Genomic DNA, 72,089 nt, shown 5'->3' on the forward strand with positions numbered 1-72,089 from the left:
CAGAACCTTTTGCTCTGGCAGCTGCCTAGAGGAGTGAGCTTCCTTTTATGTTAGAGCGGTGCTGATGTAATCAATTCACTCCACAGGAAAACCTGGGCACTGACCGTATAAAACTGGTGAGAAGCTATGGGCCCTTACTCAGAGCAGCAGGATATAGCAGAGGAGAAGTATGGCGGAAGCCATGCTGGAAGGCCTCAGCAGGTCACAGAACCCAGCGCTGGGCCTGGGACTAAGAGGTATAGGATGCCAACCGTGGTTGGCAGCATGTTACATTTAAATTTTACTTTTTTTTTTTTTTTGTACAACCACCTCCATGGGCAGCAGGGGTGAGGGGTCGAGTATGGATTCTGTGGAGACCCCTGGATTTTTGCCAACATTTTGGGGGGGGAGGGTCTTTCTCGGGGATCATTGGCCCCTTTAAGCAATGGCCCCAGGAGCATTAGTATATGCATTAGCATCCTAATGTTGCGGGGGAAGTAAGCTACAACTATTGATTTGTAACTTACAGGTCAAATTTCATAGCTTGAGATCTTTTAAGCAAGCTGTGCTTTTTGATTTGCATTGATTAGGGTAATATGTGCAGTTGTCTGGGATGAAATAACATGAGGTATTTGAAATTCCTCATATTATCCCCTCATTAGGCCATTTACTATGCAGAAAACAGTATTTATTATAAGAGAAATGGTCTAGTATGACTTTGTGAATGAGTCCCCAAGTTTATACCTGAATGCTTCACTACAGTTTCACCACATGCTTCACTACAGTTTAAAGAACAAGAAAGAGACAAATGCTGGGATTTCAACTTTGTCTACAAAGTTGCACCTTTTTAAAAGTGAAACAAATCCACACCTACTACTGCTGATCTTTACCAATTTTCCATCTGGTTACCATGGCGAATCCCCATTGGGGAAACCTTGCAGGACTGCATGTAACAGAGGCGGTGGCAATGGCAATGGCCCACTGCTTCAAATACCTTGCCATGCCCTCTGGTGTGTGCTGAGAACTGAAAAAAAATAAATAAATAACACTGTAACAAGTTGCACATCACAAGCTTGGCTTCATTGTATCCTGCTGCCAGTCATCCCAGGATTTGCAGCTCTTTTTCTCCCTTCTTAATGGAAAGCAAAAAATACTTTTCAAAGCTCCCCAGCAGAGACTGAGAACACATTTGTTTTCAGAAGCAGAGAAGCAGAAGCAATAAACGCCAGCACAGGTTCCAGTCTCGTCCAGGCTTATGAAGCTTATTTTTGGCTGGGTTTGGAAGTTGCACGTGATACAGTATTGAGAAATGCCATGAAAACGGTAGCGCTCCTGACCTCTAACACAGATATAAAAATAAACTTTAATAAAGATTCATACTGCCAAGCCAGACAAAATTCAATCACATACCAACCTTGTGCTGAGACACTGAGCTCCATATGCCACGTTTCTTTCTTGTTTTGATTTTAATATTTCTTCTTGCTTCTCAAAAACATATAAATAAAACAAACTGTATTTGAAGGAAAGAAGATCCAATGTACCAGGGGTGGCTGACCTTTCACAGGTGGAGAGCCACAAAAACCAAAATTCACAGAGGCAGAGAGCTGCCATGCCTTTCACGGGTGGGCAAGAAATGACACTGCCACCCCACACACAAAAGGACAAATCTCTCTCACATACAGACACACAACCTCACACTCTCAGACATGAGGATATACACACACTTTCACTCTCACACTGTCTATGTTCTTATCTTTCTTTCTTTCTCAGATAAAAAGAAACACAAACACACTCTCAGATATAAAGAAACTTACACACTAACTCTGCCTCACAGATTCAAAAATACACACTCTCAGGTACAAAGACACAAACACATTCAACTCTCAGATACAAAGACACACACTCACACACTCTCTTAGATACAAAGAAACACTCATGCTCACTCTCTCAGATAAAAAAAGATAATCCCCACACTCTCTCTCAGATGCAAAGATACACGCACTCACAATTCTCTCAGATAAAAAAGACACACACTCACACTATCTCTTTGTGAGATACAAAGACACATACATACATTAGGGGTGTGCATTCGGATTGACCGCATTAGTAAAACACAACTCATATTTTTTTTTTACTTAAAAAATTGATTCGACATAAACGATCGGATTTCCCACATATCGAACATAGATATGTTCGATATGTGGGAAATCGCGATTGTTGAGCCAAAATAAAAATATAAACCCCCTCACCCTCCTTAATCCCCCCCCCCCCCCCCCCGACTTACCACAACTCCCTGGTGATGGAGCGAGGAGTGAGGACGCCATTTCTGCAATCCTTGGCGAGAAGCATGTGACGTCGGCGGCACGTCGAGTGACGCCGGCGTCACGTGATTCCCGGCTTGTTCGCGCCGGACGGCTCGTTCGGCCCAAAAAGAACTTTTGGCCACCTTGGGGGGGCCTCCTGACCCCCCCCAAGCTGGCCAAAAGTTCTTTTTGGGCCGAACGAGCCGTCCGGCGCGAACGAGCCGGGAATCACGTGACGCCGGCGTCACGTGATTCCCGGCAAGTTCGCGCCGGACGGCTCGTTCGGCCCAAAAAGAACTTTTGGCCAGCTTGGGGGGGCCTCCTGACCCCCTCAAGCTGGCCAAAAGTTCTTTTGGGCCGAACGAGCCGTCCGGCGCGAACTTGCCGGGAATCACGTGACGTCGCGTCTGAGTGACGCGGCGCCACGTGATTCCCGGCTCGTTCGCGCCGGACGGCTCGTTCGGCCCAAAAAGAACTTTTGGCCAGCTTGAGGGGGTCAGGAGGCCCCCCCAAGCTGGCCAAAAGTTCTTTTTGGGCCGAACGAGCCGTCCGGCACGAACGAGCCGGGAATCACGTGACGCCGCGTCACTCGACGTGCCACCGACGTCACATGCTTCTCGCCAAGGATTGCAGAAATGACGTCCTCACTCCTCGCTCGATCACCAGGGAGTTGTGGTAAGTCTGGGGGGGGGATTAAGGAGGGTGAGGGGGTTTAAATTTTTTTTTTGCACATATGTACATATACCCAACTCATTGGATTTTTTTTATGTCCATATTGGCCGCAAGTGGGACCCCCTTTCGGACATAAAAAATATGAACATAAAATTTTGCTCTGCACATCCCTAACATACATTCTCTCTGTCAGATACAAAGACACACACACACAAACACATTCTTTCTAACTCAGAATATGTGTGTGTGTATGTCTGTCTGTGTCAGTTATTGTGTTACTGGTCATGTGCTCACTCAGTGAGTGCCCCACCCTGCTCTAGTACTGCCACATTATGTAAAGTTCTTGCTGCCAGCCCTTAAACAGCCTGAAACAGCTCCTCCCTTTCACATTTCCACCTCTTTTTGGCACCTACACTTTCCAGGAGACTCGCTCATGCCACAGCCAGGGCATAAAATTCATGAGACGACAGTTGGCCAAACTTGTGCTAAGGAGAATACTTCATATATGCAGAGCACAGACAAATCCTCACCAAAAACAGAACAAAAAAAAAGAGACCATAAAGTAGAAATAGAAACATGCAGATAAAAACTAAACTGGAAACCGCAACAAGCCCGACTGTATTTTGTAGTGCAACAACAGAAAAAAATAATCACCTCCATTCCTTATAAAACAAACACCAAATAAATCAAGAAACATAAATAGTCTGTTTTTATGTATGTAATACTGTTATCTGCCTCAAATCTTGAAGGGCTTGGGCTATAAATAATTGTAAATAAATAAATAAATAATTGTAAAACCATACTCATAAAAAGAATAAATACTTCATAACAGCCAATGAATAGAACATCCAATAATTAAAACTCACATAAAAGGTGTAATAATTCCCTAAAAAACAATAAAATATTTCAGAACAGCAGACACATCAAATAACACCCCAAAGTTAAATTTAATAGAGATTAAAAAAAATCTTCCATTCTTCATACCTGGGATCTTTTAATGGCCAGTCACCTTGAGAATGTTGTGGATAGGGTGGTGCGGGAGCCACACAAACTTTATCCTTTCTCTCTTTCATATTCAAATATGTTCATTCTCTCAGATATTCCCCAGATGCTCCAAACACATACAGGCAGGCACTCACACATATACATGCAGGCAGGTATTCTCTCATATACAGATGCAGGCAGGCTTATTCACACACACGCAAGCAGGCAGACACTCATACACACACATGCAGGTTTGTGCGTGTGTGTTTTGTGAGGCAGGCATTTTTGCACACACTGGAATGGTACTGTGATTGTTGGTACAGTATCAACAAATTAAATTCCTTTGTGATATCAAAACTCCCAATAGATACTTCAAATTCCAGTATTCCACTGAGAGGAAAGGAAAGAGCAGGGAATGGCAGGAGGAGAGGATTTGCTGCAGAGCTAGCCCAGCAAGAAAAAAAGGTAGACCTAACTCCAAAGCTAAAAGGGGACTTTTCTAACTGCACAATGGCAGGCATGGAAACCCAGTGCAGAAGAAATAGAAATTTGGAGAGCATGTGCTACCACTATCTGTTCCTTGTTTTAGCATTATCAGAATAGGGGCATGGACAGGGGCAATCGAAAAAAAAAAAAAGAACAACATGCAATAGTCAAAATCAGAAGCATTCTTCTCAACCTTTATGGTTACTGCTTCTGAGGCAATGGAGGCCGATTTCAACAACTGATTTTGAGAAAGAATCTTGCTTGGTATTCCATGAATCAGAAATTGAAGATCTATTAGCTGAAGAAAATGTGGCAGGTTTAGGAAGTAGCATCTTAGTCTTCAGTGAGCTGCTGAGGCACATAGATGATGCTAAGGGTATTGAGATCAACCCCCAGAAAGAGCAGGCAGCACAAGTAGAGAGTGTGAGTGAAGTCCCTGGCTTTTTCCTCAGGGTCCACTTTCAACCTTAACCTCAAGATAAGTACCTGAGGATACAGAAAAGAGTTTGAGCAAGACATCTCTAGTCTGGAGGCACTTTAAAATGATAGGAGACCCATGTTTATTAAGTATACTCAATGCAAACATAGGTACAACCTTAGAGGGTGGTGTATCAAGCAACAATAGTAATCTAACACACATATTGCATATATTGCATGACATAGTCATGATAGAGCACTATTATGATGTCATCTATGCCCCAAGTGGCCTGAATCTGATTCCTGGACCTTACCATAGTCACATAGCTGGGGCAAGTACAGGTTGGTGGGTGCATGCGGTCCTGATGTAAGATCCATTTTTAGGGGAGTTGGGGGAGGGATCCAGGACACTACTTTTTTTCCTTTTGGGGTGGGGTAGAGCCTAGGTCATTTTATTTAAATTGGGGGCCACCACTGTCACTGAGAGGGGTGGAGTATGGACTGTTGGGGGAAATCACTGTCACTTGAAGGGTAGGGGGTGGGGGGATTGGACTGTTGTGGGCTGTCATTGTCACTTGGGGGGTTATGGATTGTCAGGGACTATCACTGTCACTTGGAGGATGGGGGTGGGAGTATGCACTATCGAGGGCCATCACTGTCCCTTGGGAGGGACTGTTGGGGACAGTCACTGTCACTTGGGGGATGAGGGGTTGGGTGATTGGAATGTTGCAGGCCATCACTGGTAATTGTGGGTTATGGTTAGGAGCCATCACTGTCACTTGGGGAATGGGGGTTGAGAGGTATGGACTGTTGGGGGCATTGATCTCACATGGGGACTGGAGGATCGGGATCAGGGCCTATAGCCACATTTTAGTTTTGTGCTTTGGGAGGGGGAACAGGGAGTCTGGGGTCATTGCCATGTTGCTCTTTTTTTTTTTTTTTTTTTACAATCTGATGGAATTAGGATGTCTTAATTGGCGGCCCCTGGTTGAAATGATGGTCAGCACTGACCCACGCTCAACCTCCCCATTTGCATGCAACTTCTTTTTTGAGCCTGTGTCCCTTTAATGCGATGGAAGTCCCGCAAGGATAGGGCCACCATCACATTAAAGGGCCACTCACCATGTTCTTTTGTTTTCTGGTGTTTGGCCGCAAGACAAAAGAATGCACCATACAGCCTCAATGCTTTTCCAGGGGAGGGGGCTGCACTATTGCAATGACGTTGCAATATTGGGACACCTCCAACGATAAAACATCGTGGTTTGATGCATCTAGGGGTTAGATTGTAAACCCTTTGGAGAGATGGAAGTACCTACCAGAACCTGAATATGTCCTCCACTGAAGTGCAAAAAAGCAGAATATAAATCAAATAAACAAATAAAATAAATAAAATGCAGTATGGACATCAGTCAAGGGAAGGTACTAGTGCAGTGATGGCGAACTCTGGTCCCTGAGTGCCACAAACAGGCCAGGTTTTCAGGATATACACAATAAATATGTATGAGATAGATTGGCCTGTTTGTGGCACTCGAGAACTGGAGTTTCCCATCACTGCTCTAGGATATCTGACAAATGCTGGTATGTAGCTTCACCTGCAGAAGCAGCACCTGCTGGCATTGGCATCAAGGGATAGAGGAGGTACAAACCTGGGGACCCCTTCTGCCAGTCAAGTAAAAGCTAGAGGAAAGTAAGGATGTATATTCGTTTTCACTGAATTTGAAAAACACAATGAAAAAGGGCAAATTTGTTTCTTTCAGGGGGCCCTGAATTAAATGAATTTTATTTGCTGTTTTCGGATAAAAAAATATCTCCCCTTGGGCCTACACCTAGGCCTGAAGCCATAGTCTTGCCTAGGGAATAGGCCAAGGGCCAAAGCAGGGGCAGCAGCCTACATGCAAGCATGAAGCTGGGGTCTCAGCCTAGGCCCAGCCCTGACACCAAGGCCTCAGCTCAGACCTGAGCAAAGGTTCAGACCCCCCCCCCCCCCCCCCCCGGAAAAATTTTGCTGGGGTCAGGGAATTTCCTGATCCTCACTTACCTAATCCATCGAGAATTCAATGCTTCAACCAGGCCACATCCTGAAACTTGGGCCTCGGCATAGACCAAGGCCCGTGCACTGGCCCAACACCAGGGTTCAATCTGGAGGCCACATCCCGATGCCTGGGACTCAGCCTAGGCCAGAGTCCGGGACTGAGCCTGACACGGACACCAGATCCCGGCCCGGAAACCAGATCCCAACACCTGGACCCAGACACAATGCCAGGGACTGGCTGGGTGGCTGGGTCCTGGTACCTGGGCCTTGGCTTAGGCCAGATCCCGGCCCAGAAGCCAGGTCACAATGCCTGAGCCTCAGGTTAGGGTGGAGCTTGGACCAAGGCCTGATGCTGAGGTCTAGCCTGGAGACACTATGCTTGTGCCTTGGCCTAGGCCCAGGCCCAACACTGGCCTCAGCCCAGAAGCCTGGTCCAGACACTTGGGTCTTGGCCTAGACCAGAGGCTGGGCCCAGGCTCAACACCAGATCCTGGCCAGGAAGCCAAGTCCTGATACCTGAGCCTCAGCCTAGGCTAGAAACTGGGTCCCAACAACTGGCCTAGTCTCAGGCCCAATGCCAGAGCCTCAGCCTAGGGTCAGACCCAGGCCCTGAGGTCAGAGTCCAGGCCTCATAGAAGACATATTCTTTCTTATTTTTTCTTGAAATGATGCTATCCTCTGGGAACATGCCAGAATAAATTAAAAAGAAAGAAGAAGAAAGAAGTCTTTTTTTTATGAGTCCTGGGTACCAAATTCCAGGCTTGGCATTCTGATCTTATGGCCCAGCATCAGGCCTGGGTCTGGGCCAAAGCCAAGGCGCCAGGACCTATCCTCCAGACTTGGCCCTGGTGTTGGGCCTAGGCCCAGGCTCTGGTCCAGGTTGAGTCCCAGGCATCGGGACCAGGCCTTTGAGCCAGGTCTTGATGTTGGGACTGAGCTTTGGCTGAACTCAGGGCATCAGAAGACAGCCACCAGACAGTGCCTCTGCATCCAGCCTTGGACGGACTCTGGTCTAGGCTGAGGCCCAAGAGTCGGTACCAGGCCAAGGCTGAGGCCCCAGCATTCATCCTAGGCTAAGGCATAAAGACCAGCCCTCCAAAATCTGGCCTTGCACAGAGCCTAGGCCTAGGTCACAGCAACCTACCGCAGCCAAGACTTGCAGAAGGCTGGGGCTTTGGCCTGGGCCTAGATCTCACCACCGGAATAGGTAAATGGGGGCCAGGGAGAACCAAAGCATGTAATTTTACTGGGTGGGATGGATGGATGATGGATCAGGAGGTCTTGGGAAGTCCTGTTTCCTTTTTTTTTTTCAGATTATTTTTTTTTAATTTTTAATTTTAATTTTTCAACAAACGAAACAAATTAAATATTAAACAAAATGAAATTTGTGTGGGAACCCTCCCCCCCCCCCCCCCCCCCCAAGAACCGAAAAACAAAACAAATTGTTTACCCCTGAACACCCCTAGAGGAAAGGGGAAGACGTTTTCCCAAGCTCATCCCATGGATGCTTCCACTCTACAGATGCACGGCAGACCAGCAACCTTCTGCCATGCATCTGTAGAGTAAATGAGGTAGAGTTCCATATTACTGCCTCGGGCCAAGAGGAAGGCAGCATTCAAAATAATAATGAAGAACATTAGAGAAATGATTGCCCTGGATAACCAGTCCCTGCAGGTAGTGGAGAACATGGGACTTAAGCATCTGATGCATGTATTAGCCTCCAACTACAAAGTGCCCTCCAGGACTACATTTAATAGGCAAGTTATCCCCAACCAGTGCCTTAGTCGCATACAGGCATAGCTGACTAAGGCAGTGGGGATGGATAGGGGTAGCATGCATTTCACCAGTTATACTTAGACCAACATGAATGCTGTGCATGCCTACCTTTCCCAAATGGCACAGTGGTGAGTCTTGGCCAAGGCAGGGACAGGCAGCAGCTTTAGTTGGGACCAAACATCAGGTGCAGGTGGGCTGTGCTGTACACACAGGTAATAGACAGGTCTCATACATCGTGCAATATTCTATCAACCATAAGATGTTTGAAGATTGGCAGCTAGAATAGAGAGGCAGGAGTCATCAGGCAGGTTTGCTTGTGATTGGGTGACTAGAGAGCTGGATCAAGGGAGAGCAATAGATGTTGTGTACTTGGATATCAGTAAAGCCTTTGACACAGTTCTGCATAGGAGACTTATAAATAACTTAAACTCCCTTTGTATGGGACCTACATTAAATGAGTGAGTTAGAAACTGGCTTTCTCCTCTGTTCTAGCTATCTTCAAGGCTTTCCAAATCCCCTTCCCTTATAGTACTTGCTAACTCTTGGACTTTCTCTGGCAATCTGATGCTTTATGCAGGCCTTATCTAGTTATCTTTAATGGTTTCATTTCCTTTTAGAATTTGTCTTCAAACTGCATTTACGGTTCTTACAACTATTTGTTTCTTCTGGTATTTAGCCTTCAACAGATTATATTGCAGCAAAAGGTAGAGGCAGTAGAAGTGCAGTTCCTAGAACCAGGACCTCATCCCTTCATTATTACTGCCTCTTAGGTGATGGAGTCAATATTTACAAAAACCGATTCAGAAAAAGAATAATGTCCTGATTCCCTAAATCATAGGATATTAAACAGCTAGTGGTTAAAGAACATTTGGTGCCTCTAGTCAATAGCATCTTAGCCTCCTGTGAAGACCAAGCTCTTTCACATAATGATATATATGGATTTCCTCTGGCTTCTCCATGCTTAGGGTTTTCTACCAATTTGGTTGGTGCCCTAGCCCATTTAGAGCTTTGGGGTTTTCTTACCACTCTCTGTGTCTGATTTCTGCCCCTAAAGATGCTTTGGGGTCTTCATGAAACTCTTTCAGTTGCTTTGACCCTCTTGCTCTCTCTTCATGGTATCTTAAGCTGTTCATGCTACACTTGGTGCTGCTTTACCCATCTGATAGCCTTGGGAGGGGGGGGGGTTCATGTCACTGTTGATGGTGCCCCTTGACCCACCTTTGGAGCTTTGGTGTATTCTGACCCCTCTTGTTGTTGCTATGTTCCTCTGACACTGCTTTGGAGAATGCCTACCACTACTGGTATTGTTTTGCCCTATTCTGGGTGGGTTCTTCATACCAATTTTGGTGCCATGTTGACAGTTTTGAAATGTTAGCATGTCTTCCCACCTCTGATGATGTCTATCCACAGTTTAATTAGAAATGATTAGAAAATTTAAATTTGGGAGCCCAAAATAGGCTGCATTGCTTCCTCCATTGATTATAATGGTAAATGAACAAATACAACAAATACACATTGTTGTTTTTTTTTCATTTGAAACAAACCAAACAAATGACTGAGACCTATGAAATAAATGAACAAACCAAAACAGATTTTTTGAATCTGCACATGCCTTCTGTACAATTACAAAGCTGTCCTGTGTTTTGTTGTGACATTTCCTAGAATACCACCATTTTATAATTATCTGAGATAGATAATTATACTGGACTTCTTATGGACTTCTGGTTTGCATCAATTGTTTGATGTATGGAGCAATGTGTGTCTGTGTGGATCTTCTGTTTTACAAAACACTTCATGCTGATATGCAGTTGCTGGGACATGATGTTTTTTCATATGAATTCAATATCATTTTATTCAGTAGAGTTAATATAGTGAGGTACTGTCATATGATTGCTCATGTTGTTACAAATAGGATCATTGACTAAAAGGATTCAGTTCTAGTTTTTTATTATCCAGCAGTTTTCTACTTCTCCTTCATTTGAAGGCTCATGCTGCCAGGATCCCAGCTGCCCAGGTTCCAATTTCAACTAGCTGGAAATTCCTCCAACCCCTCCTAAATTAGTTATTGCAGTCAGTTGTTACTGTTTGTAAGGTTTGGGGTGGACCCTTGGACACTGTGGCAGATGACCACGCCCACAGGGGGAAGTCCGGTGAGGGGCCACAGGTCAGGCTCAGCTTTAGGACACACAACACAGAATTATCTTTTATAAACAGAGTTGAGAAGCCACCAGAGGTGGCAATAGTGAGTAGAGATGAAGCCCGGTGGGGCTTGTAGTCCTTCAGGACACTGGAACAGCGATCCTTCAATAGCTGAGCTGTAGTGGAGAGAAACTGAGATAGTGAGTACAGTGGAGCATACACAGGGTTCTGGCATGGAGCCTCGTTGGTTGAATACTCACACAGCGGTTTCTCCCGGAAGGTAACACAGAAGCTGGAATAGAGGCAGGCCCTCGAGGAGCGAGTACCTGGTTCCAGGGAACAGCTCTGAGAGAATCTAGATGGTAACTCACTGATGGTGTAAGCAGCGGTTTCTTCCAAGCAGAAGTGAGCTTAGGCAGCGAGTCTGGGAACATGGGCCCTCGAGGAGCGAGTACTGGTTCCAGACAGCAACCTGAAAGAAAAGCGAGAGACCCCCGAGGAGTGGGTACCCCGATAGAGTAAGTCCAATAAGGAGAGGCAGAGTAGCTAGGTATGGAGAGCGAATCCCATCCATAAGGAGTCCCTTGCTAACTTGTTTAGCTAGCAAACAGAGTAGGCTTTTGTATACGGGATGCGTGATTTCATCACAGGGGGACGCCCCTGAGGTTCGCGCCAAAGAAGGAATAAGAAGCAGGGTCGCACAGCACGCGTGCCCTATGGCAGCTGAACAACATGGCGGGATGCAGCGCCCAAGCCGGACCGGGGACGCCAGAGAGGACGGCAGGTAGATGCCGCGGCAGCCAGACGTCCATCAACCGCGGGAGGAGTCGCCAAAGAGGTAAGGAGGGCGGAGTGGAGACGTTGGGCAGTGACAGTCATAACATTTGTGCAGTGGCAATCTTTGGCTGGGGTCCACACGCCAGGTCCTTTTCCAGAACTCTGCAATTTTGAGCACTAAATATGATTACTGGGTGACACCATTGCACAATTAGTGTGACTCCTTCTCCTTCCTCCCCCCACAAGGGCTGTTAATGCTGCCTCTGTAGCATCCCCATCCTTGGCTGACCTGGGGAGAAGAAGACCTGTGTCAGGAACCAAGCCTAAGTCCTCCAAATGGCAGTACTGAGACACTGAATCACCGGGCTAGCCCTAAGAGTCCATCCCTGCTCTACTGCTGACTCTTTTTGTGAACTTGCATGTCTTTTTTTGTTTTTACAGTTGTGTGAACTGTTAAAACTAATTTTTGAAAATGAGTTAGACAAATCCACAAGCAGTTTGCAGACTCATCAAATGAATTTTGTGAACTTTTCTTTTTGAAAATTGTTGCTTCACTAATACTTCAAGGCATCTTCAGCAAATTTGCCAGATTTGCAAGATCTGCAGAGAGTATACCAGAAGCTGATTCTCACCATGTGGCCAATCCACATTGAATCTGGTCAGATGACTCCCAAATTCACTGAAGAAATTTTAATGAATTTTCCTTAACATATCTAGGAATGATCCAAAAATTCCAGCACACTAGAAGCAGGCTGAAATTCACTTGATTTGAGTTTGACCTAAATTCTCCAGCATCACTAATCTTTTTATCTCCCTAAGCCTCCATTTACCAAGCTGTAATATAATAAGAAAGAAAATGAGCTTGATTTATCAGTGGGTCGATTTAAATTATTTATGCAGCCTCTCTCTCTATATATATATCTTGCTTTCCTTTACCAGGAAAAAAAAAATAATTATCCAATCTGATTGGCCACTTTGGATTTTTTTTTTTTTGACCACTGCAGGATAGATGTGCAGCTGCATTTTGGTCATTCAGCTCCTTCATGGGTTTTTCTCATGGATGCAAAATGGAATAAAAAATATTTCAGGAATCAGGCTAATTGTTCCTTCTCCTCTCTCCTTTTAAGGGGTTGTAATACATCACAACTACAACAAATGACCAGGAGAAAGCTAAGTACAACTGGTGTAAACTTTATATTCATCCTAATAAACTGTGTTACTGTCATTCAGTGCCCTTTCATTAGAGATGTGCATTCATTTAAAATGAATGTGACATGCGAAACAAATGGATCCAATATCTTTCATTAATGGTGTCCAAAAAACTAATGAGGACCATCTCACGAATGAAACAAATCATATTAGCTTCATTGGTTTCATCATCCATTCTTTTCTGTGGGCCATTGAAGCCACAGAAGTCAGTGGGGATTGGGGAACAGGTACAGTGCCAGTTAGTAATTTATAAGTAAGTAAAGCAACCAGCCAGCTCTTCCCTCTATGCAGAGCAACCAGCCCTTTCCTATGAGTCATATGAGACCTCATAGCTTTGTCATAGACTGCTGGGCACTGGATAATACTTGGCAAGGAGACCACAGACATCACAGTGAAGTATTTTGCTATTTGAACCTATCACTGCCCTCTGGATCCAGTGATGCTGATTCTGGATTCTGGACATGGGCAAGGAATATTCTGCATTTCTTATAAGTCTTTGTTCTGGAAGGAGGCTGTATATTGAGCTCTGCTCTCACAAAGTGTTTGTTCAAACTTTAAAATTCACTTGTTTTTCAACTTTAGAAAAAATATTTTTGACCCCCTGTTGCTTGCTACAGTTCTACTGCACTGGTCTCACCCATTGAGAATGGAAAGTAGTGCTAGGCAGCCAGCAGTGGCACTTTGTTGCTGACTTTTTTCTCCCCTGGAGGAGGGTGCAGGCAGGGTCTAGGAGTTAGTGGAGGAAAGTGGGGAGAGTTGAAGTGGACCAGAATGCCAGTAGAGAATGCTTTTTTTTTCTCTGGGTGGGCACTGCTGCACTAGTCCATAATGAGGTAAGCACTGCAGTGCATAGTGAGACTGCAGCAAGCAGCATACCAGGAAGGCTACCAATGTTTCTTCTGTCATGGACTTGCTGCCTCAAGCCCAACTGCCATGCCCCTAATACTACCATATGGGACTTGTAGCCTCAGCCCAGATACCATACTCCTACTACTACTATAGGAGAGTTGCTGTCCTGAGCTTAACTGCCATACCCCTAATCCCACCATTGGGAACTTGTTGCCTCATATCTAACTTCCAAACTTCAGAAAGTCAAGAAAACCAGAAAATCAAGAAATGGAACAGCCATACAGAATATGGGAACAGTTTTCTATATAAAACAACCCTCATAACTTACCAGGGAAATCAACCATACTCATTAGAAAACATTTGCTTGTTCTGAACATGGTAACAATTTCATTTGGATAGCATGTTTTACAAGAAAATCAAAATTCCAGCAGCTAGAGCAAGTTCAAGCAGGGAATGTAATAAAAGTTCATGTCAAGAAAATGATACTTATCACAATTCATTCTCTTGTACTGAATCGACAATTGGCCAGTGCTTCAAGAGAATGACTGAAATCTGCCATGCCACCCTGCCTTACTGCTATATCTCTCATGCTATATCTTGGGGGCCTATGTGCCACTCAGCCTTGCTGCCATACCCAGACTGTACACCTTGAGTTTCTTTTTGCCATTATGCCTAGCTGACATACCCAAGACCTTACATCTTGAAAGAGTTTGAGAGGATCTTAGGCCATCAGGCACTTTGCTTGCTATATTGAGTAGGGAACAAAGACTCAGATTGCCAGGCCTGGGAGCCAACTTTTTTTTTTTTTTTTAAATCAGACCCTGACTACTTAATTGGTTATATTCTTTCGAATAAAGCCAGTTAAGCTAAAGTTTTATGGCCACAAAAGGCTGGATAACTTTACACCTAACTGGTGACATTTAAAAGATAGCTGATGGAAAACAAGATAGCCGATTAGAGGACGCTACTACATGCTACTCCGAGTCCATGCTTCCAAAACGTTTTGTTTTGTTCTCTTCTGATACAATAATGCCGCATAAAAGTAAAGGCAAAATCAGGGTATTCCCTCCGACCCTGTGAGCCTTTCGGAACAGCAATTAATAGCGCAGTATGCAGTCCCTACCTCCAGATTTGCGGTGTCCAGTCCCACAGGTGAGTTAGAGAAGGAAGCTCTGTTCTCGCCGGGAGAAACGTCTTTAAGCCCACCAGAACCCAGATTACTTCTGAGAACTTCTCCCCTGTTCCAGTCCAGCGGAGCTGAGTGTTCAAAGAAGGAAACTCCAGAACGAAGCCAGCGGGAAGGATTCACTGAGGCTGAGATGACTGGGACCTCTACACCGGTGCAGGCAGTGCAGCTGGGAGCCCTAGAGGAAGGAGGTCAGAGTGGAGCTCCCAGGACCCCAGGAACATCTGGGGAAGGAACACTGCCGGTGGAAAGGAGATGAGAATACTTCAAACCCCAAGAGATTAAAAAACCAGAGGTAATAACTCTCGAGTCTTTATGGGACTTGATGGCAAGCATGGCTCAGACCCTTGGAGTACAGACCAGACGTCTGGGAGAGGTTGAAAATAAGATGATTAAAGCTGAAGTGGTGTTGCAGGATCATTCAAAATCTTTGCAAGGAATCTCTGTGGCTATAAAAGAACTGAAGGACTCTAATAGAAATATTGTGAGTGAAAGAATGTCTTCATTAAGAAGACTTGAATCCATAGGGGCAGATTTTTAAAGGCTTTGCGCATAACATACATGCGAAACCCGAGAAAATCTGCCCCTGTGCGCGCTGAGCCTATTTTGCATAGGCTCGGCGGCGCATGCAAGCCCCGGGTCGCACGTATGTCCCAGGGCTTGCAAAAAGGGGCGGGGTGTGGGTGGTCCGGGGTGATCCGGGGGCAGGGCGGGGGCGTGGATGGAGCCTCCAGGCACAGTGGCCATTTGCCGCTGTGCCCAGGATTGCGGGTCGGCCGGGAGGCAGGCTCAACTTACCCGATGAAGGCAAGGGGGGGTTCTAGGTAGGGCTGGGGGGCGGGTTAGGAATGGGAAGGGAGGGGAAGGTGGGGGGAGGTGGAAGGAAAGTTCCCTCCGAGGACACTCCGATTTTGGAGCGGCCTTGGAAGGAATGGAGAAAGGCTATGCAGCTCGGCATGCGCAAGTTGCACAATTTTGCACCCCCTTGTGCGCGCCGACCCTGGATTTTATAACATGCGTGTGGCAGCGCGCGCATGTTATAAAATCAGGCATAGATTTGTTCGTGCCGGGTTGCGCGAACAAATCTACGCCTGCGCACACCTTTTAAAATTTGGGCCATACAGAATTACCTAAGGCACTTCAATTTGAGACTTTTAAGCTTCCCTAAAGTGTTAGGAGAGTTACCACTAATAACATTTAAAAAATATATGAAAGAGGTACTTAAAATTCCAGAGCCATTTATTCCTGCTGTTAAAAAATATTGTTTCTTCCAAATAAAACGGCTGCAGTAGCAACTGCTAATAATGTTAATAATGCAGGCATAGATATATCTAATCTCACAGACTACCTTGAGAATTCTACTGTAGAGGTAACAGAAAGAGCAGTGCTTTTTGTGTCATTATTTTCTGAATGTGATGTGAGTTTACTGATGAAAAATTACATTAAAAATTGAAATGCTTCTTTTTTGGGTGCTCAAATTCGCATGTATCCTGATTTATCTAGATATACGCAGCTTAATACAATTCCTTGTATTAAGGCCAGAAGTTATAGCACTGTGTGCCAATTTCCATTTACGTTATCCGTGTAAGTGCGTAGTAAATTATGATGGTACTGTATACATCTTTTTTCTTCCCAAGCAGCTACGGTCTTTTCTAAATGGGAGAGCATAGATAGCTTGATATGGGTCTAAATAATTAACTGGAGGTAACGGTATAGTTTGAAATTAGTATTTCCTTTGATACTTCCTTATATTCTATTGTTTTCCCCCCATATTGCCTATGTATAGAAGGAAAATAGAAAAATAATGTTAAAGAATTATATGTAGAACTATTGGAACTATGTGTAATTTCTTACTTTGTAAAAGATATTTCTTTTCTGGTTTCATGGCAAAGAAGTTCTTTGTTTATTTCATGTAAAATTGATAAATTAAAAATTAAATAAATAAACAAACAAATAAATAAATAAATAAAAGATAGCTGATAGGGTGAAAAATTATTTGGATAAATTTAGCCAGATAATTTTAATCATGGATATTCTTTAGAATGTTTATCTTGCTGAATATTATGATAACTTATTTTGCTAAATTCAGCTGGATAAGTTATCCACCTGATAGTACATGAATATTGACCTCAGTATATTAGAACTTAAGAACATAAGAAATTACCAATTCGGTCAGACCTAGGGTCCATCCAGCATCCTGTTTCCAACAGTGGCCAATCCAGGCTACAAGTACCTGGCAAGTACCCAAAAACTAAGTATAGCCCATGCTACTGATGCTAGTAATAGCAGTGGCTATTTTCTAAGTCAACTTGATTATTCACATTCCACCAGGCAGTGGTGCGGAGGGGCAGCCCACCAGCACTGGGTACCTTTAGGGGCAATCGCTGAGAGAAAAAGAGACCAAAAAGACCAAAAAAATTGAAAAAACACTTCACGTTGAAACTGAGAATGCTGTGAACTCAGGGATGAAGAGACCCGCCCCCCCTGATGTCATCACGCTCAGCGGCAAACCGGTAAACGGCCACATTCCACCAGGCGTCGTGCGGCGTGCGTCGAAGGGGTGCGCCAAAGAGGCACTCCCCTTTGTGCACCCCTTCGTGCAATCCTTTGTGCTACGCTTATTTTAATTCCCTTAAGTTTTCCTTTGTTAATTAACCTTTTTCATAGTGTTTAGTAATCCTTTGTTTATTAAATATGTTCAATGTATTTGACTTAGGAAACCTATTTTCCTGCATACTCTGTTTTTGATGTAAACCGGTATGATTTGTATCTGATACAAGAATGTCGGTATATAAAAATGCAAAATAAACAAATAAATAAATGTATTTATTTTATTAATTTATTTATTTATCAAGTTTTATATACCGTTGTTCGGATTCGCCATCACATAGGTTTACAAAGTTTCGATGTTTAACAGAGTGTTCAAAATATTCATGTGAATGTTAACATAGTTATTGTAGGCGTTATAAACGTAGTTCAGATGTCAAACTGTACAGGTTATATTACGTGCTTGCATTGGTTCCACATGTTTATATAGGCCGGTAGGGAGGGAAATAATATCATAGTGTCATTGGGTGTTTTGGTAGACTTTGGTAAACATCCAAGTTTTTAGTTCTTTTTTGAAGGTTTTTAAATTTTGCTGTGTTCTAAGTTCGGTTGGGAGGGTGTTCCAGAGTTTTGGACTTCCTAGGGATATGGCTCTCTTCTGAGTTGAGGTAAGTTGTTTGGAACGAGCAGGTGGAAATTTTAATAGACCTTTGTTAGTTGAGCGGAGGTTTCGGTTTGGTGATTGGAGTTTTATGGATGCACTTAGCCAGTTTGTTTGTTTTTCATATATTATTTTGTGTAATATGGATAGTATTTTGTAGTCTATCCTGAATTTTATTGGGAGCCAGTGTAGTGATAAAGGTGTTGGAGTAATGTGATCATATTTTTTAGTTCCTGTGAGTATTCTGGAGGCTGTATTTTGAAGGATTTGCAGTGGTCGGATGGTAGTGAGAGGTAAGTTGAATAGCAGGGAGTTGCAGTAGTCTAGGTTGGAGAAGATGAGTAGTTGAAGGACTGTTCTGAAGTCATTGGGGAAAAGGAAAGGTTTTAGATGTCATAGGGTTAGGAGTTTGTGATATCCGTCTTTGATTTTAGCAGTGATGTGGTTGTTGAAAGATAGTTCATTGTCAATTATGACTCCTAGGTTGCGGGCATGAGTGACAGGGGAGATTGCTGCCTTTTGGTTCATTATGTTGAGTAGTGGTAGGTGCGGAGAGTTGTTCTTTCTATCCAGCATGATTATTTCTGTCTTATCAATGCTTAGGATGAGTCTCATGTTGGTTAGTAGTTGCTTTATTTTGGTGAGGTAAGTGGCTGTTTTTTTGTAGGTATCTTCCAGAGTGTTGTATATTGGGATTAGTATTTGGATGTCATCGGCATATATGAAATGGGTCAGTTTAAGGTTTGAGAGGAAGTGGCATATCGGGAGAAGATAAATGTTGAAGAGTGTTGCAGATAGAGCGGAGCCTTGGGGAAATCCGGTGTCAAGGTTTATTTTCTTTGAGAGGGTGTCATTGATTGACACCTGGTAGGTTCAAATTAATAGCAGATAATGTTCTTCTCCTCCAAGAACTTATCCAAAACTTTTTTAAACCCAGCTATGCTAACAGCACAAACCACATCCCCTGGCAACAAATTCCAGAGTTTTATTGTGAGTTGAGTGAAAAAGAATTTTCTCCAGTTAGTTTTAAATGTGCTATATGCTAACTTCGTGGAGAGACCCCCTAGTCCTTCTGTTATCTGAAAGAGTAAATAACAGATTCACATTTACCCATTCTAAACCTCTCATGATTTTAAAGACCTCTATCATAACTCCCCTCAGCCATCTCTTTTCCAAGCTGGACAGCCCTAACCTTTTTAGTCTTTCCTCATAGGGGAGTTGTTCCATCCCCTTTATCATTTTGATCGCCCTTCTCTGTACTCTCTCCATCGCAACTATATCGTTCTTGAAATGCGGCGACCAGAACTGTACACAGTATTCAAAGTACGGTCTCACCATGGAGCAATACAGAGGCATTATGACATTTTCTGTTTTATTCACCATTCCCTTCCTAATAATTTCTAACATTCTGTTTGCTTTTTTGACTGCTGCAGCACACTGAGCAGACAATTTCAATGTATTATTCACTATGATGCCTAGATCTCTTTCTTGGGTGGTAGCTCCTAATATGGAACCTAACATTGTGTAACTACAGCATGGGTTATTTTTCCCTATATGCATCACCTTGCACTTATCCACATTACATTTCATCTTCCATTTGGATGCCCAATTTTCCAGTCTCACAAGGTCCTTCTGCAATTTATCACAATCTGCTTGTGAACTACTGTGAATAATTTGTTATCATCTGAAATTTGATTACCTCACTCATCGTATTCCTTTCCAGATCATTTATAAATATATTGAAAAGCATAGGTCCCAGTACAGATTCCTGAGGCACTCCACTGCCCCTTCCACTGAGAAAATTATGCATTTAATCCTACTCTCTGCTTCCTGTCTTTTTTTTTTAATTGTATTGTTTATTTTCAACATCAAATATAACACTTGTTCTACAATCATAATGTTCATCATCACTTACATAGTATTATGCAAAAACAAAACAATATTTCCCCACCCCAACTCACCCAAAAGAGTATGCTTATTACAACTAGTGGGATCTTATGATCAATATAGAGTCCAATTATCTATGAATGCTTTTCTAGACAAATATACAGTCTACATTAACGAACACAACTGACATCTAATTAGTAAACTAAAAGCGTTCTCTGCCTGTCATTTAAAAAATGGATTCCAGATCTTATTAAATTTAGTTAATTGATGATTCTTAACCACTGTTTATATAAGAGACATGTTTTTTTTCAGTTCTGTCTATAACATTTTCCAAAGTTGGGATATCGCTTGATTTCCAATATAAAGCTAGTTCACAACGAGCAGATAATATGATTTGGTGGGTTAAAGACCATTTGTGAGCAGATATAGCTGGTGGAAAATTTAATAAAAATGTATAGGGGTTAATGAAATGATACCTGCTGGCCTAATTCCTTTTCTATAAAAGTAGACACTGTCTTCCAAAAAAGGACAATTATAGGGCAATCCCACCACAAGTGCCAAAAAGTGCCCCTTTTCCCACATAGATTCCAACATAGGTCACTTGTATTAAGGTGAAACTTGTGTATTCGAGCTGGTGTGAGGTGCCACCTCAATAAAATCTTATTCTCAGACAAAGTAGCAGAAACGGAGCTCCGCTTCATGTGCAGGTATATTAAATCCCACTTGTCAGTCATCAAATGTTTTCCCTAGCCTTTTTCCCAGGCCTCAATGTAAGCTGCCCGAGAGTGCAGGGCATTACAAAGGAACCCATTCAAATTAGAAATCCTATCACCCCCATTATCCACTGAATTGCACCAATGTTCAAATTGAGTTTTTCCCTGTCTCAGATCCTCTACCACCTTTTCCGCTGCCATAAAATGACATAATTGTAAATAATAGAATAAATCCCCATCTCATAAATTATATTTCCCTTACAAATCTAAAAATGATAAGGGCCTCTGTTGTCTCCAAATGTTTTCCGAAACTTGTTATCCCCTTTGCTATCCAAAATCTAGATTGGTGCTGGGAGAGCCCCGGAGGAAATCTAATATTATGGTTTATCACCAAGTTAAAAAAATATCGGCAATTGCCTATAAATTTAAATTGTACTCTCCATCTCTTCCAAAGCAATAGAGTATGCTTAGTGGCTGGAGAAATGTTCTTTATTTGCCTCCAAGTATTCCATGGCTGCCATCACCACCACCCAAGGGGCATATGTCCCACCTGTGTCTGCTCCACTTGGACCCAGCTTTTAGGTTCTCTTACCCTGTGCCAGTCCAGGAGGGCTTGCAACTGCGCCACCACGAAATACCATTTGGGATTTGGCACTCCTAACCCCCCTTGAAGTTTATGTTGATATATCACTGATCTCACTATCCTGGGGGGTTTACGCTTCCAAACAAAGGCAAATATTCTACGTTGCCAACACTTAAGTACTGAAGCAGGTATATGAATGGGGATAGATTGAAAAAAATAATTCAATCTTGGAAGCACATTCATTTTAACCGAGGCTGTTTGCCTTAGCCAGGATAGATTATAGGGGGCCCAAGTATCAAGATCTCGGCTAATTGCTTGCCAAAGAGGTTTATAATTTAGGTCAAACAGCTCATCATAGTGGTTACTGATCCATATTCCCAAATACTTAATTTTGTTTTTTGCCCACTTAAAAGGAAAGATTTGTTTTAACATCGGTAGCTGTTCTTCACAAACTGTTATATTGAGCACTTCGGATTAGTCAAGATTTAACTTGGATCCAGACACCTGGCTAAAAGCTTCTAGTTCTCCCAGTGCTGCATGCAAAGATGACTTAGGGGTTGTCAAAGTAAATAATATATTATCTGCAAAAGAGAAATTTTGTGCTCCTCTACCCCAACTCGGATCCCTGCTATTTCAGCTGATTTTCTTATATGCAATGCCAGTGGTTCCAAAAACAGAGCAAATAATAGAGGAGAAAGTGGACACCCCTGTCTTGTCCCAAGTTGAATTTGTAAGGGGTCTGAATACAAGTCATTCACCTTTACCCACACAGTTGGATTAGAATACAGTTGTCTGATCCAGGAAGTGAATTGATGGCCAAAATTCATTTTTTCCAGTATACGAAAAAGAAAAGGCCTATATACCAAATCGAATGCTTTTTTGGCATCCACAGATAAAAATACTGTTGGAATGTTTTTTTCCTGAACCCATCATGCTAAATCAATGATTTTGTGCATATTATTGGCTGCCATTCACCCAGGGATATATCCTGATGTATTAACCGGGCCATAACTCTTTTCATTCAGATAGCTAATACTTTGGCTAAGATCTTAAGATCCACATTTATCAAATAGATGTGCTGAAAGGACCCACAGTGGCTCGGATCTCAACCTGGCTTCGCCAAAATAGATATACCTGCTACATTTGCGCTAGCTGGCATGTTTTCTGTCTTTTAACCAGTTTGTAATCCACGAAAAGACATTGTCACCTATCCCATGATTTTACTTTTGTTAGAAGCCTCTCATGAGGAACTTTGTCAAATGCCTTCTGAAAATACAAATACACTACATTTACCGGTTCACCCTTATCTACATGTTTATTAACCCTTTCAAAAAAGTGAAGCAGATTTGTGAGGCAAGACTTTCCTTGGGTAAAGTCATTCTGACTTTGTTCCATTAAACCATGTCTTTCTATATATTCTGTGATTTTGATCTTTAGAACACTTTCCACTATTTTTCCTGGCACTGAACTGATCTGTAGTTTCCTGGATTGCCCCTGGAGCCCTTTTTAAATATTGGGGTTATATTAGCTACCCTCCAGTCTTCAGGTACAATGGATAATGTTAATGATAGGTTACACATTTTAACTAATAGATCTGAACTTTCATTTTTGAGTTCCTTCAGAACTCTGGGATGTATACCATCCGGTCCAGGTGATTTACTATTCTTCAGCTTGTCAATCAGGCCTACTACATCTTCTAGGTTCACCGTGATTTGGTTCAGTTCATCTGAATAATTACCCATGAAAACCTTCTCTGGAACGGGTATCTCTCCTACATCCTCTTCAGTAAACACCGAAGCAAAGAAATCATTTAAATTGCAGATCTAACCAGTTAACTGCCTAGTTGTCCAGATAGATCATTTTGAATATCAGCCTTTATATGTTGTATTATGGAGCATAGTCTTACGATCTCTGTGAGGCAGATCTATATAGTTAGAGTGGGCAATTTCAAGATATGGGTCTTTAGGACTTTAAGAAGGTGGAGTGCCCTCTATATATCAGAGGGTTTTCTATTGCAGAATCTTTCTTGCTCATAAGTCTTAAAACCTCTCAGAGTAAGGAAAAAGGTTCTTATGCCTAGCATGTGGCTAATCTTTGCTATCATGAGCTTAGCCCCTGTCTCAATCAATAAGTAAGTCTCTATGCAGAAGACTGAATTCTAATAGTTTTATCATAACTATGTCTTTGACAGCCATGTGGGAACCTCCCCTCCCCCTTTTAACTAAAAACAAAAATCTGGTACTGGACTCCCATCTTTGTGGCAACTCTTGTAATGTTCTACATCTGTTCCCCCAAAAGCCTTGTACCATTCCAGTCCTCGATAATGACTCCAAAGCAATCTACAATCCAATTTCCTAAATTCTTTTTATTCATTAACAGCTAACATCCCACCAAAGCAGTAACAGTTTGAAACAGGTATTTAGCAAGGTTTAATACAGCTCAGCCTCTGAGTTTTCAACCAGTTTCACACATAAGGAGTAAAGTATAACTCCTAGTCCTACTAATCCTGGGCTGGATTACATAGATTTAAAGGATTAACAATTTAAAAGAACATAAAATTTGCTATATCAGGTCAGACCAAAGGTCCATCAAGTCCAGTATCCTGTTTCCAACAGTTGCCAATTCAGATGACAAGTACCTGGCAGGATTCCAAGGGGTAGATAGATTCCAATATGCTTATTCCAGGGATAAACTGTGGATTTCCCTCAAGTCCACCTTAATAATGGCTTATGAAATTTTCTTCCAGGAACTTGTCTAAACCTTTTTTAAACACAGCTATGCTAATAACTTTTACCATATTCTCTGGCAACAAATTCCAAAACTTAATTATTCATCGAGTAAAAAAATATTTCTCTTAATTGTCTTAAATGTGGCATCTTGTAACTTCATTGTGTGTCCCCTAGTCTTTGTACCCTTTGAAAGAGTAAACAACCAATTTGCAGTTACTTGTTTCACTCTACTCATTATTTTATAGACCTCTATCATATCTGCCCTTAGTCATCTCGTCTCCAAACTGAAGAGCCCTAATCTCTTTAGCCATTCCTAATAGGGGAATCATTCCATCCTCTCTTCTCCCATCTCTAAGCTTCCAGTTCTCAATTTCCCTCTTTTCTCCTCTCACCTATCAGTTTTCCCTCTCCTACACCAACCCTCCTCTTCCCCTCCCATCCCCCCTGTTTCTCACTTCTTTTCCAGCATCCTATTACCCTTTTCTTTCAACCATTCCCTACTTCCTTATTTCCACCACCCTCTTCATTCACCTTGCCAGAGTTTCCAAGTCATGGACTAACGTAATCCTTATAGCTTGTAGCACAAATTACAGACAATGACAGGTTACATTTCAAACTTAAATAACCCCAAATTGCAAAATATTAAATGATCTTGCTACCTTGTAGAAATGTATATAGTTGTGCAGCCTGAGACTATTAGCCATGAGTAGATAAGTATGACATCCTATTAGCGATGTACATAGTCATGTAGAAATGTATATCTACTAGATAAGGGAGCCCTGACCGACGTGCCGCAAATGCGCAGTAGAGAGCAGCTCTACCGCGCATGCGCGGGTGAGCACGTCGGTCAGAGCGGAGCGTGCCTGAATAAAATGGTGCAGGGAGGAGCAGTAGTGGCGGCGGCGGTGGCAGCGGCGAGGAGTAGCGGCGGCTGCGGCAGCGACGCGCACGAGGGATGGACCACTCCCCCGGAGATCTTCCATCTGCGCCATCTGAGGGAAGGGGTTGTGGATGAGCTGAAAGGGGAGGGGATTGAGAGGGGGGAGTGACTGAGGGGAGGGAGGAGAGAGTAAGGGGAGGGGGGAAGGTGAGAGGGAGGGAGACTAGAGGGGGGAGGTGAGAGAGACTAGAGGGGGGAGGTGAGAGGGAGAATAGAGGTGGGAGGGAGAATGGGGAGGGGAGGTGGAAGGGAGAATGAGGGGAAAGGAGAATGAGGGGGAGGGAGTGGGAAGGAGAATGAGTGGGAAGGAAATGGACCAAAAAAAAAATTTAAATGTAGCCCATTGTTACGGGCTTAACGGCTAGTACTTATATAGTCTAATAAACCTGTATATATTTATACATATTGCCAGCCTTATTCAACCAATTTGTTTTCCTGGGGTGAAGGGAGGGAAATCCCACCCACTAATACCTTCTTCTCCAGGTGGAGGCACCAAGTGCCAAGAACATGAGGACCAATGGAGTCTGCCTGGGGGAGGGTCTCCTGCCAGGTCAGTCCCAGACCCAGGTAAGCGGTCAAGGGAGCATTACATAAAAATGTTCCCCAAATCCCTTAGAAAATAGCCACAGTTTCCCTGCTCTTTCCTGGGCAGGAGACTTAGCTTAGAAATGGGAATGTCCATCGGTTTCTGTCTCCTCAGCGCTGCATTCCATAGGTAGCCCAGGTGCCCTTCTTTATCTTCACCTCTGTCTCTCCTTGCTGTTCCCCTCTGGATCCTTTTATGGGAACTAGCAGCCTATTGGTGAGCTGAGTGAGCCTTCTTCTGCCTTAGGCCTGGATTCTCCATTCTCGCACAGAATGGTGAATCCAGCGGTAACTGGGAGCGGGGGGGGGGGGGGGCGAAGGGGGGGGCAGTTCTGCGAAAGCCGTCAGCCATCGCACCACCGCAGTGTTATCGCTGCCGGCTTTCGCACCCAATATCGCCACCGTGAAAGTGGTGCTATTGGGTGTGGTACTGGCGGCGATAACGCTGCTTACCTTATCACCGCCAGCGAAGACAATGCCGAGTCCGCCTCTTCGCCGCCCCGACTCTTCCCCTCCCTGCCCCCCTTAGCCCCTGTTGCATAGCCTTTCTCAAACTAGGTGATTGGAATACTGGGAACCATAGTCCTGCCAGAGTAAACCTCTTAATCCCAGCTTCAAACTGTTGCTGCCTTTTTGCTCAAAGGCTGCCTTTTCACACAGAGCCCAATACCAACACACCTTAATCATCATGTTGAAATTATTTATTATTGGTTTTACTATTATATTTATGGCAGATTATTCTCTGCTCCAAATTTTAAGTGAATGCTTCTGAAGCATTTGTCTTGACTAGACAATCCCTGCTCCATGTAGTTTAAGGTCATGTGTACGTGTCTGCACAGTGCTGCATACACCTTGTAGCAGTATATAAATTATTACTAATATTACTACTATTAATAAAAATAATAATAAATACTGTAATACATGAACTTTTGAGACTACATAGATTTCTTTTTCAGATGTAAGGGTTGGATATTGCAGTATCTCCCATGTTGGCACATAACTTTTGCTGGTATGAGAAACAAAGTGCAGCAGTAATATTGTGTCCCCTTCTCTTGTCAGTGAGCAGATCCTGTTTGTGCTTGAGTTCTAGCCATTGGGACCAGTTACCAAAGTGCACCATCATTCATGCATACACAAACAGCTTTTAGGCTCAAGGCCAAGCCATCTAAGGGAAAAGATAGATATAGTGGCTGCCCTGAGCTAGTATTCTCTCTGTCTGACTACTACTCTGCGGTTACCACAGTGATTTATACAACTTTTACCCAATAGACAAAAACTTTTAATTCAAGCTAAGAAGAAGAAGAAAAAAAAAAAGGAGACAAGAGTTAAGAGCGCATACAACCTGACAATTTCAATTTTCACTCACAGCTCACTTCACAGTGGGATTGATATCAGTCTGTCTCTGCCGAGGAGCATGCACGCATGCTGATAAATCACATTGCATGGATATGGAAATGGTTGCTCTGTGTCCCAGCCTATCACTGAGAAACATAGAGGAGCACAGCTGTAAGAGAAGCTGATCACTGAATAGTTTCACTTCAACCTCCCGCCCCCTGAAGAGCCAGTGAGGGAATGACTGGAGTGCACAGCTCCCACTCACATCAGAATGTATTGCCCCAGGACCACAGAGCATGCTGTAGGCTTAACATGACTCAGGTTCATATTTTAGCACAGATAGTAATAAAAATGGCATTTATTATTTATAGCCTACTATGAGTGCACACAGCATTATACAAAGTAATTCATATATATATAGCTCAATTCACCCAAATTTGGACTTTGAAAAATTTACAGCCTAAAGATATTTAGCAAGTTTGGTGGAAAAAAAAATCATATCCTATGTTAAAAATATGGCTTAGAAGGCTCTGAATATCTTTGTAGAATCATGTAACCCTCAATATTCAGATTTTTAGGCTGCTCCTTTTCTGAGTCTTATACTACATTATTAACCTTATTACAATATGCATGGAATTCACTATCACTTTTCAGTTATGCACAGTTATTCTCTTGCTCTTCCCATAAGAATTAGGCAGAAGAAGAACATTGAATATGCTCATGCCATTACGTTAGCTTAAGATAAGAGAAAGAAGTAAAAAAATGCTTAACCATATCGTCCAATTTAAATGTGCAGTTTAACTCCATAGGAATGACTGGGGAAAAGAGAAATGAAAGAAATCCAACCTTCGAGAGCGAGCTATGATCAGATGGAGCCTTAATAGTATTTATTGCTCTTTGGGGCTGAACCCTCAGACTAGGTCCCTCATGGTCTCTTTCCCCCAGGGCCTGGATCCTTTTTCTATTGGGTGGGGAGGGAGAGAGAGTCTCTTCCAGGGCTCAGAGAGCTAAGGATGACTTGGCTGCACATTTTTCTTTACCTCTAGGGAGTGGTGTCTCTTTTCCCCAATGTGTATGTTGAGCCCAAAAACCAGGCTGGATTCACTGTGTTAGTGTTCAAATAAAAATCTTTACTAATGGACAAACTACTGGTAAAATGACAATGTTAACAGAATTCTCTGCACCACAAATATCTCTCTTTTTCCTTACAGTCATTTTTTCTATCTGTGCATGACTCTCCAGACCAGTACTAGGAAGAATCCACCTTCCAGGGAGTGGATAAGTGGATTTCCAAGGTAGGTAGGTAGGGTATCCTTTAGCTGAGCAGGAGACCCCCTTCCAAGCTGGTAAAATTGGCAATTACAGTCTTTGGCACAGAGACTAAAATCCTCTCTCTCCCAGGGGTTGAAGACTCAGATGATTGTCCTCAGAGATCTTTACTTTGCTCTTACTCATGGTTGGGTGATCTTCTGTTATTTCTCTGGTTTCTCTGATTTCTCTTTTCTCTTTCACTTTCTCTTTGATTCCAGATGGGAGGGATCCACTGGAAATAGGCAGCTTATCCTTCTTCAATGCAGGAACTAAGGAGCAGCCAAAAATCTTCCTCCTGGATCTCAAACTCAAGTCCCCTTCCCTTTCAATTAAGTTTAACACCAGACTTCTTTCTTGTAGCAGTTCACCACCTCCTCCATCCTCATTGAGGGTATGGAAGGGCAGGTCTTCCCTAACCTGAGCAGCCCCAGACATAGGGTTCCCCATGCCTGAGCTCAGGTGGTACCCAGGGACTCACAAGACTCCTACCGAGAAATTGTGTCAAAACCCAAAAAAACAACCCAGAGGGAACATCCCAACCAGCCAGTGAGTGGACTGGAAGGAATACCCTCCAAACTCTGATCAGGATCCCCAGGCAGGATGTGCCTGATTCCACTGATTGGGCCTGAAAAATCCTACTTAGAAAAAGCTCCCCTCTACCTCCTAACTCAAAGCAATCCATAAAGGAATGCCCACAGACTCTCTGTAGAGAGTTGCTTAAAAACCCTTCCAGGGGGACAGCCATTCCAACACCATCAAAAGGAGGGGCTGCATTGGTATGGTAACCTCCCCCATTCACTAACATATACTCTTGTAGCTAGATTAAGGGTTCAGACAGGCCTTAATGGTAACAGAGCAGGTGTCTGTTACACGAGATATATTTTATTCTTGGCAGAGAGAACAAGCTTCTAATTGCAAGGAAGTTAAATAGGATGCTAAGCAGGAGTTAAGGAAGGTTGATGTATGTAAAAAGAAAAGAAAATATTTCATAACCCTTTGCACAGTTTGCCTAGCTGCCTCTGTTCCCTTGTGAGCAACACTGTGTTTTAAGGAGGACCATTCCCTTCATCAGTAACATATCTCAGCATTTCATACCAATGAAGTATCCTTCTCTACTAAATCCATCCTAGAATACATGCAGTGATAGTGTCAGACAGCAACACAAAACTGAAAAACCTAGCACAATAAACATGGGGCCAAACATACAAAATTGAACAGATATGGTAATTATGCATAAATAAGCTAATTAAGATGGACAAGATGCTCCACTATCTACACTTCTTATATTTGACTGTCCTTCCATCTGTAGTGGCCAAGCACTTGTAATTTGTAGTAAGGATAAACCTCAATTGATTTTCAGAACAGTGTGAGGAGCTAACTAAACAAAGTAGATTGTTATGATCCGTGGGATTTGTGGACCCTTGGGCCGGAGCGGGGTGGACATACCAGAGGGGTAGAGCTCCGCAGGTCTCCACCATCAGCAGGCAGAGCTGAAGGAGTGAGAAGAGGTCCGGCGTAGCAATGGACAGAGACAGGAGACTGGCGTGGCATGGTCAGGCATAGCAATGGTTAGAGGTAGGAGACAAGCATGGAGTAGTCAGACGTAGCAATGGTCGGAGGCAGGAGACAAGTGTGGAGTGGTCGGACGAAGCAATGGTCAGAGGCAGGAGACAAGCGTGGAGTGGTCAGACATAGCAACTAAGTCTCAAGGAGAGAAGACAAGTTGCCAAGGTGACTCCTGGCAGTCAGCTGTGCTACGAGTGCTCCCCTGCCCTGCCCTGGAGCCAAGCAGCGTCCCAGGCAGAATGGAGCATAAGGTGAGAGAGGCCGGTTGTGAGTCCTGTGGCCGGCCGACGTAACAGTACCCCCTCCTCAAGGACCCCCTCCTGAGGGTCCAAGTAGTCAGGAGGCCAGTAGATCTGAGACTCTTGTGGATTCATGGGTTGAAACCTCTCAGAGCACTGGGGAATGGACCTCTCAGAGTTGCCTTGAGGAACGACTGGAATTCTTGACGGGTGCGGAAGAGCCTCAGAGGGATGCCCTTTACTCTTCTCAAACTGCAAAAGGGCATGCAGATTCTGGATCTCCTCTTTCTGGTAAGTCAGAAGGGACACAAATCATTTCATGGCCTGATTGTGCATCTTTACAAATGTCTCAATTGTGGCCGTTTTTTGTGTCAACTGCCCTTTCAAGTGGTTGAAAACTGCCCCTAAGACATTCCTTGGGAGAGAGGAAGGCCTGGTCTGAGACTCCTGAGACATTTTACATGGAAGAAGAGGATTAGGGAGGATGGTAGCCACGATAAGGGTCTGGAGAGGTTCCACCGATTCCAAACAGGATTCCAAAAACTGCGGCCCCCACTGAATCAGACCAGCAGTGGCCCAGTCAAATTGTGGCTGATGTTTCTGCAGCCAAGGCAGACCAAAGATTACCGGGCTCATGGCTGTAGGCAGGATGTAAAAGGAAATAAGATCCATGTGATCAGAACCGACTTTCAAGGTAAGCGGCGAAGGGGCTTGAGTCACCACACCAGGGAGGAAATCCCCATGGACCAAGGAGAGCACCAACAGGGAAGTCAGTGGACATGTGGGGATCTGATACTGTTCCACGAGGTCCTGCTGAATAAAGTTTCCCCCAGCGCTGGAGTCCACTAGTGCCTGAGTGAGAAGGCTAGTGGAGGAAAGTTCCAAGGAGGTGGGTAATCGGAACAAGGGAGATGTGGTAGTGAAACCAAGGGTTACTGACTCTGATGTCTCCCGATATAAGGTTCATTCCTTCTTCTCTGGACACTGAGACAGAGAGTGCGTGGACTTCCCACAGTACAAACAAAGTCCAAATTGAAGACGACGGGATCTCTCAGCAGTCGTGAGATGACCATGGCCAAGTTGTATCGGTTCTTCAGAGGGAAATAGGTGGTCACCAACCGAGAAAGGTGGTTCCTTGGTGTGGCCCCGTTGAGTGGAACCATTCTCCTGGGCCCGTTCTTGGAGTCAACGATCAATTTTCCCTGTGAGGTTGATAAGCCCTTTGATGGAGGTAGGAAGTTCCCGGGCTGCGAGTTCATCTTTAATTTGAGGTGCAAGCCCATCTAAAAAAATGGTGTGTAAACTGTCCCCTGCCAGTTTAATTCCATGGCCAGGGTTCATAATTCAATTGCGTGATCATTTAGGGCCCGGGACCCTTGCTGCAGGTGAAGGATATTGGTGCCCATGGAAGGGAGTCTACCTGGTTCTTCAAAAACTTGTTTAAAGGCCGAGACAAACTGTGGAAGATTCAAGAGTAGAGGGTCGGAGTGCTCCTACAGAGGAGAGACCCATGTCAATGCCTTGCCATCCAACAAGGAAAGGATGAAGGTCGTCTTGACCAAATCATTCGGAAAAAGCACCGACTGAAGGGTAAAATGCATGTAGCATTGGTTCAAAAATCCCCGACACCACTTCAGGTCCCCCGAGTAGTGAGGTGGTGCCGGCAAGGAAATGACCGCTGACAGGGATTGGGACCTGTACGGGGGCCACTGGGGATGGTGGTGGGGCATTAGAGTCATGGAATCTTGACGGGCAGCAAGACGATTCTCATCTGCCACTGAAAGTTCCAAGGTCGACTGTAGATTCTGGAGCTTCAAAACAAGGCCAGAAATGGACTTAAGTACAGCCAAGTCCACTGGTTGAGAGTCTTGCCACGCATTCAAGTGCTCAATAGAGGTAGCCAGTGCTTCCAGGAATCATTGCTGCTCCTGGATCTTCTGGGCCAGGCCCAGAATGGCCTGGAGAACGGACAGGTCCACCAGGTCCATGGCCTTGGCAACCTGTTATGATCTGCGGGATTTGTGGACCCTTGGGCTGGAGCAGGGTGGACATAACAGAGGGGTAGAGCTCCACAGGTCCCCACCATCGGCAGGCGGAGCTGAAGGAGTTAGAAGAGGTCTGGCATAGTAATGGATGGAGACAGGAGACTGTCATGGCATGGTCAGACATAGCAATGGTTGGAGGCAGGAGACAAGCATGAAGTGGTCGGATGTAGCAATGGTCGGAGGCAGGAGACAAGCGTGGAGTGGTCAGATGTAGCAACTAAGTCTCAAGGAGAGAAGACAAGTTGCCAAGGTGAGTCCTTGTAGTCAGGACTCGCCTAATATAGTCCCAAGGAGATGTCAGGATGAAGGACCAGCAGCTCTGGCATGCCGCGGGCCTTTTAAGAGAGGTAGAGGAACACGCGCGTGCACCTGGAGGCCCGATAGGGAGCTGGCGGCATCTCCGCCGCGAGGAGAGACCTCCCGACGAGAGGCAGAGCCAAAAAGAAGAGGGACGCTAGAAGCGCTCCCCTTGCCCAACCCTGGAGCTGAGCAGCATCCCCAGTTTAACAGAGTGGGATGTGAGAGAGGCCGGTCGCGAGTCCCACGGCTGGCCGACATAACAGTAGATAAGGCGATGGGGCTGGATGGCATACATCTGAGGGTACTAAGTGAAATCAGAAATGTCCTGGCAGCTCCACTGGCTGACATTTTTAATACTTGTTTGGAGTCTAGAGTAGTCCCAGAGAATTGGAAAAGGGTGGATGTGGCTCCTAGTCATAAAAGTGGAAGGAGGAGGCTGGGAACTACATCGGTTAGTCTGATCTTTTTGGAGAGCAAACTAATGGAATCAATGCTAAAACAAAGGATAATGCAATTTTTGGACTCCAATGGCTTACAAGATCCAAGGAGCACTGGATGGCCGGCACCATCTTTAAAAATGGCGCGGGTCATCCTGTGTTCCTACCATGTGATAGGGGCCGGCCAATGGCACGGATACCCTGTCATATGGTAAGGGCAAAGGGCTATCGGTGCCATTTTTATTAGTGGCAGCCGATGGCCCGAGAGCAGGAAATCGCTCCCGGGACCCCCACTGGACCACCAGGTACCTGTAAAAGGTTTTGGGGGGGTGGGGGAAGCTAAGGGATTAGTTTTAAAAGGTCGGGGTGGGTTTTTTGTTTATCGGCTTGGGTGCAGCCGATAAAAAAAAACCTGATCAGGCCGAACTAAAAAAAAAATCACGATGTGAATCGGAACCGGAATCGGAACCGATTCCGGTTCTGATTCACATCTCTACTTGATGTTACTACTGTTCTGTTGTGATAGGTTTGCTATATAGATTTTGAGTATCATTTTTGCGGAGATTGTGTTAGTTCAAAACATATCTGGCAGTGGAAGGTGTTTGTGCTACTAATTCTGTGAGGTGACATCATAATTAGAAAATATTTTTTTGTATGATGAACTGTAAAGGAAACATCCAACTGTTAGGAAATGTGAACCCTTGGCCCGAGCTGAGGTCGGCCGGGAAGCAGGGACTTCGCCAGTACCAGCCCACGTTCCCCGCATGTTAAGCCCTTGGGTGCCAGGGCCAGCTGGTCTTAGGTGGGCCTCTGCATGGCTGATCCCAGGGAAGCAGCCAGATGAGACTGGTGGAACAACGGAGGTCAGGTCCGGTCCAAGGTCGCGGGCAGGTGGCAAGAAACAGTGGTCCAGTCTGGGCTGAGGTCAGGGGCAAGAGGCAAGAAGCAATGGTCAAATCCCATCTGAGTGTTATTGTTTGTAAGGTTTTGGGTGGACCCTTAGACACTGTGGCTGCTGACCATGCCCATGGGGGGAAGTCCCGTGAGGGGCCACAGGTCAGGCTCAGCTTAGGACACACAACACAGATAGATCTTTTATTAACAGTATTGAGGAGCCACCAGAGGTGGAAGTAGTGAGCAGAGATGAAGCCCGGCTGGGCTTGTAGTCCCTTAAGGCTCTGGAACAGCGATCCCACAATGGCTGTGCTGTAGTGAAGAGAAACTGAGATAGTGAGTACAATGAAGTATATGCAGAATTCTGGAATAAAGCCTTATTGGTTGAGTACTCACACAGCGGTTTCTCTCGGTAGAAAATACAGGAGCTGGAGTAGAGGCAAGCCCTCGAGGAGCGAGTACCTAGTTCCAGGGAACAGCTCTAGGAGAAATACATGGTAACTCACTGATGGTGTAGGCAGCGGTATCTTCCAGGCAGAAGTGAAGTCCAGGCAGTCAGTCCGGGAACATGGGCCCTCGAGGAGCGAGTACCGGTTCCAGAATCTTGCCGTGAATTGAGATCCTCGGTCTGAGACAATGTGTCTTGGTAGGCCGTGAAGGCAAAAAATGTGCAATATGAAGAGCTTCGCAAGCTCCAAGGCTGAAGGTAAGCCAGGCAGCGCCACGAAATGGGCCATCTTGCTGAAGCAATCGACTGTTACCCAGATGGTATTCATTCCTCCAGAGGGGGTAAATCGACTTCAAAATCAGTAGCAATGTGTGACCAGGGCTGTTGTGGAACTGGCAGTGGTTGCAGCAAACCCCACAGTTGTCCAGAAGCAGATTTGTGTTTGGCACAGTTGGTACAAAATGCCATGTAGGATAGGGTATCCTTCTTGATAGTAGGCCACCAATAAAACTTCTGGATCTTGAGCAGGGTACGGCGTTGACCAGGATGGCCAGCCAGCTTGGAATCGTGCGCCCAAAAGAGCACTTTCTTCCTGAGGTGTTTAGGCACGATGGTCTTACCAGCGGGCACAGCATGTGTAGTCGCCAAGTTGACTCCTTAACTGCAAAATTTCCGTTTTGGGGGGGTTTAGAGTTAGTTTCAGTTGAGAACATTTTTGTTGTATTTCCTTCATGTATATTAACAGAGACATCACAGTTTTTTCAAAAGTTTTGTTGAATGGTATGTAGAATTGCATGTCATCTGCATATTGGAAGAATTTGAGTCCTAGATTTGTGAGGGGCGAGAAGAGGCACGAATGCAACATGTAAATGGCTTTTGACTATAGACCTCATGGTTTCCTTCCCAATGGAAATGTTTCGAATATCGTGCATCATTAAAACCTTTCAGGTATCTGAAGGTCTATATCATATCTTCTCTGCATCTCCTCTCTTCCAGGGTATACATATTTAGATCCTTCAGCCTCCCCTCAAAAGTCTTCCAATACAGATACCATCCCATTTGGTTGCCCTTCTCTGGACCACTTCCATTTTGTCCTTATCCTTTTTGAGAAACGGGCTCCATAACAGAACAAGGTACTTAGGTGGGGCCTCACCAAGGACCTGTACAAGTGCATTTTCACCTCCTTTTTCCTGCTAGAAATTCCTCTCTCTATTCAGCACAACATTCTTCTGGCTTTAGCTATCACCTTACTGCACTGCTTCAGCTTCTTCAGATCACCAGTTCTAACTATACAAAAATATACACATTGAGGCCCATATTCAAAACCCATTTATTTATTTATTTATTTATTTATTTTTAATTTTTATATACCGATGTTCCTGTAAAGAATACATATCGCACCGGTTTACAAGGAACTGAACAGTCGCCTCCAGGGCGGAAATATATTAAAACAGTTGCCTCAAGGCAGAATACATTAACACAAGTATACAGATAACCTAATAGTTTTCCATCTAAATGGCTTACCCGGTTATAGTCAACCCTAGTTACCCGGCTAGAATATCACCGGATAAAAAAGGGGTGCTTCTGGGGAGGGGCTGAGATATCAGGCTAATCTAGCCGAATATCGGGTATATCCAGTTAGGCTAGCCGGTTAACTTTAGACACAATCTACAACACACTGGCTGACATCATAAACTTCTCACTTTCTCAGGGAATCTTTCCAGACGACTTTAAATTGGCCTCCCTTAAACCTCTCCTAAAGAAACCAAACCTGGATCCCAAAGATCCAAACAACTTCCGTCCGATCTCCATCCTTCCTTTTATAGCCAAGATCATGGAGAAACTGGTTAACACACAATTATCTGATTACATTGAAGAGCATAAAATTCTATTCCCTACCCAATATGGGTTCCGTAAAGCATTAAGCACAGAATCCGTACTCATATCCCTGACAGACTACCTCATCATGGGTCTGGATAAAGGCCAATCCTTCTTACTGATTCTCCTTGACCTCTCGGCAGCATTTGACACCGTTAACCATTCTATCCTCCTAAACCAGCTGGCGGACATCGGAATAACAGGAACGGCACTTGCATGGTTCAAAACTTTCCTGGGTAACAGAGGCTACAAGGTTAGAATTCACAATAAAGAATCCCCCCGCTACAATTCCACCCTAGGAGCCCCCCAGGGTTCTTCCCTATCCCCCACGCTCTTTAACATCTACCTTCTTCCACTGTGCTAGCTGTTAACCAAACTGAATCTAATACACTTCATATACGCCGACGATGTCCAGATCCTGATCCCACTTAAAGAAACCATCAATAAAACTCTTGAATATTGGGAAAATTGCCTTCAAGAAATCAACTGCCTCCTCGCTAGCCTTAACCTGATACTAAACTCATCCAAGAGTGAACTCCTTATCTCTCCAGAAAATAGCAACATCACGTTGAGTCCACCAGCCAACCTACTCATCACCCAAGCAAGAGACTTAGGAGTAATAATTGACAATCATCTGAATTTAAAATCATTCATCAACCGTACAACTAAAGACTGCTTTCACAAACTACAGGTACTGAAAAGAGTAAAACCTCTCCTTCACTTTCAATACTTCTGAACGGTTCTTCAAGCAATCATCTTCTCCAAGATAGATTATTGCAACTCTATTCTACTAGGTCTTCCTTCATCCTCCACCAAACCACTTCAGATGATCCAAAATGCTGCAGCCAGAATACTGACAAACATGAGAAGAGACCATATCACTCCCATCCTCAAAAACTTACATTGGCTGCCAATACACTTCAGAATTATTCATAAGTCCATTACCATGATCTATAAAGCCATCCATCACCACGTTCCTCTTAACCTACAAAACCCGCTCAGACAACATTCCTCCTCCAGCCCCATTAGAGAAGCATACAGAGGATCACTTCATGTACCACATACAAAAACCACTCAACACCTAACATTCAGAGACCGGGCCTTCTCTACAGCAGGTACACCGATATGGAATTCCATTCCCCCAGATCTGCGACAGGAGCCCTGCCTCCCAACTTTCAGAAAAAGGCTTAAGTCTTGGTTGTTTAAACAAGCCTTTCTAGACCCTGCCTAAATCTCAAATCAACACTATCTTCAGTCAGACACTTCAGAATATCGTATATGCTGTAAATAATTACGCCTCACTCTGTTAATTCTCTCTAGCTTTCCCTCTTCTCCCAGTTTGATCAGCCTTGTTTTATTGTAACTTCATGGTTTCTTTGCATTCGTTCTATGTTCTTGTTTCACCCACTCCCCCTGTTAATTGTAAACCAGCATGATGTGATTCTATCATGAATGCCGGTATATAAAAACAATAAATAAATAAATAAAAATAAATAAATAAATGGTTTTTTAATATGTACGCAGCAATATTCAAATATAAACATTTATATTTTTAAGTTATCCGTTGGCTTGTGAACAAAATGAGAAGCTTCAGAGTAAGCTCCAAGGTGGTGGAGTGGATTACAAACCAGTTGACTGATAGGAGAAAGTATGTAATGGTAAATGGAACCTATTCTGAAGAGAGAGTTGTGTTAAATGGAGTGCCACAGGGATCAGTATTAGGACCGATTCTGTTCAATATCTTTGTGAGCAACATTGCGGAAGAGATTGAAGGTAAAGTTTGTCTATTTGCGGATGATACCAAGATCTGCTACAGAGTGGACAAGCCAGAAGAAGTAGAGAAAATGAAAAGGGATTTTTGAAGGCTTGAAGAGTGGTCGAAGATTTGGCAGCTGGGATTCAATGCCAAGACGTGCAGGGTCATGCAACTGGGATGCAGTAATCCAAAACAGCGGTATGAGATGGGGGGGAGGCTGATGTACCCAGACCAAGAGCGGAGTGATAGCTTCTGGCAATCTGAAGATGGTGATGCAATGTGACAAGGCAATAGCTAAAGCCAGAAGAATGCTGGACTGCATAGAGAGAGGAATAGCCCCTGTCACATGGTAAGGGCAAAGGGCCACCGGTACCATTTTGTTTACTGGCAGCCGACGGCCCGAGAGTGGGAGATCGCTCCTGGGACCCCCGCTGGACCACCAGGTGCTTTAGGAAAGTTTGGGGGGGTCAGGAGGGTGGGGGATTGCAAATAATTAGATTTAAAGGGTCGGTGGTGGTGGGGGGGGGGGTTCGGCTTGGGACAGCCGAAAAAAAACCTATCCGGACCATGGGAAACAGAATTTCCTGCGGGTCCACGATACTGAAACCAGAACCAATTCCAGCACTCGATTTATATCTCTAGAGAGGAATAACCAGTAAGAAAATGGAGGTGGTGATGCCCTTGTACAGGTCCTTGGTGAGGCCTAACCTGGAGTATTGTGATCAGTTCTGGAGCCCTTATATCAAAAGGGATAAAGACAAGATGGAGGTAATCCAGAGAAGGGCTAACAAAATGGTGTAGGGTCAATATCAGAAAACCTATGAGGAGATTATGAAGGATATTAATATGTATACCCTGGAAAAGAGGAGGTGCAGGGGTGATATGAAGCAGACCTTCAGATACCTAAAAAGTTTTAATGTTGTGCAAACTTCATTGGAAAATCAGTAGAACTAGAGGTCATGAAGTGAAACTCTAAGGAGGACACGTCAGAACCAGCGTCAGAAAATATTTCTTCATGGAGAGGGTTGTGGATGCCTGGAATGCCCTTCCAGAGGAGGTGATGAAAACTGAAAACCAAAATAGTGAAAAAATTTAAAAGGGCATGTGATAAATACTGTGGCAACCTAAAGGCTAAAGTATCTGGGTATGTACTTCTACAATACAATTGAATTAACTGTGTCTAAAACAGCAGAGAGAATTCATACCATAATAAATGATACTGTCACCCATTGGTCATCATTACATCTTTCTTAATGGGGTTACCTAGATTCAAATTAAAATGGTCATAATGCCTAGAGCTAATTTTCTGCTTAGTATGCTCCCTTTATTTTTTCACATCAAATTCTATTCTAGTGTGGAGGATATACTTTCTCAATTTCTTTGGAAAGATAAATGTGCCCAGATTGCCATGGCCAAACTCAAGCTCTCTCATGGTAGAGGTGGAGTTAATTTTCCAGATGTTTGATGCTATCTTGTAGCTTTTATTTTATGTCAAGGTGTTGCCTGGTTAGCTGCTAAACTTATTTTGATTTATAAATCAGTTTGGTTAGATATAGAAAATTAGAAATGGAACTAGTGCGACCGCTTTCCCTTTGCTCTGTTCCAGGTCTTCATTCCTTTACCCGTCTCCATGATCACCCTATTATTATGGCAACCTGTACTGCATATAGATTTGTCAAACAAACAACTAAACATCTATCTATATTCTGGAAAATGTCTTCTTTAGCATTTATATAGTTTAATCCCTGTTTTCTGATAATATGATAATATGATCCTCAATTAACCCCATTGGTATAATGCTGATATCTTGGCGATTGATCAATTGATGACTTATATGCATTAGCTACCTTTCTAGTAACTTGGGAATAACTTTGAATTTCCTGCAACACAATCTTTTCATTATTTACAGTTACAGTTGTGCGTTTGAGCTGTCTATCCAGATCTTACATCCTTTACTAAGATTCCTCAGATGTATACTCTTTTGGGTTCTTTTCTTTCCAAAGGTCATGTTGCATCTAATATATATAAACACCTTAAAATAACTAAATTTCCTTGATATATAGGTTTAGAAAAAGCACTATCGTTATCAGAAAATTTTCCATTGACTCAGTATTGGAAAACTGTTGCGTCCGTCAGGCTCAGACAACTTCGCCCGACATGCCTCACCTTTCTTTTAGCTTTCTCCACCAGCCTCGGGAGTATGGCGTCCATGGCGTCTCCTTGCTGCACCCTCCGGCTTTCCCGGAGCTGCTCTGGTGTGGCGTTCGGCCATCTTGACCCGAGGCCTCCTAGAGCGCATGCGCGTTCGCGTCCCTACCTTTGTAGCAGTGTTGGCGCGAACCTCAGGGGCGTCCCCCTTGAGTGACGTCACTGCTTCCGCATATTTAAAGTTGCCCATTTGCTGACTCTTACCGAGTTAGCAAGGATCGGTATGCCCTGGTCTGAAGCTACTCTGCCGCTTCTATCCACTGGAAGCTATCTTCACCCTTTGGGGTTCTCTAACCTGGATACCCACTCCTCTGCTTAGTTACAGGTGCCTATCCTTTTACAGGTACTCGCTCCTCAAGGGCCTGTGTGTCTAACCTGGTGCCTGCTCCATTCTTCAACCTGCTGGAAATCCATCTATCAGCTACAGAGAGTGAGTACAACTTCTACCAGTCTGTCTCTCATCAGTTCCTTGCTACCTCTCTGCATTAGGCCCTACACCACCATTGTAGAATGGGTCTCCTCTGCCGAGGACCACGGACTGCTAACACCTATCCTCTCTACCGCTCATTGGGATTCTCTCTACTCAGCTACGGGAGTGTGTTTAACATCTGCCAGTCTGTCTCTCCTACAGTGCCTTATTGGACATCTGCATCAGGGCCTTACACCACCATTGTGGGACGGGTCTCCTTCGCCAAGGATTACAGACTGCTGCCAGCTAACCTGCTCTTTACTGCCATCTCTGGTGGTCATCCTAGCTGTACAATAAAAGAAACTATCTCTGTGGTTGTACTATTGAGTCTAGCCCAGTGCATCAGTCTTCCTACGGGCCTCCTCCCTGTAGGAGATAACATCACTGTTGCCCCTGAGAATCCACCAAACACCTCGATATCATAACAAAAACAACACTGAGACCTTCTCTTTCTTCTAATATCACTCAATCACTATTTTTTAGATCATCACACAGTATGGACTCCTTGGATTCTACATAAAGCTGGTTTATCTCCATCTCATCTGTGCTGCCTTGTGGATCACCCAAAGCTTTGCTTTCTCATATGTTCTTTTATTGCTCTTAAACTTTCTTTCTGGCAAGAAATATGGGACAAGATCTTCAAATTGCTACTATATCTTAACCTTTAACAAATAATATTGTAGTGTTGAAATCTTTAGCTTTATGTCTTTTTCTTCCACCTTCTAAGGAAAAATTCTTTGATATTTTGCTATCTGTTGCTATAGAGCAAATACTTTTAAATTGGAAGAAGGTTTCTCAGCTGAATGTTCATTTTTGGTGGAATACTGTTTGTCTCTATTATAAATATGAGAAAGTTGCAGCAGTTCGTTATAACAGAATAACCAGTTATGTGGCCATGCAGAGGTCAGTAGACCATTATTTTCATGATTAATGTGTTCTTCTCCTTCTTTTTATGTATTGTGGATACGCTTTACATTAGTTCTCTGCAACTATTTTACTGTTTATTGATTCTTGTCAACCTGCTATATTTCCTGTTTTATATACTGATATTCTGTGTTAAAATATTACAGGAAATGCCAATAAAAAGATTTGAACAAAAAAAAAAAGAAAATGAGCAGGTGCAAAGTACATGCACAGGGAGGTTAATTTTATAACGCTCCATATACATTGTAAACAAAGATTCTCCTCACATAAAATCCTCAGGTAATTGGCTGAGTAAGCACCTGCATTTATTTGCATAAAGTTACACCTCTTTGGAAGGCATAACTTATGCAGGTACACTTGTGCTCATACTTTTTAAAATAAAATATTATGTGCCCAGATTCCAACTCCACTCCAAGTTCACCCCCAGAATGTATCTCTGCAGTTTGCATAAAAATACACAGGGTTACATGCCTACTTTTAAGGATACACAGCCTTGGGCTTTTTTAGTACAGCCACTCACATACATAAAGATAGGTTTTATGTGCCTAAACGGCTTTGAAAATTAATCCTAGAAGTAGCCATGTACTTTACTAAGTGTTGGGTGGCCAAGTGGGGGTAAAGTAGTCTGTGTACTTTTGGAAATCCCCCTATGCACGCTTTTTTCCTCCCCCAACTTAAATATACTCATAGGATCGCCTCTGTTTAATATGGTTGAATGCTTGCCAACTATGGAAGCCAACAAATAAAAGAACCAGATGAGTGAAAGGATATATTCAATTACTGTAGAAAAAATCTCACTGCACTACAACAAATTAAATAAAATATCAAGGATGTTAATTAAATGACCATCATAGAGGCATGGGCTTGCACAAATGACTTGTGTCTTAATTTCCTCAATGTGCTCTCAGATATGATCATTGGTCAAGAGCTGCTTTGTACGGTGCGTATAAGCAAAATTATATTTTTTAAGCATATTTTTCTTTTGCACATAAAACATTTCATAAAGTCATTAGAGTTTCTGCTTCATATGATATATAAGAGTTTTCATGCATACATTGAGCCACATTTGAGGAGGGCAACTTGCAGTCCGGCCATTTTCCCTAGGTAAATACCTTTGAAAATTGCCCTCCCCATGTTTAAGTTTTGGGGGAGCTCTATGTGCAAGTTTGAGTATTTCAGTATCTTAAACCTCCTTGTTGTTTCCATGCCTCAGGAGTGTGAATCTTCCTGGTCTGCTATCAACTGTCTCTCTCATGCTAATTCACATGCTCCACATTGTATAGCTCTTTAAGACCGATCTCTCATTATTACAAGAACTAATCACGTTTCCAATCAGCTGCAGGAACTTTCATTTGCTTTTCAGCCAAATTAACTAAACAGGACAGAGGCGGCATGATGCATTCAGAGAGAATTCCTGGCTGTACCTTTCTCCATGATTGTCTGAGGGCGTTCTTAAACAATTTGGCCAAATACCATTTGTAATAACAGCTCATTCCAATTTCTTCTCCCCCCCGCCACCCCCACCATCCTCCCAAGCAACCCACTGTTATATCTGAACAGGAATCACTGACTAACTGCCAGGGACATCTGACCCATACTATAAGGTTGGCAGGTTAAATGCATTACCTTATTAAAACTCTTGGATTCTGAGCACAGGGCACACTGTGCAAAGATGTTGGTAACATGTCCATATCTCTTAAGCTATTGTTGAAGAACCAAGGATTCCTGTCCCCCTCACTCAGTAAAGCCCATCTATTTATTTTATTTATTATCCCTCTTTACCAGTGCATGAAGATATGGTACTGTAGAATGAGTGTATCCTTTAAATAAAAACACACCTAAAGGCAATATTTCAGTATAGTCAACTGAATATTCAGGTTTCAGGGTGTACAAGGGCCCTGTATCTTTGTATATTAAGTGGCAGTGATATGGGTTAACTGCAAACATTTTAAGTTATTTTGCCACAGGGTTGCTCCATCATATGAACAGAAGTCATTGGTCTCTGTCAGAGCAATGGTTTCCTTTTAAGTTGTGTACACACAATAGGATTCATTTTGGAAAAAAAAGCACAAATGTGTACTAATGAAACAAAAGGCAGGGATGCAGCCTACTGGATCTAACAGAGGAGATCCAGGTTCTGTTTCCAGACCTGCCTGCTGCTTGGGCCAGAAAGGGCCTGGGGCACTGTGAAGCAACACTCATAGCCCTAGGGAGAGAGGGAGTGAATCTCAAGCTTCTTACAACAGTGACAGCGACTGGCCGAAGCTTGTCCTGGGTCAGAGAACCATTGTAGCAATGTCTGGGCTATATGGCAGATGGGAAAGGGAATTAAAATGAGAGAAGACCTCCTCCTCCCCATATAGCTATGAATGAGGGCTCGTTGAACCATAACTCCAACTGGAGGCACGAAGACCCAAAAAACAGGAGAAAGCTACTGGGCTCAGACTCCCCGCCCACAAACAAAATAAAATGAACAAGGGAAAATTCTAAATTTTGAAAAGAGATAAAAAGTGGTGCACTTTTGGAAGGCCATGTTGTACTCATAGTAAGAGAGTAAATTGCAGCAGAAGATGACCAAATTAGCCCATTTAGTCTGCCCAGTTGAGGTTCTTCTCCTCTTCTCTATGTAAAATTTGACTGAGAAAAAATTGATAAAACAGACAGTATAAGGTCCATATAAAAATTAATTTAACAAGTTTCAATCTTAAGAATTCATTTGTCTGTAGGAAAATACACGACTTATCCATATTGATCTTAACAAAATGAAAAAATATTTTGGTGATGTAAAGGTTCAAAAACTATATTTTAACATATTGTAAATTTCCAGGTATTTCTGTATTATCATCTCTTTTTTATTTCTTACCAAAGGTAGAAATTAAATGTATAATTCTGTATTTTTAGACTGCCTTTCTAATTTAAGCTCCAGGTGGGTTACAGTATTTTTTCAGGTTTAATAAATCCCTGCCCCAAAGAGCTTATTATTTAACAGGACAACCTGATGCAACAGGAGAAAAAGTGACTTGCCCAAAATCACAAGTGTCAGTGAGCAGGATTATGAACCTTTGTTTCCCTGCTGACTAGCCCATTAATCTAAGCTCTAGTAGTGACAGATTTAGGGTTTTTCCACCCCTTGGCACTGTGGCATCTCCCACCCCATACATGATGGAAAGGAGGGGCTGGATTAGGGAGCAGAATAGCTTTTCTTTGCTGTGCTGTCTGCTCCAGTCTCACCCCCCTCCCCTACTGCTCTTTGGTGTGCTGCTTGGGTGCACAGGGGAGTAGCTGAACAGAGGGCTATCCTTTGCTGAGTGAGATTCAGAGCAACTGGGATGCAATAAATATTCTGCATGCCAGCTGCAGCCCTATGTATGCTGTCATAGGCATAGGACTAGTGTGCCTATTTGCAAATCCAGGCCTGAACTCTAGGCCTCGCCTTCCTTTGCAGTGGTGGTCAACTCAGTGTACCCAAAAAGGAGGTTATTCATCTCCAAAGAGGAGGACAAGTACCCAAAAAGAACACACACCTCCAAAAAGGAAGACAAAGTGCAGGCCAAAAATTTCCATTGAATTTGCATATATAATTTGCAGAAATGAATTTGAATATGCAAATATGTTTACATAGAATAGAATTTAAATAGAAATACAAATCATGTCATTGAAGATTTTATCCCAGTAATGCAGATGTCAGCATATTTAGAAATCAGGTACAATATTTCCCTGTCCTAAAGAGCTTACCATCTTCGTGGATTCCTTGCCCCATCTCTTGCTCTAGCTCCCTACCCCCACAACCTTCATACTATCTATGAAGGTATCATGTTCATTTTTCCCCTCTATCTCTATCTCGCTCCCTCTCCCTCTCTCCCATTTCGTTTCCTCTCTTCTTCCTTCCAAACCCCCTCCTTCTGTCTCTCTCCTGCCCACCATGTCTCTCAACTCTTCCCCTCTCCGCATGTCCAGCAGAAGATCCCTGCACCTCTCTCTGGATTTAGGCTTAAGCAACATAGGCAAATGCCTAGGGTGCACATTTTGAAGGTATCAAAATATGCAGGCTTACATTAGGGCCATGTGCTGGCACAACGTCAAAGGGACATAGCCATGGCTCTCTGTCTAAGGGTGCCAAAATCTTAAATCTAGCCCTGCCCCTTTCCCTAGCTAGCAATAGATACAGCTTCTCTCTTTCCAGCACCAGGTCCCATTTTCCCATCTGTCTCTCCCTCCTCTCTCTCTCGCCCCCTCCCTCCCAGCTGAAGCTCCTTCCCCCTACCTCACCCCTACCTAGCACCAGGTCTCTCTCTCTCTTACATACTTTCTCTCTAAACCACAAACACAACAATCTTCTGCTGTTGTGCTGTTACTCATGTGCTCAATCAGCAAGTGCTTCCACCCTTTTCCCCAGCAGACATGTAGCAGCATCACAGAAAGTTCTTATGCTGGCTGCCAACCTTTCCCCAGTCTGCAGCAGCCAGCTTCCCCCCTCCCCATACTCCAGCCACGCCACACGCTCACTGCCTTTATCCAAGGTGGGCTGCTACTCTCCTCTGAGCTCAGGCTCGCTGCAGCACTGGACACTGCAGCTTGTAAGCTGTTTCACAGACTGCTCCTTCCCCCTCTGTAACAGTCCTCCCAAGCATAGAAGTTTTCGTTTTCACATCCCCTCCCTTCTTAATATTAACTTGCTTTCACCTTCAGGTCCACAGAACTTTCCCATTGCCTTCCACTGTCCCACACAGCTCTGCAGTCTTCTGTGCCTAAGTGAGATTTATTTATCTATTTTTTTGGCCAGTCAGGAAGTCAGGGCTGCAGGATTCTTGGAGAGGAAGCAGAATTGTCCAGGAGAAAGGACACATGACCACCCTAAGTGGACTTATACTATTTTTAAAAACTGTACAGCCCAAACTAAGAAATTCTAAACTGCATCAGTATGGATGAACACCAATCTGCTTGTTACCCTTGTTCCCTTATGTTTCACTTGCTGTCATCTACAATACTGACTTTGACCACTTGGTGGCACAGCCTAGCAGTTCCAAGCACTCCTGAGTGTCTGAATCAGGGGTAGGCAGTTCCAGTCCTGAAATGTCACAAACAGGTCTGGTTTTCAGGATATCTACTATGACTATGGATGAGGTATATCTGCATGCACTGCCTCCATTGTCTGCAAATACTGTATATCTCATTCATGTTTGTTGTAGATGTTCTGAAAATCAGATCTGTTTGTAGCATTCCAGGACCAGAGTTGCCTACCCTGATTTGTATAATCCTTGGGGCAACAGGCATGACAGCTCGTACAGTTGAGGTTACCAACTGACCCAGGACAGACCTGAAAGGCGATCAAGTCCTAGTTTTGCCCCATTGTATTTATAGAAATGTGTTCCAGTTTCTCTAGGAAAATCAGTAAACTACAAGGCCTTAGATGTAGGGCAAAAGCATTTTTGGATCAGCAGGCCTGAGCTGACCAGGGTCAGATGGCAATCCCAGCTCCAGAGGCAAATTATTATATGTTGCATCCTGCCACCAGGCCAGAAATGTCATATACCTACACTCTTCTCCGCTTAGGATGAGAATTATAAATCTATCTCACAACGAACGTACTCTCTCCTATAAATGAAATGCTTATAAACTAATTTACTTGTGCAAAAAAAATTATTATTAATAATTTAATCATGAAAAATTATTGGAGAAAAAGAGGTAAGTTTCATATTCTGGGTGCTCACCTCCGCGGCGTAGCGACCTTCTTGTAGTCTAATCATCAACTAACCTCCGTCCTCCTTTGTGTGTTTATTTAATAATTCAAAAAACAATTTTTTGTTAATTTTCAATATATAAATTTTCTTAAAAATCCAATATATTCTCCACCTTACATGATCGGATCATTAAATTTGCTTGTCAAGCAGTTTTTGAATACTGCTATTTAATGTCCCATTTCCTTTATCCTATGTTCGGGGGAAATTATTTAAATTGGTTTCAGACTTCTTCTCATTGTAAATGCTCTATAAATAATCTATAAATAGAAACGCCAAATTTGTGGACGCTCGACTCTTATACTTTAAATTGCCACTACCATCAATGAAACAATATATAAACTTATCTCCCGACACAGCTGCGTTTCGAAAATTTGTTCTTCCTTCATCAGGGGAGCATGTCCTTTCTTATTCAATCTGGCATTCAGCAAAATCGCGGCTTTCCCATTCAATTTTTGAAAACGCTGCTTAGCTCTCTACGTCCTTCCTCTCGGTCTCACAAGCTCCGAGTCAACGGCGTTATTTAATCAGCGTGTGGTCTCTGCTTTAAAAGCTGATCAGCAGATCCAAAAACAACCAATGGGATGGACTACGTCTTGCGTACTACGTCGTTACATCAAATCTTCGTCTATTGGTGGATATAAATCTAAGACGCTGTCAACTTCAAATCAGACTCGCCCACTCTACTTTCTCATTCAAACCCTGCGGTGTCACTGTGTGCAATCTAAATATCCACTGTTGTTCAATATAAGAGATTGAATTACCCGGCTAGATTTTAGCTGGATAAATGCTGAATCTACCCAGCTAAGCCATTTAGATGGATAACTTTTCAGTTATCCATCTAAATGGCTTTTGAATATCGACCTCCCTAGAGATTAATGATAGCCATGCTAAATCGGCCCATTAATGCATGCTATTAACACACATTAACAGGTTCCCTAATGCATTAATTTGACAAATACATGTACAAATTGTCATGCTAGTGCAGTTTATTGAACTTAATGTTTTCATTTTACTGCAAGAATGCATCCTTTACCGGAAGGATATTGAAAGGAACATATATGCCCCTAGCAGCAATGGTTGTAGCTAGGAGAGTAGTTGTATGAGCAGATGCCACCTATTGAAAGGAACATATATACCCCTAGCAGCAATGGTTGTAGCTAGGAGAGTAGTTGTATGAGCAGACGCCACCTGTTCTGCTGCTTTCAGGAGAGGACCCAAGAAAGATGATTATTCAAACATTGTAACAGAGTAGAAATTGGAGGGAACCCACAGGGGCTGAAAACACTTTTGAATGGCTGTTGGTCATTCCTCCTCCTCTCACTTCCTTATCACTAAACAGCCATTTCCTGTTATCTTAGGCTCCACTTTGTTTTTCTTTTGTGCTGCTGCTTGGAAATGTATTTCTTGACAGGAGAATCTCTTAGTGCATTCGGTCAGGCTGTGTGTTCCGTGCCATTAGCTTCTTCTCTTCCCCGTTAATGAGCTCCCGGTGGAAGGAGGGCCAATGATAACCTTTCATGCAGCAGCAGTCACTGCCTCACCCCCTCTCTTCCTGTCTTTATTCATTTTGCTACCTTCCCTTTTCCAAGGCCACCCTTCTGTTTTAAAAACAGAAAGTGTCAGTATCCCAGAGGCCTTTTCTTAGGGATTCATTCTTGTGCATGCATGCATATGCCAGAAAGTGAGAATCCTATCTCCTATAATGCCATTTTTCTCATGTATTTCAATAGGTGAGAGATTCTTGGCTTCTGTGACTCTTGCTTTTGTCTGTATATATAATCAATAATCTCACCAAATATATGCAGAGGTCTTTTTTGTGATTCTGACCTTCTCATGTGAGTGTCAGAGAATTCCTCTCTTGAAATCAAATAAGCTCAGCTTCAGTGATTTCCCCATGTCAAAATCCAAACGTGCTTCATAAGTCATTACCAATTTCATAAAGCAACCTCGGACTCATGAACCGCATGAGAAATTCTGAACGATCAGGTTGTGTTATTGGCCAAACATGCACTTGAAGAGCTGAGGTATTCAGATTCTGTCAGCTGCAAAGTCAAACGATAAAACAGAAGTCAGAACCACTTTCTTCAATGAGAAAATCTTGGATGGATTTTTCGTCTATAATATGTCAATCAGTGTTGCCAAGTACGCACCATGTCATCATACGATTTGATCTTGTTCCAGATTTCTAACTCTGATTTCAATGTATTCTAATCCTTGTTATCCTGTATTGGAGCAGAATTGCTTTCTCTGCATTGAAGGGCACACCAGTTGTAGGAATGCTGGAAAATGAGGAGTGGATCCTCCACCCAAGCCTGTGTTGCTGTACTAAGAATGCTGGCATACTGGATGAGATTTCCTGCTTTGGTTCAGCAAAGGTAAAGCTAGCAAAAATTAGAGTGGGGAGCAGAATTCATATAGAGGAGGTTAGATCAAATCTAGGAATGCTCATGGAGCAGATTATGTCCTCTACAGTCTAATGCTGTGTTACTGCGATGCCTTCAAGGGGTTTGATCTCAGTGAGGCTGAATGATTTGTAGTAGCATAGAAAGTAGCTTTAACCCTGGGAAGCCAGACTCGGGCAGGTGGACGGGCTTTTCATTTAAATATTCATAATGCTTGGAGCTGTAGCTGTGGCAGTCCATCAATCAACTGTGATGTGAATGATGTCTACTTACATTACAGAAGCCTCAGACAGAATAAAAGGGGCTTGATGGTGTCAGATGCTGAAACACGCAAGAGGGATGGGACAATAGCTTTGAAGGCAAGAGCTGAGGGCATGAGATATTGGGGAAGCAATAGGGAGAAATATGAATGGAAATTGAGGAGGGAGAAACATAGCCAAATAAGTAGAGATGAAGACATAAATATGTGGAACAAGGAAATCAGAATATAGATGAAGGAATGCATGCAAATTGTGAATGATATTAGGGATTTCAAAATGAAATCTCCTTGTGTTGTTGGCTGGTTTTGTCCTCGACTACACCAGGACCTACCTCACAGAAACATAGAAATGTGACAGCAAAAAAAGACCATGTGGCCTATCTTATCTGTCTATCTACACCAACTGCTCAGTTCTATTTCCCCTAGAACAATCCTTAGCCCTTAACAGCATGGGTAAAATCATGCATGCTGTCAAACAGTGCAGGTACTTTTATCCTCAGAAGAGGATGGCAATTTTCACTTGTTGACTTTAGCTGGGTAATAGGTTTTTCAGGTAACCAAATGTAAAGTAGATTTGGGAACAAAAGCATGAAGTAACATGAGATAAATCAAACTAAACAAAATGCATCACAGCCACAACATAGTGAACAAAAAAAAGACACATTACAATTCATTTTCAAAAGAACACCACATGGCAAGTTACAGGTTTCATTCTGTTTAAAAAAAAAATAAATCTAATTTTAGCTTGAATTTTTAAAATACTCAGATATTTCCCTTGTAATTTCCTAGTTTGTGGAAAGTGTCCACCACATTAGCAAGATTCTCATCAGTTATGATTCCTATGTCACAATGATGTCACAAAGAGCATTACAGTGGACCAACTGGATAAAATAAGTGTTCAGTGCATTATTTTGGAAGCAATTTTCAGACTGTCTGCTTTGGGACAAAGTCCATGGATACTTTGTACCCGTGTACTTTCCTTTACAAAACTAGGGATGTGCATTCGGATAAAACTGAATTCAAAAACATAACAAATGACTCAATTTTTTTGTTTGGTTTGTTGCAACTGAAATGAAAATCAAGTCATTCGAAAAATATCCAAAGGTTTTCTTGGTTTGGCACTCTCTCTCCCCCCCCCCCCCCCATCCAAAACAAAATGTAACAGGGCTTAAATGGGGCTCCCTCAGTCCCCATTTATCCCTTCCATGGGGCTCTCTAATGGAGACAGAAGCAGGAGTGAGTCATTCTTGCTCACCAACTCCGATATTCCACAATGGTGCTAGCCTGCCCCAAGGCTGGTGCCATTTTGTTGTATGGCCTTACAAACATATGTCATCACATTTCATAACAATATCAAATCGCTGGTACCATGTAGTCTCATATATAGAGACAGAGAAACCTCATATAGAAATGGCGGGCTTTAATTCATTAGCCACAATTGCCAATGGTGTAATTGTGCAGTCACAGGTAAGTATTCGGACCGTCACAAGATTTTTAATCATCGGTTTCTCTATATTTTTTTTTGAGGATTTTTGTGTTTACAAGATTTCAATGTTTTAAACCTGGTTATATTACCAGTATAAATGCAGTGCAGATAACACTTATCGTAGCAGGATTTATGCAGCTGGAATATCAAAATGGCCCTGGCCCTGTTACAAAATATGATGCTGTTTTGAATTTAAGATATTTGCCTACATCATAGAAATATATACAGTTTTGTTGTATTGTTAAACTTACAAACATATGGCCATATAACAAAATGGTGCTGTCCAGCCCCCAAACTGGCACCATTTTGTATTATAGCTGTATGCTTTATGGCTATAAAACATTGGCATCAGTCTCAGGTCTAGCTGGCGCCATTGTACAAGGAGGAGTCATTAGAACAGGATTGTTTGGGGATTTCTCCTGCCCCTCTCTAAATGAAGACCTCTACAAAAATGGTACATTGGGGCAGGAAAGCCCAGAAAGATCCTGTTTCAGTTCCAGGGGAGGTGTGGGGCCCTGGGGTGATCCTGTTTCAGTTTGTTTTTTTCATTCTTTTTTTTATTTATTATGTAATGTTTATTTCGGTTTGGCAAATTAACAGAACTGAAACAAACCAAAACCCAAAGAAATCTTCTTCCCACACTAAAATGAAAAAATGAACCAAAACAAATATTTTTACATACACATCCCTATTGAAAGCTTGCCATGGATACAAAGTACCTGTGAGGTTTGCACCTGCTTTTTGTGTGGGTAAATTTGGCAAGGAAAATAACACAGATACAGTTGAGAATACAATCTACAAGTGTTATTTTCCAATCTTACCCAAAATATACCATGGAAACCCCTTTCCTAAATGCAGGTAAAACTATAAACATTGTGGATCACTGCATGTAATTTTAGCTCGATTGAGGGAGGGAAATTTCCAAACAGCCAATTTTTGCACATAAAATGCTATTTTCAGCTCTAATTGGTTTTGAAACTTGCCCTCCCCAAGGCAATTTACCAAGTTAGACATGCCTGTGGGTATAAGGGAGCAGTTTACATTTTTAAAATAGCAGTTAAGATGAGAAATTTCAGAATTTATGATGAGAGAAAGAGAGTGAGAAAGCACCCTTTCTTTTTTATTTTTTAAAGTGTTTATTTATAACAGGATCATAAAACGTAGAGAACAATAAACATGTAATGCTTGGCATACAAAGAGTTCAGCAAAAGGTGTTCAAAATAACAGACTTCATTCTTCCACATTTAATCCACTCCATCATGTCCCACTCCTGCATACATAACCCAGTACGATTCCCATATTTGATTGGAAACAGAGTTTTTGTCGTAATGAATAGGTAAACTTTTCAATTATAGCTATATCTCTGAGCTGTCTATGCTAATGCTACAGCAGGGGGATCATTTTCCAAAAAGTGGCTATCGTAAAACTAGCAGCCAATATCAACTGATTACACAGCTGTCTATGGTACTTATTGAGATTTAACGGCTCCGCATCTCTCAACAAACATCTGCATGGTGTGAGTTGAACTGGCACAGACATTTGGAAATTTCCCACTGCACCTCCTTCCAAAAAGTAGACACATAAGAACATGACCACCACATATGGAAATTTGTGCCTTCTTGCCCACACCCTCTCCATCCAGACCTTGAATCAGAGGGTGAAAAATGAACAAAAAATTCCAGACACCTATAAGTTCTGTGGATAATCTTGTACACCAGTTCTACCCTTCTGCTGCATAATGAGATCTTAAATGCTCTTTTTCATATGTATTTCCAATCTGTCAAATCAAAGTCCATACCTAAATCAGTATTACACTTTTTTATCAAGAAGACCGAGGTACCCTCAACACCCTGTATGGCCCTGCAAAGAATCTTAACTATCCTTCGTCTAAGGCCTTCATCCATAAGGGCTTTCTCCAATTTAGTTGGTATTCTTCTAGCCCAGCCAGCGTTCTTCAGATGCTGAGGAATAGTGATTATCTTATCATATAGTGCTTTAGAAGTAGGACTAATATTATAATCCGACTGAAGCTCTTCAAAAGGAACCCACCCATCCTCATCCCATAATTGCCCCAAGTGTTTCAAACCCAAGTTCCACCATTCCCCCATATCCGGACTGAAAGTATAACCGAAATACAAGGATTATTGCTTAGTGAGGAAACAGGAGAAAGCACCCCCTCTAGCAACTTCAAATTCTTGCACACTTCCTGCCACACTTTAAGGGTGTGTGCTATTAACGGATTAGCATGCGACACCTTGCGGACTCTGACAGACGTTGAAGGAAGATCAGATTACCCAAATCTATATCGTCTGCTGCCCCAGCCTCCAAAGACTTCCACGCAAAAGAATAATCGTGATTCACCCATCCCTGAAGACAACCAAGTCTCACCACCCAGTAATACCCCTGAAGGTCCCGGAGTCCCATACCTCCCTCTTCCTTAGGTAAGACAGCCAGCTTAATTCAAGAAGGCTTTCCTTTCCAAATAAATCTAATACGACAACCATTTAGCATAGAGAAAAACTCTTATGGAGCAAGCATGGGACATGTTGGAAGAGATAAAGCAATCATGTTAGGACGTTCATTTTTAAAACCCCTATCCTACCAGCCCAAGAAAGGAGCAATTCCTGCCAACCATTAAGATCTGCTTGAATCTTACTGACCACTGGTGTGTAATTAAATTTATAAATATCTGTCCAACATCGTGGAATAAAAATACCTAAGTATCAGAACCCATTCTGAGCTTGCCGAAAAGGCATAGAGGCCAGAACACTACTTCTCACTGCTTCAGGATGAAAAATAGAGATTTCAGATTTATTATAATTGACCTTATATCCAGATACTTTCCTGTATTCATTTAGCATCTCTAGCAATCTAGTAGGGATGTGCAGAGGAGCCGCATACATTTCGTATTCGTCGGGGCCAGATACGTTGTATCCATTCAAAGGGGCCCCCGATCCGTTGATACGTGCCATTCTTATTTGTTTCCCTTTTAATTTAATTAACTACAAACCCCCACCCTCCTGACCCCCCCCCAAGACTTTCCTAAATTCCCTGGTGGTCTAGCGGGGGTCCCAGAGCATCTCCTGCCCTCCCTCCGTTGGCTGCTGGTGCCATCTGGTGCTCCTACCATGTGACAGGGGCCGCCCAATGGCAGCGGTAGCCCCTGTGACATAGTGAGGGCAAAGGCTATTGGCGCCATTTTGAATACTGGCAGCTGACGGCCTGAGTGCAGGAGGTCGCTGCCGGACCCCCGCTGGACCAACAGGGACTTTTGGCAAGTCTTGTGGGGGTCAGGAGGGTCCCCCAAGACTTGCTAAAAGTCCCTGGTAGTCCAGGGAGCGATCTCCTGCACTCGGGCCGTATCAATTTCATTCAACTATTGTAAAAAAAATTTTAATTGGATTTCATCTGATTGCCACAAAAAGAAAAGGTCGTCTATGTATCGAATCCATAGACAGACTTCTTGAAAAAACGGGAATTTGTAGATAATTCGGGTTTCTAATCGATTCATGACTAAGTTGGCTACTGTGGGGGCAACTGAGGACCCCATAGCAATGCCATGTACTTGGAGAAAAAATTGCTCGTTGAAAACAAAATAATTTTGTTTGAGGACCAACGTTATGAGTTGTAAGAGAAAAGCATTTGGAATCCGATGATTGAGAGTTGACAACGTTTCTTGTACAACATCCATCGCCACTGCATGGGAGACATTAGTGTAAAGGGAGATGACGTCCGTAGAGACTAATTTCACAGTATCTGTTGGTAAAGTTATATCTGTGAGTATCTTTAGAACCTGGGTGGTATCTTGAACAAAAGATTGTGTCTTTCTCACATACGGTTGAAGGAACTTATCTTAAAAAATTGCTAAAGGTTTTAATAAAGAACTGTTGCTGGAGATGATGGGTCTTAATGGTGGATTAATAAGGGTTTTATGTACTTTAGGGACTCCATAAAGTAGTGGCACCCTTGGGTGGAGGACAGTGAGAAATTGCCTCTCTTTTTTAGTTAAAAATGGCTTTTCAGTGAGGATGGACTGAATTAGATTTTGTAAATCTGTAGTGGGGTCTTTTTCTAATTGTTGATAATATTTCGGATCATTCAACTGTGCTTGAAGATTCTCTATATATTGAATCGTGTCTTGGATAACGGTGCTACCACCCTTGTCCGCTGGCTTAATTGTAACCTCCTGATTTTTTGACAAAGATTTTAATGCCAATCTCATACGGGAAGAAAAATTAAATTTTGTTAAAAGTTATAAACGCTAAACCAGCGGAAGTGTACATTAGCCCATCTATGAGGGTAAACCAATGAACTGTGTGACACATGTGACTTTTTTGTTTTGGGATTGTATTTGTACCAAGTCACATTTTTTCCAGTTTTTCAGATACAGTAGTTATGCAAGCAAATAATCATCGCTCTCAGTCTCCCCGACTCGGGAGGTTTCAGTGCTAGGGTACGGCGTGCCCGGTCAATCTTAAAGGACGGTGGTAGGGCCTTAAGATATAACAAGTGCGGCAGCTATGTTGCAAAGAAGATCACCGTATCAGCTCCCTCTGCACTTTCAGGGAGACTAAAGATTCTGATGATGTTGTTCTGACGGCTTCTATTCTCTGCATCATCCTGCTTCTCAGCAAGCTGTTTTGTGAGCTTCTCAAGTTTGTCCAGATGCCGGCTCACATTTGTAGCAGAAATTTCCACTTCCTCTACTCGTTTTTGAAAGGCATCCAGGCAAGCTGTGTTCTCAGTTACTGTAGCCACCAAACTGAAATTTGGCCCATCACTGAGTCAAACTTCTCCTCTAGGCTAGCTTTGATGCTGTCACCAATTTTTTCTATAACATCATGGATCACTTTGAGCATATCTTCTGGTAGGCCAGACTCACTCATGATCTCCTCATCCGAAGAGGCCATATCTGTAGCTGTCTCATTTTCTGAAGCAGCATTTTTGGTAGTTCTTTTGGGACAAATACTCTGATCACCCCATAATATTGGCAGTTACTGTTTAGGAGGGTCCCAAACCATTTCTCAACCAGGGACAAATGATTTTTAGCAGGATTTCACAATCAGGCAACAGGAGCATACCAATTCAAAAGCCACTCACCATGCAGCCATTTTGGAAGCCCCCAGAAAGCACTGTTTCTTAATGCCTTGCCCAATGCGCAGTACTGAATGTTGAGTTTTCTTATTATGCAATTTGGATTCAGATTCTATAGAAACAGTGAAGCAAAAGCAACATCTTATGGAAATGAAGTGGATTTGATATTATTGTAAACAGTGGCTTTTGACCAGTTCTTTGCTGCTTTCAGATTTGGGTTATCTCAATCTGTGCTTTAAGATCTCATAAATTATCTTTCTTTTTATTTTTTAGTTTTATTTGGGTTCTCATTTTTAATGAATGTTTTAATTGGAAACACTTAGACATGTAGGTAACAGGCTATACAAATGTTTTAATAAATAAATAAATGCTAATTATTTGAAATAGCCAAACAAAGAACAGCAACAGAACTTTCTGGTTATGGGGTTGAAGCAGAGCTGTCAATGCTTGATTCAAGATCATATTCTAGATGTCATACATCTCATATGTGAATTTCTCTTTTCAATGAGTTATTTTCATATCAGCCATGCTGGCCAAATGCTGATTGCAATTGCTCTTATTTCACTTTTAAAAATAGTGACATTTAGTACTTTATCAGATTTTGTTATGCCTAATGTTAGCATAAATTGTAGGTCTTGATAAGCAGGTGAGGAAAATGCACATTGTTGTAGAATGCACAGAATCTAAAAGAACGCCATAAATGTTTGTGTTAAAAATGAATTATTCAAAGGTTCCACAGATGAGATGCACCCATGACACAGCCCAAATTCAAGTAGGATGGAACACAAACTACACTATTATAGAATCCTTACCCTAATTATTAGCAGAATACAAACCAAACTATGATGCAATATAGTCTCGGCTATCGGGAAACAGTTATCTAAATACAGCATGATAGAATCCCAACCAAAGAAGATAGAACCAAACTCAGCTATGATATAACACAAGTATAATGTAGCTCCCCCTAGCTGCAACTGGTGGAAATGGCGACTCTCTTCCACCATGGTGGTTTGATTTTCTGAGTGGTGGTGGGGTAGGTCGATGGTACTGGAGTCGAATTGCAACTAAAAGAGTTACACACGTCACCCTCTTTCTGACTGGGTAATTTAGAAGAAATGGGAAATCCAACCCAGCCAATGGAGCTCCTGGAGGTTAGCAGGAAAAGCAGGGAGTAAGAAAAATATTATGTAGGTAAGAATCGTTTAAAATTAACAAAAGCTTTATTGTGGTAACAATTATGAAATGCAAATAATAAAAAAAATTTAACCAGCTGGCAATGATGTTAAAACCAGGTTCAACAGCTATTGTGTACCAACAGTAAATGCAATTCACTTTAAATCTTTTGCAATTGAGATATCAGAACAGTTAGAGCAATCTTTAACAACTAAGTGACTATGGTAATTAGCACTTTCTTCTAACTCTCTCTCAAAAGAAGCAATATGCATTCAAAACAGTTATTCAGGCAAGTCATAATATTGTCCATGCTTGCTCTTTGTACTATATTTTACTTTACACCAATGCATTCTCTGAACTTGATGCTTTGGACTGCTCTCCAGCTTGCAATATCTTTGAACATTTTTTCTTATGTAAGTATAATTTTCTTCCTGTAATTCTGTTATGTATTTCTTTTGCTTTTGAGTTAATGTCACTAGTATCTGGCCAGACCTACACTGTTGTTAGAGTGCAAACTTAGTGAATGATGCAGGGTGCGTTGTCTCTGATACTCCAAATAGGTGCTTGTGGCATTGATTGAGAGTGAAGCACTCCTGGTTTTGTGGTTCTGGTCCTCTTCCAGGAACTGCAGGAACATCCTATTGGCCTGACTTTAAAAAAAATCAAAAAGAGAACCTATCTATCTCTCACCATATCTCCGGCAATTTAACAATATGGCCCTATTATGTGTGCCCCAAAAAAAGAAATTGGAGTGAATGCTGTACTTCAAATATACATTAATGAGCAAAAGGGGGAAGCACAGCAAATTTTAATGAGTCCCAAAACAACTTCAACGTTGTGAAATTTTCAAAACTTTATTGGCGGAGTTGCCGCCAATAAAGTTTTGAAAATTTCACAACGTTGAAGTTGTTTTGGGACTCATTAAAATTTGCTGCACTTCCCCCTATTATGTGTGCAACAGGAACCTACTATGTACTGAAATTCTAACTAATAAAATAAAAGGATAAGCAATTGTCCTTAACTACTGGTCCTTTCTCTTCCTGGAACAGAAAATATTTTAATTATTTTTCCAGTCACTCTTTCAAAATTTCCAACTCCTTCCTTGTGCAGAGAGGTGTTTGTCTAAATTTGGAATCTCCTTTAGAAGTCTGGCTTTTTGCCTGGATTGGTAAAAAAAAAAAAAAAAACAGTTTAATTATCCCGCTTAATGTCTTTTGACAGTTCACCAAACAGTAACACTGGCTCAAAACATTGATTTCTCTTCAGTGGAATTACTTCTCAGTATGTAGAAGGCAAAATGGGGTAAAGTCACTTCTCACTGGTTCAATCCAGTTTTTTCTCCTTTGTCCCCTCTGACAGAAAAGTTTCATTCTGGGATAACACAGGGAAACAAGACTTGCAGGTTGCTCCTCCCCATCCCCCGTACAAGAACACACATAACAACAGTATGGATTTAAAACAAGGCCGCAGTTTATTATCAACTTGACCCGAGCCCTTTAACTTATTACATTATAACCAAAATATGTGCCCCTCCCCCTTTGTCTCCTTCTTCTCCTCTTCACTTACCACCGCGTCCCAATGGTAAGACTCCGTTGACATTCCTCTCTTACCCCGCTGCAGTCCCCAGCGAAGGTAAGCACTGGCCTGAGCATTGGCTCCCCTTAACTACTGGTCCTTTCTCTTCCTGGAACAGAAAATATTTTAATTATTTTTCCAGTCACTCTTTCAAAATTTCCCACTCCTTCCTTGTGCAGAGAGGAGTTTGTCTGAATTTGGAATCTCCTTTAGAAGTCTACCTTTTTGCCTGGATTGGTAAAAAAAACAAAACAGTTTAATTATCCCGCTTAATGTCTTTTGACAGTTCACCAAACAGTAAAACTGGCTCAAAACATTGATTTCTCTTCAGTGGAATTACTTCTCAGTATATAGAAGGTTTTTCCGTACGGAAAATGCCGGCGCCATTTTCCGTACGGAAAAATGATTTGCGGCAGGAGATCGCTCCCGGACCCCCGCTGGACCCCCAGGGACTTTTGGCCAGCTTGGGGGGGGGCCTCCTGACCCCCACAAGACTTGCCAAAAGTCCAGCGGGGGTCCGGAACGACCTCCTGCAGTCGAATCATGTTGTCTACGGCCGGCGCCATTTTGCGCAAAATGGCGGCGCAAAATGGCGCCGGCCGTAGACAACACGATTCGACTGCAGGAGGTTGTTCCGGACCCCTGCTGGACTTTTGGCAAGTCTTGTGGGGGTCAGGAGGCCCCCCAAGCTGGCCAAAAGTCCCTGGGGGTCCAGCGGGGGTCCGGGAGCGATCTCCTATGCTCCTGACCTCGGGGGACAAAAAACAAAATGGCGCCGGCGCTACCTTTGACCTGTCATATGACAAGGCAAAGGTAGCGCCGGCGCCATTTCTACAAGCACCGGAGGTCCGAGAGTAAAAGATCACACCGGGACCCTTCCTCTGGACCCCAGGTAATTTAAGGCATTTTGGGAGGGTTCGGGAGGGTGGGGGATTTATTTTAAAGGGTCGGGGTGGGTTTTAGGGTTGTTTTAGTGTGCCGGTTTTCCCGCCCTCCCCCCCACTGGACCCCAGGTAATTTAAGGCATTTGGGGGGGGGGTTCGGGAGGGTGGGGGATTTATTTTAAAGGGTCAGGGTGGGTTTTAGGGATGTTTTAGTGTGCCGGTTTTCGATTTTCACGATTTTCACGATATTTAAAAAACCCAAACGGCGATGATCTGATTCCCTCCCCCTCCCAGCCGAAATCAATCGTTAAGACGATCGATCACATGATTCACATCTCTAGTAAATAGGCATGTGCATTTGTAATTAATAAATGACAAAAATGCAATGAATGAGACCATTTTTTATTTGTTCCAAATGAAACAAACCAAAAATAAACTCCTACAAAAATACCAGAATAGTTTTGTATTTTCTGCATTAAAAAAAAATAAAAAGAGCTCCAGCAGGTATCAGGCCCTTATGCCAAGACCAAGGCCCAAGCCAGGCCTGATGCTGAGACTTGGTCCTGTGGCTAAGGCCTAGGCATGTGCTGGGCCTAGCACTGAGGCCCGATTCTGAGGCCTGGTACAGGCATCAAGGCCTAATCCTCGTGCTGGAGCCCGGCACTAAGGCTTAGTTTGACATCAAGGCTTTGGCCTGATCCGGGCCCGATGCATAGGACCAGTGTTGAGGCCTAGGCCCAGTGCTGACACCTAAGCTCATTGAGATATACAATTTTATATCCAAATGAACTCAAATGCATAAAAGCAGTCATCTCCAGTCACATATAACATGGTTTCTGAGTCTATAATTTCATAACATATTTTCATGATGCAAACAGGAATTGATTAGTATTCAAGTATAACAGACTCTTAGAGAGACTCTACCTCCTCAGTGCTCCATAAACTCCACTGGATGCCTTTGAAGGTAGGTGTGCAATTTAAAATTTTGACTTTAGTTTTCCGTGTTTTAGGGGACCTGGGGCCTAAATATTTGGCACTTCCCTGTTCACCAACTGAGATCCTGCAGTGGTCATTTATTAGTAGGACCATCTTTTTGAGCTATGGATACAGTACATTTAAGAGCTAGAGCATGCTCAGTGTTAGTCCCTAAAGTGGGAAACTTGTTACCATCAGCTATTAGGTTGGAAACAAATTAGTTGGCATTCTATAAAAAAGTGTAATGATCCCCTGGGGTTCATTACTAATACTGCCCTTTTAACTAGGAACTGTATAGGTTAGTTCAGTACAGCCTTCCTTTTGAGGGTGCTGGGATGGCCATCCCCTCGTGATTCTATATGCAGCTCTCTCCCTGACAGTTGGGGCAGTGCAGCCTGATTTTGGAAGTTAGAGGAGGTGTTGGAGCTTTGCCATTTTTTAGATTTTTGGGCCTACCTTTGGGGCTCAAGCACTCCAGCCTGGTGTACCTGAAGGTCATCAGGGATCTATTCTTCCAGTCCATTCATTGGCTTGTAGGGTTTGCATCCAGGGTTGTTTTAGGCTTTTGCTAAATTTTCCTTTGTAAGAAATCTGTGAGATTCCTGGGTATTGCCTGGAGAGAAGTCATGTGGAAACTTTTCCCTGGGGGGTCCAAGATAGGGAAGACTTGCCCCTCTGTACTCTCCTGGAGGACAGAGGAATGGTGGTGACCCACTGCAGAGAAAGTCTGGTGTTTTGGACTCAGTTTTGGACTCACCATTCTCAAGGACCTTCACTAGCTACCCATTAACAACAGAATTCAATACAAAACCTTAATACTCATCCACAAAAAATTCAACAACAACAAGATGAACTGGCTAAACACATCCCTACACCTCTACACCCCCTCCCCCCCCCAAGGAGTCTCCAGTCCACCGAATCAGGGCTCCTCATTGTCCCCCCCCCCCCCCCCCCCCCAAAGCAGTACACCTCTCCTTAGTCAGGAAACGCACCATATCAGTAGCTGGACCCACCCTATGGAACTCCCTTCCACCACAACTCAGAAACGAACCCTCGACTCAAACCTTCAAAAAACATCTCAAAACATGGCTCTTCCTGAAAGCCTTCTCTCCAGAGACTTAGCCCACCCCACCCACACCTACTGGAGCTCCATGAACCCACAACAGGATTCTGAACTAATCCTTGCAGACAAATACAATTCCACTAGACTTGAAACTCTACCACCAAAGGGCTCCCCTCTTGCCCATTGTATCCAGCTGATCCCTCACCCTTGATTCTGTACATAAATGTAACATAAGTAACTATCAATGGTCTCAGTAACTAACACAAATAACTCACAATGGTCTCTTTAATTAACTTTAATATCAAACTCAAGCGAATTTAATTCATAATGTTTAAGCTCAACTTCAACTAAGTCATCATGTCCAAGCCATCAAGCCACCAAGTTATCAGGACACTTTGTAAAAATTAGTTGCCTGTTAAGTATTCTAAGTCACTCTGTAAAAATAAGTTAAGTACTCTAAGTTATTAAGCTTTCCAAGTTACTCTGTATCTCCTAAGTTGTTAAGTTCTACATGTTATCCTGTAAAAATAAGCAGCCCAGGTCTTATTTGTCTTCTCAGTTTCATGTGAACCGATGTGATATCTCGATCTAACGTCGGTGTATAAAAACAAATAAATAAATAAAATAATAAATACATTTTTGGGTCAAGAATTTTGGTTGGAAGACTTGGATGAAGAGTTTTGCTGCCCCCTTCCTGCCTTGAAGAAGGAATATCTGAGAGCTGTATGTTCCTGTGTGGACCCCTTACATCTAGGATCTGGAGAGGGAGTGAGAGATACATCTGGAGAACTGTGAGTAAGATCAAACTTGAACTAATCTTAAGGATCCCATATGGAGTCTTCACTCCTAGGGAAAGAGAAAATTGGAACTCCGTGCGGAAACTGTGTTATCTTTTTCTGACCAGCATGGAGGGAATTTTTCTGCCCAAGCAAGACTACTCCTACTTACCTGGGAACCTAATCTTTCTAAGCCCTGGAGGTTGAGTGTTGTCCCTGAAGGGGCGGGTCAAGGCAATGTAATGTCTGAGGCAGGGACCACTTGCCATTGCCCCCACCCCCTGCGCTGCCTCCCAAACTTAATATAACTCCCCCACCCTCCCCAATCCCCCAAGATTCACCAAAGCCCCTGGTGGTCCAGCGGGGGGGGGGGGGGGGGGGCTGGGAGCGAGCTGCGCCCGGGCCATCAGCTGCCACTAACCAAAATGGCACCAGTGGCCTTTAGCCCTTACCTTGTGACAGGGGCTAAATCTTGCTTATGAAAAAGTAACACCACAAATATAACACTAGCTTCTAAAATACCAATACACCTCCTATTAGGAAAACGAAACAAGCCAGGCTGCTATACAGCCCTACACAGAAGTTACACAGTAGCAGAATACTTCACCTCTGTCACACATGCAAAACACTGACAGACCCACACCAAATAATACAGAATAAAGAGACCATAAAGTAGAAATAGAAATGTGTAGACAAAACTGAACTGGACATTACAAAAAGCCAGACTCTGTTTACAGTGCAATGAAGCAAACAACAGAAACCACCTTGCCTCATAAAATATCAAATAATAAAATCAAGAAATGTAAAATATGAATTATAATAGTAAAACAATATTAATAACGAAAAGAAATATTTCAAGACAGCTGAAGAATAACATTGAATATTTTAAAACTCATTTAAATTGTTTTATTTAATTTTCCAAACACCAGTAAAATATTTTAAAACAGAAGACACATCAAACACCAAATAATTAAATCTAATAAGGATTAAAAGAAATTCCTACTCTCCATATCTGGGGATTAGTGGTGGAGGAAGGGCACCCAAACTTTCTCCTTTCTCTCCCTCATATATGCACACACACTTCCTTTCTCTCATACATACTCATGCTTCCTCTCTCAGATGCACATATTCCCTCTCTCCCACATGCATATGCACACTCACACATATGCCGTTTCACCCACACACACATGCTGTCTCTCACACACACACACCTGCTGTCTTCACCTTTTCTTTTCTTACAATTGCTCCCCTGGGAGCTCTGGGCCCATCTCTTCACTTTGGCCTCTATCGGGTTGGCTTCACAAGGTGGCCTCCACTCTACTTGAGCTGCTGGTGGGATGCGGTCTGCTAGCACCCCAAAGCCTCTTCTATACTTAGGACATCGGCGGACAGATGGGGTTCACCAAGTGGACTGTGGCCTCACTATCTTGGCTCTTTCTTTTACTTCTCATCCCCTTACCTCACCACCTCAACTCTTCCTCCCCTTTCCTTCACTATATTTCCTCATTTCCCCACATGCAACAGCTGGTGAAAGCACAGGGTAGCAGTGTGCATTTCAAAAGTGACATATTGATATCCATAAATGCCTCTCACTCCTTCCTCTCCCTGTTGGCACACTGGTGGGACATGGCTGAGGTAGGGGCAAGCAGCAGCTCCACAAGGACTGGAGCAACAGGACACAGGTGGACTTTGCTGCACTGCCAATATGTTAGCAGTGATTTGAGAAATGATGGGGGGCTGGCAGCTGAATCAGAGAGCCAGAAGTCTCAACGCAGGTTTCTTTATCACCAATAATTGCTCTAATATGGTCAAGGCAATATCCGACAGTGGATATCAGGATGTCCAATGCTTTGCTCACACCTTGCACCTAGCAGTAAAGGATGACCTGGGACTTGTCCAGGGATCCAGAGCATGCATACCTGCATGGCTTACCAGAGAAGTGTAGAAAAATAGCTGGACACTTCCACCAAAGCGTGAAGGCAGGTGACCACCACAGAAACAAAGAAATAGCCTAGTAGCACTAGGAGCTGAAAGCCTTGCTCTCAATTGCAAAAAAAAAAATCATTGTGGAGGTCCCCACCAACAAAAATATTTAAAAGCACTACAGTTAACCCTTGCTTGTCCAGGACAGAGCCTCACTGCAGGCTCAATTCCCTCAGCAACAGCAGCACTTGGGAGTTTCTGGCCTAACTGATCCCATCACACCAGCAGCACACAGCTAACAAATTTTATGATTCATAAATACACATCTTAAAAGTACAGCAAACTTCATTAAGTAGGAAAGAAACTGCTTCAGGACAGCTCTAGCCTGGGCAGCTGCATTAGAGAATGGGGATAAGCCGGACAGAGCTGCCCTTGAAGCAGTCAGCCAGGCTCTGGAAGCATCAGTGGTAGCTCCCATTCCAGCTCACCCACTGCTTTAAGTTCCACTTATTTGGCAACTTCTTTGAGAACCTTGGATAGCTCCTCATGGCATGACTCCGCTGCATCTTTAAAATGGCTGGCGCCATTTTTAAAGATGGCGCCGGCCATCCAGTGCTCCTACCATGTGACAGGGGCCGGCCAATGGCACGGATACCCTGTCCCATGGTAAGGGCAAAGGGCCATCGGCACCATTTTTATTAGCTCAGCCGATGGCCTGAGAGCGGGAGATCACTCCCCACTGGACCATCAGGTAATTTTAAAACAGTTTTGGGGGGGTTCGGGAAGCAAAGGGGTCATTTTTAAAGGGTCGGGTGGGTTTTTTGTTTATCGGCTCGGGCGCAGCCGATAAACAAAAAACCAATCGTGCTGGACTATAAAAATTGTAAGATTTGAATCGGAACCGGAACCGAACCGATTCCAGTTCCGATTCACATCTCTAGAATATATTGTGTAATTTAACCGGATAAATTATATCCAACCAATTTACTTAAATGGCCGTCTTTCAATATTGGGTCCCTAATGACTTAAAAAGTCATACAAATTTGTTCTAATATTTCCCAAATACCAATAAAATATTTCAAAACAGCAGACACATGAAATAATACCCCAAAATTGTAAAATAATAAATTAATTAATTAAAACATCTCCAGTTCTCCATACTATTAAATAAATAAATACCTGGCATCTTTTGATTTTCGAGAGATTGTTCTGGATTTGGGTGAAGAAGGCCACTCAGTGTTTATCCTCTCTCTCTCTCTCTCCTTCACACACATAGGCATTCTTTTTTTCATATACATGCAGGCTCTCACACACACATGCAGATTCTGTCTCTCATACAAACATTGAGAGTCTCTCTCTCTCTCTCTCTCATGGACACATGCAGGATCTCACTCTTTATGCGCACATGCAGGTACTCTCATATGTACATGGAGGTGCGCACTCTTTCATACATATGTAGGCGCTCACTCTCTTGCACGTATTCAGGCTTTCTCTCAGACACACTTGCAGGCTCTCTTTCATATACACATACAGGCTTGCTCTCATACACTTATTCAGGCTCTCTTTCATACACACTTGTAGACGTTCTCTCTTTCATACATACATGCATGCGCTCTCTCATGCATATATTCAGGATATCTCATGCACACTTGCAAGCTCTCTCTCTCTCTCTCTCTCTCTCACACACACACACACACACACACACATACCTCTCAGGCATCCTCCTTTCTTCTAGGCCTTGGCCGAGCCCACTGCTCATTTACTGCTGGAGGGGGAAGTAGGAGGAAGCGGCCCTGCAGCCGCCATATGCTTCCTGTTGCCAAGCCTGTAGGCCTTTCTTTGGGCAGAGACTTCCCTCGGGCCATGCTGAGACTTCCCTTGAACCACACCGAAACTTCTCTCAGGCCATGACGTGTTGGGCTCCTTCACAACCCTGCCAACACCATTCTTGGGCCACGCGGCCTTGCCGCCACCTTCCTTCGGCCGCGCGGCTGAGCCAAATGTCCCTTGGGCCACATTGGCACTTCCCTCGGGCTGTGATGGATTGGGCTCCATCGTGGCTCCGCCAACACCCCCCTCAGGCTGCATGTTGTTCAGCAGCAATCCCTCAGCAGGAGCTGAGGTAACCATGTGTGTAGTGCCACCGGCCCACTGGAGGATGCCCATTCCCCTGATAGGCCAATCCGTCCCTGCTAACCACTGAGGCCTGTCACTTACAGCTATGCATGCCATGTTCAAATCATTACCCCTGAGGCCCTAGCCATAGATTGCATTACAAACTTACTGAAACACTCCTCAGGATTTTAAGAAAATTCTTCATCTATAGTATTCACCTTCTTGCCATGGCTATCCATCCATTCTTTTGCACATTTGCGGCACTACTTCATGAACCATAACTGATTTTGTGGCCCACTAGCAGTTCCTCTGTACTGTACTACCTAGCTATGATGTGTGTGGCTTACTCTGTGACACAAACATATCCTACTGGACTGGTGGATCGTCCTGTTGCAATCATACTTTGACAGGAAGAGTTATCTGCCCTCTCTATGGTTGTCTATGTGCTTCAATGGAATGCCTGGTATCTCCCATGCCACTCCGCCTTAATGCTATGCCCCTCATCCTACACCTTCAGATCCTTGTGCCGCTCAGCCTTGCTGCCACGTGCAGATTTTACACCTTTATATTTTTATCCTTTTTCTGCCTGTATCTTCCTGGCATACTCCAGCTCTTACATTTTGAGGACTTCTTGCCAGTCTGGGGATGCTGCTGTGCACCTCTCCCATGCTTTTGAATTCTTTATCTTGATACCGCTCTTTCTGATTCTTGGTCCCTTTATTTGTACCTTGGGATTTTTTTTCTGCCACAGTTTCTGCTTCATTCCCCCTTCATGTTGCCTTAGGGTCCTGATGCCACTTTTGGTGCCACTTTGCCTCTCGTGCTGCCATCAGCTGTTCATGACACTATTGTTGGACAGTCATCCTCTTTCTAAATCTTGAGGTGTTCTTCCTCCTCTTACTGCTTCTTTGCTTCACTTACATTGCATTTGAGAACTCCTGCCAATCCCTTAATCCTCGTACCCCTATGCAGAGCCTTAGTCTACTTTATGCCACTTTTTTTATGCCATTTTTCCATTTTCTAATGTACCGGGCAACTCTTTCCTCCTTTTGATGATTTCTTCTTCCAAGTTTCATTACAATTGATATAAAATTCACTCTTCTAGAGCCTATTATAGACTGTACTACTTCTCCCATATGTTTCAATGGAAAACAAATGAAACTAATGAAACAAATAAATGCTTTTTTTTTTCATTTTGAAGCTAATGAAATGAATAAGGGTCCCAAAAAAATGAATGAATGAGCAAAATGGAATTTGTTTGGTCTGCCCATCCCTATAAATAAACTGACATAGATTAGACATAACACCGGGGAGCCTGGATTCCCTCATTACATTGGGTAGCTTTAGTCTCTACCCTGTTATACCCGCTTTTAGCAAGTGTACTTTAAGATGGTACTTTCTTTTTTGAAATTAGTACAAAGTAGTGCACATGCTAAAACTGAGCATTTTGTGTGGCTGGCCAAGAGGGGTAAAATAGTGAATATATTTGTGAAAATATCATATATGCATTCTATTTTCCACCCTAATCTAAACACAAGTCTTGGAATACCGTCTTGCAGTCAGACTAAAAGTGTGCGCATGGTGGAAGACCACCCTTGGCTCCAGCTGGTAAGAGGAGGTAAATTATTAGCCAAGTCATTTTACCCAGGTAAACAGCTTTGAAAAGTGTCCTTCCTGAGCTTAGCTTGTAGATCTAAAAATTCTTTTAGCAACTTCCTTCTCCAATTTTTCCTTTGCATCTCTCTTTAAGATGTCCAACATACAAACTTTTGAAAATATACCCTCACAGGCGTATTTAAAGATAAGCAGTAAAGGGACTGTCAGCATTACATTACTGTCACTGCAAATCAGGGATACTGACAAAGCTGATGCCAATGTGTGACTGGAGAAAACAAGTTACGCCCACATACAATGGGACTGCATGTGTTCTATATTATGTATCTATAGATTAAACTGAATTTCTCAGTTTTATTGTGAACAATAGAACAAGCCCCTAAAACAGTAAAAGAAATTGCACACTTTCTGATGTGCCAGAAGTAGTCTTTTTCTTTTCTGATGTCTAATGGACTGCAGCTCTCAATGCTCATTGTTCTCTGCCAGCTTTCATTTTAGTCAGTAAATCAACTTGATTTTCCTGACCTTTCATATATGAGCCTCACAAAAATAATTATTCACAGTTTAGCTTAGAGCAGTAGCTCTCAACCCAGTTCTCAGGAACACCCTACCCTGTTGGGTTTTCAGGCCAGCCACAATGGATATGCCTGAGATATATCTGCATACATCAATCTGGATATTAGGCCTAACATATGCAAATATATCTCATGCATATTCATCGAAGATAGGCTAACAACCAGACTGGATAGGGTGTTCCTGGGGGCTGGGGTGAGAACTACTGGTTTAGTGGTTGAAAAAGAACGAAGCCAGGAGTAGTACATATTTCAGTGCATCTCAATCGGATCTTGAGGGCCACTTGGCCAGTCTAGTTTTAAGGATATCCACAATGAATATGCATGAGATATATATGTGCATGAAATGGAGGCAGTACATGCAAATATAGATCGCACATTATGAATATCCTGAAAAGCAGACAAGCTGAGTAGTCCTCGAGGGCAGGGCTGAAAACCAATGAGAAATCTGAAAGCTGGAAACCAATCTCCAGGCACTTCTGACCTAACCTTTCTGCTTCCCAACAATATCTCTTGAAGCCTCTCATGCAAATGTAAAAAATTTGATTAAGAATGGCCTAATGGAGGATTAAAGAAATAAAAAGCGATTGATTTAAAAATGAGGGAAAGACACCAAGACTCCGAAATGTTTTATTTTTCAGTACATACTAGTGCTGGCTGTCCTCGGCTCTGCTTTGGATTCTGGACAGAGGCATGAATGAACACTTTCAAATGCTATAAATATTTTATGAATTTCCATCCACTTACTTTAATGGCAGATTGTAAAAGCATTTAACCATATTACACCCCATCTCTCACGCACACTGCATTATTCAAAGAGAGATCTTTTATGGCTGGGCCCGGCAGAACTGTCAGGAATTTGTAAAAATAGTTAAATAATAAAAGCAAAGCTCCTAGCGGAGAGAATATGTCAGTGGTAAAAGCAGAGCACCCTTGCTCCATCTGGAGAGCAATTTTCAAAGCCATATACCTTGATGAATAAGTATTTACTTATGTAAAGTGGCCTGACTGAAAATTGCACCCTCCCCCCCCCCCCCCCCCCCCCCCCCCCCCCACACACACACACACACACAATGTGGCTAAAAATATGCACAGGTTCCACAGCACACAGACTTTTGGCTACATTAAAAGGAGGCATTCCTGAGGATCTTTAGGTTGGAGGATGAAACAGCACACATACATTTGATTTTCAACTGCATGGGCGCTCTTTTGCTACCCTACTCTTTACTACCTACCCAAATAGCATGTGAAGAGTAAATGGACTCTTTGAAACCATGGCCTTTGCACTTGCAAATCTTAAAGAGGAACAATGTGGGTAATTTCTCCTTGACTATTTTAGAGAACTATAAATACGTTTTTCATGTTTAATGATTGGTTAGTGATTTTCCTATGTAATCTTGATGCTAAAATATTTTGAAATTATATATATATATAATTATAATTATAAAAGAAATGACAGGCACTCCAGGAGACTAGGAATACATCACATTTATTTTACATTACCTGTTAACCAATGGTGCAGTTCCCAGTTGGGAATCAACTTGAGAAATAAGATGACATGATAATTGATAAAATGTTTAATTAACAGGTAGTTGCTGGCATAATTTGATGCCAAGGTTTTAGGTTTATGGGTCTTTTTATGTTTTTGTATTTTAATTTTTATGTGTTTTACATATTCTATTAGAATTTTGCAGATCTGTTTTATTTACAGCAGTTCATATTGATCTTGTAGGTCACTCAGTTTCTTTCAGGAAGTTTTTAAGAAATGTAAATGAATAAATAAATGTGCTAATTTTTTTTTTGTATAATGATGGTGTTCCTGGCACTTCTATAACTTTATTGAACTCCATGTGAATGTTTTATAAGGAATTCCTTATTCAGCCAGGAGCATTCATTCTATAAAAGTATTCTGAATCCTATAATTATCTCCTATTTGAACATACAGTACTGGCAGTCCCGGGCTACTAATTCAGGTGAAGCAGGATCAGCAGGCAACAACCACCTCACAGCAGGAGTTCACTGTAGCTGCTCAACTGAACATTGGCAGTAAGAGTCTGTTACATTATTTGTATGATACCATAGCACAGTACAGCAGGAAGATATACTGGTGCTATCTTTTTAAAAATAAAACAATTTTTTATAATCTGCATGTTAACAGAAATAAGAATGGAACTCTTTGTAGATGGCAGATACTGCTGGTGGCATCACAGGCAGTCTTTCATTCATGTATCTTGGATCAGAGAAATCAAAGGGTCAAGGGTCAGTTTGAAAGTACACCTGTACACTAAAAGTGGTAACAGAAGCAGATATATTGTTCAGAATATATGTCCTTAATAAGTAATACCCATATATTGCAGGGGCAGAAATATTGTCCAGGTATTGCAGTCTCAATGATTTGACTGCAGTCATGTGCAACAGTCTTGTCTAGTTCCAATTGAAAAAGACATTGTTAGGACCAGGAATAAAGATAAGGTCTAAATAAGGAAGTTCCATTGTACTATATTTTTATTACTATGGCAACTCCTCTCGACTGAGGAAAGTGATATTATCGGACTGTAAGATGTGACAGTTATCAATTCAATAACCTATAAATAATGAATATAATTAATTGAGTTCATGAAATAATAGGACCTATGCTACAGCAACAATCAGAAAATAACTTACGTGCCAGTCAGACATTGGATCTAACCACACCCAGTCTACCCCAAGGTTCATGTACGCTGTGAGGAGCTGCATGGCCATGGCACTGGGATCAAATCAGTCTCTCCCAGAATCCCAGTTGTCCATTGTTTGCTGTTATTTAAAAAGCTTTTAATGATCATTCAGATGTTGACTAACATTGCTGGATAAGTGAATTAACAAGATGACAGAAAGATGTATGAATGCCTACTTCTCTAAAAACTGCCAGGGGATTCTATTTTAAATCTTTCGCCATATGGGACTAAAAAAAAAAAGTTGATCAGAGGATCTTGATTTCACATGCCTGACAAGGTGTTATCACAAAGCTCTAACCAACAGGTAAACAACATCTGCAGCTTCAGAAGTCCCAAATATCAGAGTTGTTGACATAATCTGACCTTGTGAGACTGGAAGATTGGGTTTCCAAATGACAGATGAAATTTGATGTGGACAAATGCAAGGTGATGCATATAGGGAAAAATAACCCTTGATGT

This window comes from Rhinatrema bivittatum, chromosome 8 (genome assembly GCF_901001135.1).
Source record: "Rhinatrema bivittatum chromosome 8, aRhiBiv1.1, whole genome shotgun sequence".
NCBI lineage: Eukaryota > Metazoa > Chordata > Amphibia > Gymnophiona > Rhinatrematidae > Rhinatrema > Rhinatrema bivittatum.